Source organism: Pterocles gutturalis, unplaced genomic scaffold, assembly GCF_000699245.1.
Source record: "Pterocles gutturalis isolate BGI_N339 unplaced genomic scaffold, ASM69924v1 scaffold14186, whole genome shotgun sequence".
Taxonomy (NCBI): Eukaryota; Metazoa; Chordata; class Aves; order Pterocliformes; family Pteroclidae; genus Pterocles; species Pterocles gutturalis.
The window spans coordinates 1-54,560 of NW_010105679.1; the positions used below are offsets into that span (position 1 = coordinate 1).

The following is a 54,560-nucleotide window of genomic DNA, read 5'->3' on the forward strand; positions in this document are numbered from 1 at the left end:
CCGCTTTGTCCCATCGCGTTGGAGTCTCTGCGGGGGGACTAATTTGCCTTTTTAATTAAAGGCTTTACAAAGCACAGGGCCTTCGTAGGATGCTTCCAAACAGAAACAGCTGAAAATGAAGTTTAAAAACATTTAGTATATTTTTTTAACTGAGAGGCTCTGGGACAGGCTAGCGGTAGGTGGTGGGTGATGCTCTTGGTCTTGTTCTGCTTGTTTCCTTGTCCGCTGTGCTGGGGGCTAGAGAAACTTTTTGTGGTCACTGTGGAAGTTTCTGAGGTCGGCTAATTGTGAGAAAGAATGAATTTTAGGTGGAAAATTTGTGGGCAGAACTGGAGATTCAGTTTGAAAAGTAGGGCTTGTGTTCTTTTTAATGGTAAATATCTGAAAATTTTTACATAAAATGAAGTCACTAAGTTTACAGAAAGCCTCAGTTAGAGTATTCCCCCTTCCTTCAGGGGAAGGGTCTATATGGCTGTATGCAAAGCCTTGATTTCAAATTTCTAACTTCCTTTTCTCTTTGGAGATGACTTGTCTTGATGTTATTCAGTCTTAAATTTCAGCATGTCAGTTATTAAAATTTATTTTGGACAGTTTATTTTTTTTTGGAGAGCTTTTCATCTTAAAACGTCACCGACAAGCTTGAAGAAATTTGAGACTGACTTGATAGAAGTCAGTAATGAGATCATCAAACTGTTTTCTCCATCTGGATAAATAGGTTGATGGGTGACTTCTGTAATTGTGCATGATTCATCCCTCTTTCAAAAGAGAAACTCTTTCTCTTCTGGTGCTCTTACTGTGGCACTTTTGCTTTGCTTTTTTGCTAATTAAATTGCATATTGGGGTAGAGGAGATGCTATCAGGAAATTATTTTTTGAGAGTTGGGTCATAAAATGAATAATTGTGTTTTTTCCAAGGTTCTAATTTTTTTTTTTTACAGTTCTGTTGTGTATGTTAAGCCTAGGGCTGGGAAATGTTGCAGCTACCTTGTGTATTAAATCAGTTATAATATTTGTGGAAATAAGTCCAATTGCAGCAGTGCTCCGTGAGTAGAGGGGACAGCTCTATGTGAAAGAAATGCAGTCTTTAGAAGGAAAAAGTGCTTTGGTTAGAGCATGGGAAGGAAGGAGACTTGTGGAACGAGGAGTCTTACTTTCAACAGTAGGGTATTAGTGGTGGGGATGTGGAGTGGCAGGTGAGGAGGAAGGAGGAGAGTTTGAAACAGCTGAAGACAATTTGTGTTATGTCAAAAAGAGGAGAAGGGAGGGAAGGAAGACCTCTGAGGCACTCCATAGAAACCACAGGGAATTCTTTGTCTCCTAACTAAGGATTTGGTGACTAAACTGTAAATGTAAATCTAGTGGCCCTAATCCCTTAATACCTCTTTGGGGAATGGTTTTGGTAATATTACTGACTTGCAGAGCAGCATATGTAAAGCCTGTCAGCATCACAGTTTATGTAAAATTATGCGCACGGTGACACTTGTCAAACCTGTTTCTCTTCCAGGTATTTGCCAGATATTTTAAGAAAACATGTGTAGAGATAGCACTGTGAATATGTTATAGTCAAAGGTCGATGTCACCAGTGGCTCATGGGTAACATGTGCCCAAAAGATCCTCTAACGCTTCTACTGCAGAGGTTCTCAAACTATGGCCTGAAGGAAAATGGCAGATAAAAAGGCTGTGTGAGCGTCTCCATGTCTCTGTATATCCACAGCTGAGAGCTACGATTGCTTCTAACAGCAGTGGCAATGCTAGGGCAGCAAACTAGATTTGGGAACCTTGTGCTAAAGTTTACAAACTTCTTGATTAATTATTTGACATAGATTTCATATTGTTTTGCAATAAAGATACTCTCTGTCTCTGTAGAAATATTTGCAAAGAAAGCGTTTGCTCAGATCTACTGCAATACCTGTCATGCAGAAATTCACCTGTAACTGCAAAGTGGCTATTGTATAAAAGTCTCAGTGTCAGATTGCATATTTAAAAAATAAAAAAATGCTGCTGTTTTACTGAGGTGAGTTGCTGTAGTAGTGATTATTCTGAGAATTTACTCAAGATTCCAAGGGGGTAGCTGTGCTTTTTTTTTTTTTTTTTTTAGCTCTCCCCTTAGCTCTGCTGGTGTCAAATCACTAGCACAAATTTGTCCATCTGTTCTAGCTTCATTTTGCTGGCATTTCAAATACATATTTCCTTATTTTAAGGATTAGTTTTTGGAATCATAGGACTGGGTTCTGAAGTCCTTGGCTTTCTTAAACGGTGAAGAGGTAACCGTACTACGGCAGAGTTTGTGCTAGTGGGCAACGTGTATCTGTGCAGGTTTTGGCTGGGATAGTTTATTTTTTTCATGGTCGCTAGTATGAGGCTGTATTTTGGATACGTGCTGAGAACAATGTTGATAACACACTGATGTTTCAGTCATTGCCAAGCAATGCTTACATTAAGTCAAGGACTTTTTCAGCTGCTCATATTGCCCCTGCCCTCCCAGCTGCTTCTCCACAAGAAACTGGGAGGGGAGCCAGCCAGGATAGCTGACCCAAACTGCCCGAACGGATATTCCATACCATAAAACGTCATGCTCAGTGTATAAGCTGGGGGAGCTGGCCGGTGGAATGGTTGCTGCTAGGGGACTGACTGGACATGGGTTAGTGGGTGGTGAGCAGTTGCATCACTCATTTTTCTGGTGTTTTGTTTTTGCTGTTTTCCTTTTTTGCTACATTATTATAATAATTATATTTTATTTCAATCATTAAACTGTCCTTCTCTCAACCCATGAGTTTTTGTACCTTTTTCCTCTGATTGTCTCCCCATCCCACTGAGAGAGGGAGGGAGGGGAAGTGAGCAAGCGGCTGTGTGGTGGCTGGTTGCTGGCTGGGGTTAAACCCCGACAGTATCCTATATGATATTAATTTGTTCTGGCAGCCTCAGATAATTTGGAAGCAATTTTGGATTGAGATTAGGTTTCCTTATCTTTCACATTTTGGCCAAAGGTAACTTAATAAACAAGATAATAATCACTTATATTTCTGCCTCACTGGACCAGTGCTTTGTTTTAGTAAGTCTTACTATTTCATGCCAGAATTAAAAAGATTTGAGCCCTAGTTGGGATTGAGGATCAGTTTACTGTTGGGATTACTATGAACTGGTCACTTTTTCATTCCCTGGGTAAAAATTTATTTATAAGTGAATGGAGAGAAATTCTGCCATCCTAAGGTTCAAAGCCAGTTGATTCCAATTACTTACTAATGGAAAGTTGCTACACTTTTGTTTCAGGAACCTAGACCCAGATGACCAAACTAGTGCTGTTTGTGGGTTCTTTTGCACCTTTGGAATTGCTTTAGGGCCTTTTGATGAGCTGGTGACTGCACTGTGTTGTGTGCAGGGAAGACTTGCCAATGTAGTGCTTTCATAAAGCAAGTGAAACCTCTTTGAAACTGATAATTTGAGCTTAAAACTGATCATACAAAGGTGGTAGCCAATCTGTTCTTGTTGATGAGAACATGAAAAGGAAGCGAATTTATTAGAGATGAACTTTCTTATTAACATTAGGATGTTAATGCTGGATGCCTTGAGTGACAGACATTGAGAGTTATGCTTATGAGCAGCAGCGGAAATAATTGTAAATCAGTTTCTTAAATAATCCTGCTCTAATAGTAAGTTATTAAAATTGTTTTTCTGCTGTAGGATTTTGGTGGCTTTTTTAGCAGTTATTTAGTGCCTCTATTTTTGAGAACTCCCCTCTCGTTAAATGTTTCCAAAGTAAAAATAAGTTTGATCACATCAAGGCTGATCAGCTAGCTTACAAGATGGTCTGTGAAACAGAAGACTATTTTAAAATAATATATAGGTAGATAACTAGGCAATGACTTTATGGGATATTTTGATTCCTTTAGATATTGGAACAAATCTGTGAATCTTGTTAGATGTTAGATTGCTCCTAAGTGCTCAATGCTTCACTTCTAGCTGTGAATTCCTGTAGAAGATTGATAGCTCTGCCAACATTTATCCACAACAGAAGATGGGTGGATTAATTTCAAGATGGAGGGTAAGTAAAATCATGTTAACAGTATAATAATCCTTAGTCTGGAAGATGGGAGTATGCAGGACATGTTTCTTAATTCCTGTTGGTTGACTGTTAATGCTGGTTGAATGTTAGTAGTAGACTTTTTCCATTAATATGTCACTTAAAAGTCCAGTAGTGAGACATAATGACCAAAAAGATTCTCTGCCAAATCCCTAAAGTGAGGACAGCTGCACAGGTTCATTGTTTCCTTTGCAGTACTAGGCCTGACACTGGCTTGGTTAACTTACAAAAATACAATTTTAACTCTTTCTGTAAATCTAAATAGTTTTGTGGTACTTCATTGGGATAGGTAGCAGCATCCGTGACTTGAAAGATTGGTGGCTATTTTAGGTCAAAATGGATACATCCAGAATAGAATTCTTTTTGTTTTAACAAATATTTTGGTAGCTACTTATACAAGTCTGTCTTCCTAACTGTTTTAATTGGCTTGTATATTATTGAATGGTGCACTAAGTATATGAGGAAGGTGCATGAGGTTTTTGACTGCTCTCCTGGCAGATGCAAGTTGTTCGAGCCTAAGTTTGCCTTTGCATATTACCAATTGATTTCAGAGTCTCCCATGCAAAACTCCTTTAAGGGCAAAAGCTTAGGTGAAATGTCAGTTTGATGTAACAGAAAGAAACTCACTTTCATGGTGATGCAGCGTGGGCTATGGTGTTTGAATTTGTGGCCTGAAGGGTCGGGGAAGATAGTGGCTTTATACTTCTCAGAAATTAGGAAGGATTCCTGGAAGGTGGATGCCAAGTTGCTCCTAATAGGAATTTTACTGGGGGTGATAACACTTATTTGCAGTTGCTTATAATTGATTTAGAGCATGTGTGTTTGTGTGGAATGAATAGTAATAAAAAAACTTAAGTTCTCAGCTTAGGGCTTCCTATATATATATTCTCTTTGTTTTACCTATTCCCTCTACTCGTCAATTCTCTCCTTGTTTTACTTCCCACTCACACATATATCATTGCTGTACATGCATTATAGCTTTTCATCTTTGGTGTTGCAGGAGAGGAGTCTCCAGTTAATACCAACTGTAAAATAATGATTCATTGCAGTCCCTTCTTTTTGTCACTATTAAAGTAGGAAAATGTCTTACCTTTATGTAAAGTAGATAATATATTGATCTATGATGAATGCCTTTTTGTTAGGAAACTGTTAATGTACATTAATCCTCAAAATATAGACTTTTAAAAAAATGAGATTAACATCTTTGTTCTTTCCCTTGTAAGCAGGCAAAGCCTTCCACTGTAGAAGTATTAGAAAAAATTGATAAGGTATGCGTTTGCTTTTTTGGTGTGTGTGTTTTTTTTTTTTTTTAAATAAATAAGCATCGTTTTTGCTAGCTATGTATTTCTTTCACATTAGGTAAAATACAGTCATGGAATTTAAAATTATTTTGATAACTCTTCCAGCTGGATGTACTGTGGAGATTGAGTTTCAGATGAGCTGCTACTTTTCTTCTTACTATTAGTAATTTTAAAAACCCCATACAGTATAATAGATAGTGAGAAACTACAGTTTAAATATTTATTTAGAGAGTCTGAAATGGGAATGAATGTGAAGTTGGCTTGACTACACAATTTAATTATAACTAATGGTTAAACTCCCCTGTAATGGAAAATGTCACCAACGTGAAATTTCATTCATCAGACTCATTAGAAAAACTTCAATGTATGGTTTTAAAGTGTAGGAGTTGTAACTGGAGTGGTAGTAAGTAAGGTCAGGGGCAGAATAACTGAATGGATGGTTCAATAATCAATTGTGATTTTTTTTTTTAGCTAGCATTTGTGACAGATGCCTATACTCTGTGGGAAAATTAACTATGTTAAAATATGCTGTTGGTATTTTTTGTTTTCCTTTTAATGAAGCATGAGTGCTCCTCTTGTCACTTGAAATGCAGTCAAAATCGTAACATAGAGCATTGCTTGATCACTTATCAATATGCTAAAAGCATAATTCAGATGTTGAGGATTTCACTCTTAATGTGAGGAAAATACTGAAATGAGAACATGTGAAATGACGGAGAGAGGCTTCGGCAATTTCCTACGTTAGTAGAAAAGTATTAGAAGCATTTGAAATTCCACAGGTGCCTGATGAAAGTTTTAGGATGCAAAGTATGGTTGGTAGTGATTTATGTGGTCGTAAAGGCTGCTGCTCATAAGGTATTAGCATTTTTCACTTGTCTCAAATGTGCTAACACATTACAAATAGGAAAAAGTGCTGAGTTGTAATATTTCTTTCCAATAGTGATGTGTTACTGCTAATACAGTGCAAGTGACCCATATCATAACCTTAATAGTGTGATGTATTTATGCTGTGAAAGTTATCTTTGGGCAAATATTGTAATTTATCAAAAAGCTGCTTGACTTTTTTAATCAATTATCAAATTGATATGCCTAATTTTTGCAAGCACTTAAAGGCAGCTTAGTAAAACCACCTACTAATTTAACTAATAAGTTTGAATCCTATTTATTTACAGGAAATACAGACATTAGAAGAATTTAGAGAAAAAAATCAGAGGCTACAGAAACTGTGGGTTGGAGGGCTGCTTCTCTACTCTTCACTTCTTTACCTTATCACCTGCTTAATTGTATATTTGTGGTGTCTTCCCGATGAATGGACAGCAAGGTTGATTATGACACTTCCACTTTTTGCATTTCCTTTGATGTAAGTAAATGCGTGCTTATTTTTTTCCTAACTGCTGTCTCTGGTAAAAGGAGATGGAAAATACATCTCAGCAGGGGTTTGGGTTTGCTTTTGACACTCCTTGAGTTGTCATAACTTGCTGAATTTTTTCTCTTAAAATAAATTCAAGTAGTTAGGCAGACACTTTCTTTGAGGGAAGTGTGTCTCATGGGTCTGGGTTTACCGTAGAACTAAGTCTTACCATCAAAAGGTGTTAGCGTCTAAAGTTACTTGGCTTATCAAAATTATAGTAGGGCTAGAGAGAGATCTGTGTCTGAACAGCTGCAAGGTGATGTAATACAAGCAGAAGAGCATTATTTTGGGTTTTATTTCTACTGCTGTTTGGAAGAGTAGCACTACTATATGAAAGTGACCTGAGGTATTTTGCCTCTATGTAAAATGCAGCATATAAAATTGGGAAAAAAATGCAGGAATTAATGCAGAAACTTTTATATATTAGGTGACTGTTAACACAGAAGTGTCTTGAAAGGTCATCTGCCTGAATATGTTGAGGACTAGTTTTACATATTTGTCTGTTGTTTTTTGAAAATAATTGACTGTTTTCTTCAACCAGAAAATATCCTAACATCATTGGATGTGAACAGGAGGAAGTATTGTCTACTTTTTTGGTTTCCCTGAGAGTAGTTGGCCGCTCGTCCTCAAGAGTGACTTTTGTTTTCTAAGAAAACTACTTTTCTAAGAATAACAAAATGGGCTTCCACCTTACTAAACAGCTGCTTCCTTGCTGCCTCCCCTTCCCCCAGACCGTTAAGGTGAAGCAACCTACTGAGCATCTTTCCTACCCATGGGGAGCACAGTGCATTTACTAACTTGCTGAAATGAACGTCGTAAATACTGTGTGTATTTGTACAGCATCTTTGTATGAAAACATGACTTGTTAGTGCCCTAGCTTTAGACTTGAAAGGCAGAGCCAAATGTACATACCTAAGGCTTTGCAAGTTTGATTAGCGTGGGTCAGCATAATGTAACGTGCAAAAAAAAAATACTGGAAGATGCTTTTTGTATTTCATACCATGTTATGCTTAAATGTACACATATGCTGCTGTTGGGGAATCCTGTGGAGAAGATACATGGGCAGCAATATCTTGAATGGAAGGGATTAATATAGAAATTAAAGCTCAAATTAATCTTTGGCAGCAGTATGAATTGATTTTGTTCTCAAGGACAAAAATTTCAAAGTCTTTGTTAGCATGTGAGGCTTGCTCATGCCAACAGGGAAGGCTTGTAGAAGAGGAGGTATTTCCAGCCTCCTTTCACTTAGGTGTGGTAGGATTAGTGTAGAAACAAAAACTTTTACTTGAAGGTGATGGCTTCTGGCACTGTGGTGTGAATTTTCACATTGGATTTTTGTTTTCTAGTTTGTTCCCCAATTCTTCTTAGTTTTGTTTTTTTTTAAAGGTGGGTTTCTATAAAATTCTGAATTGGATATCAGCTTACTAACACTTAGAATAATAGACTGTTGTTCTCCTATGACTTGCAACTGTTTATCTGATTTTTCTCTTAAGCTATTCCCCTTCAGCTTTTTTTTTTGTCAGATATGAGTGGCAAGCAACTGCCAGCTTGTCTTTGTTCTCGGTCAAGAGGTGACTCTGTGCTGAATGCCTGGTGCCACCCAGTAATAGCTCTAGAGATTTTTCATCCCTAATCAAACTGGAATATGTCTGTGTTTTCCAGCTTGCAGTCAGTCACCAACTTATTTCTGCTGTACGTGATTCCCTCAGGGTCTCAGCAAGTTACTGATGCTGGTAGAGCAAGTTAAGTTCTAGGAATATATAACACTAATTTTAAATGTATATTAATATCTGAAAAATTGAAGAAATATATAATCATGTTAGAAGGATGCTGCTCTTGAAATTATTTTCATTTGAATGCGATTCTGTGTCATCGTGTGTGTTCTCATTTTCAGAGAAATGTTTTTTTTAAATTGTCTGAAATGGTCTGCTATGAACTTTCACCTCAAAGTTCTTAAAGAGGAAATGTTTTTATTTCATGAAGTCCTACCATATATCCATTAGCTTAGAATAAAGCTTTAGGTAGAAGGCTATTGAGCATACAGTAAAAAAATAAGTAATGCTTTTGCCTGTGCAACATAGTCTTTAAGGCAATTCAAACCTTGTAAAACACGTATTTCTTTTGATACTTTATGAAGGGACACATCTTGCATTGTGTAAGCGGGCAAAGCTGTCTGTATTCTTAGGGTAGCCATTAGAGCACACCTTTGAATGTGGAATAGAGTTAAACTTTCTCTGTTTCTCTGACCTTGGATATGTTACTTTTGGATTCCAGTTGTCTAGTCTAACTTAACTAGTGCAGGTTGTGTTGTTAGTACTTCAAAGCATTTTGAACTGGGCAGACACTGGGTAAAGGCAAAAGATGTTCTTATGAATCAAGTCAAAACTCTTATTTGAAATCTTATGGCCTTTTGCCTGCTTTCTTACGCTAGCTGATATTCAGAGAACCTTTCTAGTTTTTTAGAAATTTTTTTCTTAAATGAAACTTGGCTACTTTAGACTTTATTATGTAGTGCTTGGCACTAGGAGGGTTTTGGATAGGATACTGAAGGGCTTGAAGTATGAGATTTGCTGCTTGGCTTAGGCGAAATAACTTGCCAGGAAAAGTGTCAACTTAATTATAAGCAATTCTAAGCTTTGAAACAAATGAATTTCTGATGATTGCAGAGAGACCTTTCAAATGTATAATGGTGATAGGTCAGCTTAACTTTATCTTGAGCACAGATAAACTCCTCCATTGTTTGAGCTAAGTCAGCTGAAACACTAGGGAGACTGAGTGGATTTGGAGCTCTAAAATCACCAGGAGTCAGGTCAGTTAACTCTGCTTGGGAGAGCATTTGTACAATAGCTATATCTCATTGTTTTAATTGGTATTGAATTCTTCCCACAAGTCTTCTGGGTCTTAGTTCTAGGCCTTAGCTGGTAAGCTTGGTTTTCTGGATAAGATGCATCAAAAATCTAAGAAGTGACGACTAAGTCAATTTTCAGCTAGTTGCACATACCTTGATTTTAAAAAGTTCCCACTGAACATTTTAGTAAGCGATGATGTTACTTGCTGCTGCTCCTCCCTTAGTATTTCTACTTGTACTAATACTTGGTTAAATTTTAATAGACAGGAGGATTTTAGTTAGATCAATGTTGATGTCTTGTTGACAAGATAGTAATTTAATTTTTAGTTTTTTGTTCTTTGTATTTGCAAAGTTAAATCTCATGTGATAAGTCTTCTGTTTGCTAAGTGACTTCAGAAATGGTTACTGTAATGTATTTAATTAATGATTCTTCTTTCTGTTTTAAAGAATCTGGTTTATCAGAACACTGCTCATTTTTTTCTTTTCCAAAAGGACAGAAAGGAATAGTAAGTATTTTTTGTGTCTTTTTCTAGAATATGGAACTAGTTGGGAATGGTGCTTGCTATGAAAATGTAAATATTTTGGATAATTTGGCTTTTGGGAAAAGAAGAGTAGCCTTTTGGTTAATGCTGAAATGGGTAGCATTAGGTAAACTGTTGTTTCTACTACATGGTTATTGAAAGAACAGGAAGGAAACTACATAATTTTTCACTTCACTTACAAAATTGTAGTAACTTTCTCATGTCTTTGCATACCTCAAAGTGTAATGGAATAAAATGTAGTGTAGGAGTGGGGGAAAAGAAATATAACCAATAGTAGTAGTTTCGTTAATCCTTGCATCTTGCAAGTATTCCAGCAGTCTTATCTCTTATCTTTATGTATAAGAGAAGAGATTTATAGCAGATGTGTTTAATTTATTTGTCAAGGTAGCTTTTCTCTCCCAAGTTCTCCAAAGGATGCTTATATTTTCCTGAGTGAAAAAGGGATAAGCAGGTGTTTTTGTGCTGTTTTGAGAGCTAAGGAAAATTGGGAGTCATGTAACAAAAACAAAGTAATGCAGATGTTCAAATATATAAAAAGTTGTTAAATAACATGCAGATTCATTCTAATGCAAAATTTAAAAACAGTATCTGTGGCACTTGTTTCCAGTAGTTAGAATTCATTTGAGACTCTTTGAAAGCAGTCCAGCCTGTAACAATAGCTCATGGTAATGTGAGCAATAATACAGGAAAGCCTCAATGTTGCACTATGTTTTATGACTTGCAGAACAACATGATGTATTTAATTTGTGACAGCTTAAGAGTTAAACATCACTTCTGGAATTTTTCTTAAGCCTGATGTCTCTATTTGATATGCAAGCATAGGACATACATTTTTATGTAGAAATAAAATTGTCCATATAGTCTGTGGTGCTGTGATTCATTTCTAAGGTGAATATATATTTGCAATTCATGTCTGGATAAGAAAAAAAAAGTGTGTATGTTTTTCCAGTTTGCTTAAATGTCTTTATTGCTGTTTTTAGCATACAAGCAGGTCTAGTGCTTTTGTTGAACCTGTGTATAAAGAGTTTTGGTAGATGTTAGAACATGCCAGAAAGAACTATTTCTGCGTTGTTCCAGAGACTGGGTGAAAATGAAGTGTTTTACCTCAAAGATACAAGTTCTGTATTTGAAAAAGAGAAATCAAATGTGCAGTGTGAGAGTTACAGCAGTAAAGCAGGAGAATACGTAACTGAGAGAGCAAAGTGGCAACTGAGTGGCTCAAAGCCAGCCTTTTATGCTGGGAGAAGTTAAGATAACATGTTGAGTCACTGGTGATGATTATTTAATACTACAAAGCTCTATGCTGGATAACCAGCATACACTTAGTTTTGGGAACCATGCTTTGGGGAAAATTGCTAGTGAGACACTGGGAAAGGTGACGTAGAGAGATTATGGAATTTCAGTTTTTACGACTGGTCAGGCAAACAGCTGTTGAGGAAGATTTAGGCTGATCTGTCCCAAGGTGTGGGGAAAGTAGATGTGGTATCTTGCAGGTGTTGACTTCTCTAGTATGAATTATTTTTTTCTGTAGGTTTAATTAAGATGAGATATATTGGTTTCTTGAGAGTAGTTTGCAGTAATTGCCATTTGGCCACGTTTGAAGGGGCAGGTGTTTCAGGAGGTTCTTGCTGAACACAGGAGGTAAAATGATCAAAAACAAATGCCCACACTTTAAACGGATTTCATTGCTTTTGTGAGAGATTGCTTGAAGATGTCCTAGGCATTTCTGTACCAAAAGCAGCTTCTGTTTCTTAAGTAGCTGTTAACAGCTGGCCATATTGTGCTATTTGTTTGGCTGCATGATACTTTACTGCACTGCAGTGCATTTCAAGATATTAATCTGTGTGGGGCTTCATGAAAGGCTGTGTTCTAATAAAATTTGGTGGAAGGTGGTACCTTATTAATTTGAAGATACAATTCCCAGAGTTGTCTGTCTTCTGTGGTCCAGCCCAGTGCTAAATATCGTTTTGTTCCTTGCCCCGTTTGCCTTAATTAATAAGGGATTGTTGTAAATACCCTTTCATTGCATAAACTTTCAAATATGTACATGACCAGTTTTAGTCTTTTATACATTTAATAAAGTGGTTTATTCAATCAAAATGGGTTCTTACATTCTGGAAAAGCTCAAGTAATTATGTGTTCCCTTAATTTCAGGTAACAGTAGTGTTCCTGAAGTAACTTTATAAAGTGTGTGTAGCGTACTTATGTATAAATACAGGTACGAAAAGTATATATTTAGTTTGGGTTTTGGTTTTGTTTCTTGTCGTTCTATGAAGCTTTTTCTGTTTTTGAAAACTGAAAAATGGCTAAAAATAGCTATATCTTGTAGGAAGCGAACTGCTGATGTCCAGTAGAGCTGAGAACAGGAAGAGGTTGTAAAGTTTTATGTTAAACTCTTCTTGCTGTGAAGGAGGTAGTAGGAAACAGATTTATCAAGGGAATATCTTCTGTATTAGGTGCTAGTTTGTTACAGTGCATTTTCCATGAGTGCAAGCTGCAAGCATTGACTTAAAGGAAAATCCCATGTGCATTTGACCTTTCTTCTTTCCCTTCCTTTTAGAGAGGTTAGGTGCTGTGCCTACTAGCTGTAACAGTGTCTCTTAAAAATGACCTTCTGGTAGCTTTTCTGACAAAACTGGAGTTTTACTGTAGTCTGAAAATATTGAAAGGGTGAAAGAGATTGAGATTCGAAGCTCAGAATTGACCTGGCATTTGAAACTAGCATTTGTTAAGAGGCTTATGTGAAATACTGAAGCTAGTAAATCTGGTACTCAAATAGATATGTTAATACTTAGGCTTCAAGCTTTTTTCTGTAGTTTGACTCATGAGATTAAGTGTATTTGGTCCATTGTTGTACCAGTTTTAATGTAGGTCAAAGCAGGGCACTAGCCAGAATTGGTTTGCTTAATGAGGAAATGGTACATAAAACTTTTTAATATTAGAACTGTAAAGTGATAACAGTGGGCTATAATTTATAAGCAGTTTCAGGATTTAAAGTGATTTATTTTCACATAAAAACTTTAGTTATTTTACTCAAGATTTACTAATGTTGTAGGGTTGGTAGTGGTTAGTGCATAATTTTTCCTGATCTCACAGGGTGAAGTCAATGTTTAGAGTGTGCTGAAATTATCTCTGATTTATTTTTGAAAACTAATGTATGATGTCCTTCTTTTAGATGATGCACTGGAAGATTTAAAGTCTCAAAAGAAAAAAATAGTAAGTAAAACTTCAAGAAAAGCCAGTTGTTATGGTCCACTAAAGTGTTTTTTCATCTCTACAAGTCTGATTGTACGTGAAACTATTACTGTTCCTCTCTTCATACATTTTCTAGTCCCATACAAGGTTTTCCTTACACCCAACTTGCAACAGGCTTCTTGCATATGAGAATAAAGTGTCTCCTTGTAGTCTGACCTAAACCTACTGTTTTAGTGTTGCTAGATCTATGTACAGTGATTCTGTTTTGTCAGAAAATGAAAATGTTTTAACCTACTCATTGCTGACTACTACTTTTACTTTTAAAACTTTTCAAAAGTTTTAGATGCTGCACCAATTTAAGACCATAGAGTGGACCTATATCTTCAATAGCTACTCTGTCACTTAATGTCTTGTTCATAAATAGCAAAAATAACTTCCATCTTGTCTGGATTCACTTTTTTATCAAGTAACAGATTATTGTTTATATCTTAAATGCATTACCACTTATTTCCCCTCCTCCATCTTATTTTTGTACTACATATTTCTTCCATTACATTTTTTCCCTCTAAAAAATTTATCTTAGCTTGTCCTGTATCAATCCCATCAGTTTTCTTGAGGTTGTCTGTTTTGTGAGCTCTGTGGATGACAATATAAAACTGGTCTATGTCAGGTATTTGCTTCACCTAGATCCACACTTAATCTCAGTATAACAAATTTAGGATGGAAAAGATTTCAAGTCTTGGCTACCTTGTGCTCATTGTGAAGTTTGTAACACTGAAAGCCGTTTCCTCTCTAATTAATCATTCCATAAGGAAGTTCTCTGTTTACTTATGTTGCTGGCTTCATCTCCTGCCTTGCAAGGCAAAACTTAAATCCACCACCAGTGAAGCACAAAAAGCCCCCAAACAACCAAAAGCCAACACCACCCCCTGCAACAGCCTGCCTGAAAACTCCAGAAGTTGTGTTATGAAGCTTTATTGTTAATGAGTTTCCCAACATGTTCACCTTGTGCCTTCTGGATTTTTTTCATGCTGGCTAAATTAATAGAAAACCCACCCCAAAGCTGCCAAAAAGGAATCGGTAAGAGTCTGATGTTATATGGCCTTTACAGGGGAAACGGGTTTCACTGATCTTTCACTCTTTTTTTATCACTTTTAAAATGTAGATTTAAAAATTATAACCTGTGACCTAATTATGTTGTTGTCCTTTGGTAAAGAGTATTTAATATTTTTATCTGCTAATCTTTATAGGAAGGAATCTATTAAATAGAAGCATCCTTTGTTTGGAGGGGTGATATAAAAAGGGTTTGGAGAGGTTTACATTTTCTAAAATGAAATAAATTAGTATGATAACTTTTAAATTTTATTTTATGAAAACTGCTTGGCTGAAATTAGTTAATCTCTCCAATTTATGTAGTCATTAAGTAGCTTTGGAGGGAAAGTTCTTGGAACAGAAAAAGCACAATGAAGAACAAAACAGCTCTTGGAGTCTTAAATGTAAAGCCTTCATTTCAGTTAAGTTTATTTTTCTGTAATCATGAAAATCTTCACGTTTATTCTAGAAGAACTACTAATGCTGAATTTTTGGGTGTGAGAAGCACTCTTTTAGAGAAAAGGCATTGAATAAAAGATTAGTCATGAAAAAGCCGGTTTATAAAGGGGAGAGTTTTTTACTTTGGAAATTGATGCTGTTGAAACAAGATGTAAATATGTATTTTGCATATGCAAAAAACCAAAACAATGTATTGTAAAAGAGCAGGCAGTAGTTAAAGATTAAAACAACCGCACAAATACTTTGTGAACAATATAGAAATTAGTGTAACTATGAAGAGTTTAAATATGGAAAGATAAATTGCCATTAGTATACATGCATGTCAAGTTTGCATTGTAGTTTATATGCATTATAGAAAAACTTCTAAATAGGGTTAGTAAAACAAAGTTCTGAGAAGTCCAATAACCTATAACTCAGCTATTTTTCAATCTGAGGGGAATGAAAAAAATCCATGGTTACCTCCTTATCTTGTGGGTGCCTGGTTCCTAGCAAGGAACCAGAAACAAAGACTTATTGCAACCTCTTGAATCAACATGGTGTTGGTATTTTTTACTCAGAAGACTGACTCAGGATTTTAATCATAATTTAAAGGTATTCAATTAAGCATTAAAATTAGATCATCATATATGAAACCTAGCATGTTGAAATGAGCTGAAAGTTGATGCAGGTAATAAGACAGAATATAATTTGTATTTTAGATAAAATCACTTTCATTGCAGCTCAGCTGCCTGATCACTGGTGAAATTTTGTATTGAAGACAATTGTTCTTTCGAAAAATTTTGCAGTACTTGAGTTTTACAGGCATGTGGTCTCCCTTTTCCCTAATGACATTACTTACGTGCTGAGGGTACCTATAAGGGAGTAAGCTCTTCATCTACTAGGTATAGTGCTGTGGTTGCTGTGCAATGAGCTGCTGAACAGAACTTCAGTTCTGTTCAAAAGGCTTCAGTCTTTGGTGGCATAATCACATGGATATTCGTGTGGGTAAAATACCTGACAAGCACAGATACAGATACTTCATCTGGAAATATCCATTAATATTGCCTGTCCTGTACTTCAACTCAAGGTTTGTGTAATACTTATTTTCCACAGAAGTGACTCTCTGCACTACTTTTTTCCTAGTGAATGTTTTAAAACGTGTTCAGTGTTTCTTTATGGATTGGGGGTAGGGATTAAGTTCATTAGCTATAATTAAAGCACTACTTCAAGATACAGCTTTTTTTCCTCCTTGGTCATAAGGGATACTCTGTTTGTGTTTGTGGATGTATAGCCTTAGCGTTCTCAGTTAATGAGGATGTCAGCCCTTAAGCCTGAATGTGTATAGATGAGCAAGTTCAGAGGGTTAAGCATATTAAAGCAAGGGCACAGGACATGTATTAAGCTGCTACAAGTGGAGAATTAGTGGAGACTTTACCTGGAGCAGCAGTCTTAAAGATGGGATAACTCTTAGCCTGAGGACAGAGTTGTGAAGATAGTATACTAATTGTGTTGCTAATGTTAGAATTCAACTTTGCTGAAGTTTGCTCAGCTGTTCTGTTATAGTAGGCTGAGTATAATATTAGACTTGGACAGACCTAGCCATTTCGGGTAAGAATTTAGAAAGTTGCATTTGTTAGTTTTCCAAGGAAAAAAATGTGTGATTTCAAGGCTGTCTTGGAGTTATGTAAATAGCAGAAAAAAAATGCAGTGTATGAATTTTGTTATTTAAAATAATTACTGTTAATGAACTTCATACCTTCAGCCTTCCAGCCATAAAAAACTGTACTTATTTGGATAACCTTCAGAATGTGAAAGAAACTCTAGTTGGTTGTTGTATAAGCCCGGTCTTGTCTACGCACTATTTACTAGAGTACTGCAGGCGTGCAATTGGAAGCTCAAAATAAAGTGAAAAAAATCTGATGAATGATCAAATGAGGTATTTCTCTCATGCAGTGTTCACACAAAACAGTTACTTTTAGTTGTTTTACTGTTTGCATGGATCTGTCCAGAGTACACTCGATTATTGTGGTTTAAATTATTTCTTATCTATTTTAAGGAAGCTTTTGCTATGCATACTGGCGTATCTTACATGGTAGGCTGAAATGAATCTTGTGGCTTTGTGTGAACAGGAAGAAATTTCTCTCCATAGTTGGGTTTGACATATCAAGTAATTCAAGAACTCATGTGGTAGTGTGGCAAATAAGTAGCTTGCACTGTGCCAATACTTAAGACTTCGAGTTGCTAAACCGCACTTAAAAGAAGCTTAAATTACATTACTCATGTTACTTTTAAGTATGGGCAACTGATGTCCATGCCACAGGAATTCTGTTTGGTTGCCAGTTGGAAAGGAGGCTGTCCATCCAATTATTCATAGGAGAGAATGTGGTACGTGACCATGCTGCTTTATTAAGATGTGGTTAAGTCCATGAAATAAGTTTGAAAAATCCATGATTAGGTTGGTATTAACTTTTGCAAAGACTTCAGTTGTGATCCTGGTTACTCAGCATTTAAGCTTGATAATAGTAGACCATGAATTAGCTCTTGGAAGAAAGTAGAAACTCTGGGAAATGTTTTGGATCTCAGAGAAGAGTGTATTATGGAAAAGAGCAGGAGGTGTTGAGCAGTTTGGGGAGCTGGTGCTCAGCACTAGGTTAACCTTTCCAAGGTTATGCTTCAAGATGGCAAATAATCCAGAAGTCAGTATGTTGATTTGCGTTTATAAACGAACCTGCTGTGGCAGTGCACAAGCCAGTTTATTCTGCTATGCAAACATAGAGGTAGTGTTTGAATTTTACACAGGCCCTTATTTGCTTCTGGTAATTATACTAATTTGCCCAAAGAGTAAGTAAACTTTGATCTGTGTGATCTCTTGGTTGGCATTGTCAACCAAATTTTAGTTGATTTTTAGAAAATCATATCCTAGAAGTGAAACCATGAGAGCTGTGAGTGTGCTTATAGAAATCTTGACAATTTCTGTGCATTTTCAATAAATTTGTAAAGAGTCAGTTGTGAAACTGAATTCTTGTTCAGATTTAGCTTTATGAGAATTATAAAGCTATATATGAATTTCACAATATGAAGAGTAGCTTGTTGAAAGTATATAATGTGAAGAATAACTTTCACATCTGAATGTTGTGACAAAAGCTAGATTTTTCTATTTCAAAATAATGTTACTGTTTCTGAAAAACTTATGTCCACAAATAACTACCATGCTATCTAGTACTGCTATAGCAAGAAGTGTGTTAAATAAGGAAAGTGTCAAGTGATGGTGGAGCATTCTGTTTTTTCTCTTCCTAAAGGTCGCTTTGTCCTGTAGAAGGTTATTTCTCATTTTCCTGTGTGGTCGTAAAGACAAATGCATGCATTATATGTTCATTGATGTGAAGTGACTTGGATTTTTTTTTATTTTGATTGGGGACCAGATATTGACACTTGCTGTTAATACTTCCTCACTTTGCAGCTTTACCTCGCTAACCTTACCCCTTCATAGAAATGTTTGCCTTATGGTTTTCACTTTTATAAGTAACAAATAACTTTATTTTTCCTATTAGATTCTTAGTTCTGATCTTACTGCACTGTGTGGCATTTGTTTTACAAAGCTGGTAGGTTAACTCCAAAGTCCTGCTGAAAGGAAATTGATTTTTACTTCCCTCTTCACTCCCTTTTGTTTCAACAGTCCTTAATTAACAGCCTGGATAGTATTCCTTGCCTTAAACTTCTGGTAGTGTGTGTAAGCGTGAGTGTTAAATGGATGCTGTGTATCCATTAAATTGGGTGAATTTTACTTAGCTTCTGAGGTCTGTCTAAAGGTAAAACCCCTGCAAGGTCTGTATATGCAGCATGGCTGAAACTTTAGTTTCTCACTAGCAAATAATGGCATAAAAGTCATGTTAACCTGCACCGTTTGTTATTTTAGCAGTGATAAATGAGTTTGAGAGAACTTAATTTTTTGACCACTGACCTTTTCAGTTTTGCAGTTTATGCCAGCAGGAAACAAACAAACCCCCCACTTTTAGCTGACCATGCCCATTAGCATATCTAGGAGAAAAGGTCTGCTTGAGATATTGTAAAATGTATTGTAATTTCTATCCGTATTAGCCATTTGTTATAACTTCAGCTATCTCTGTTTTAAAGTTAAGCTGCTTCTGATGTTGGCTGTTAGCCACTAAAATGATACTTTACTAGTGATTACTTTTTTAATTAAGCCCATGTATTAGCTATAAAGCCACTTGAGTGCATTGTAAATAAAACGCTGTAATAATGAAGTGCTTTAATTACACTCTCTAAAGTATGCATAGTTCTCAGTAAATTTTTTATTTAAATTCATAACGTGTTCCTTTTTTTCTGAAAAGCAGTTTGAATTGCTGTAAAGATGGTGATCCAGCCTTTAAAGTCATTTGAGCAAATTCCATGGCTGTTCTCTAGTTAGTGAGTTTTCACAGCATTTGCAGCAAGCTAATTGCTTCTGTTAATAAATAATCTAAAATCGATGCTGACAGCAGTTAATTGGCACAGAGACTTTATTCTGTAAAGCACTTGGCTAACGACCCTCCTTAAATTAATAGCAGTAAGTGCTATGAGGAAATAAATCTAAGGAATTGCCTGTCATTTGCCTGTCATGTCTAATAACTTCCAATAATGATGGCTGATAGATTTTTGCACATTCCATTATTGAAGTTGGTGCATGTAATTATTCTCCTCATTATATGTAAACAATTAGCAATATTTGGTGTTTTCTTACAATAAAGCTGTTAAATACAAGTAGCCCATTAGAGTTTAGAAACTATTTCTGAAAGCAAAATTTCATTTCCATTGAATACAGCAAATCTGCGGGTCTGAACATGCTACTTGTTCATTGAAATTAGCTTCACCTTTTGGTGACATTAATAAGTTGCTTGTAAATGGGAGGATAAGGGGGGGAGGAATACTTTAAAGAATTGTAGTGATGTGTGGAACCTTGTGTTTCCAGCTTGAGGAAGTAATGGAGAAGGAAACATACAAGACTGCTAAATTAATTCTTGAAAGGTTTGATCCAGAATCAAGTGCAAAGGTAAGAATGTTGGTATTGATACGGATTTAATATGAAGGGTGCCATGGAGCCAAACATTCAGATAATGTTATTTATAATTAATTGGCAGGAGGCTGAACTGCAGTCTGCTGGAACATCTGCAGCCCCAAGACCTGGACAAGGTAATAGTCCTGTAAACCAGCTGCTCTTTAGCATAGATACTCATCTTTCATAGCAGTTGCCACTCTAGAAGTCTCTCTATGATAAAATCTGTAGATCAGTTGACCTTTATGTAGGGTTAATAGACTGTTTATTAGACTATGCCCATTACTGTTCTGTATTTTTCAGACAAGGGATCTGTTGCTAAAGGCCAGTGCCCTTCTAGACAGTAGGATATTTAATGCAATGCTGCTTGATGCTAAAGCAGAGAGAAAATTAACTTCTTGTGGCATACTTCCAATTTTTCTATAATTCTAAGGTGCTTTGAAATCTTACGTAATGTTCATTGACTTAGCTTTCCAATTCTGTTTCTGGCTAATTAGACCTTTTCTAATGCAGAGCTTAAACTACTTTTATGCGGTAGATGGAGAAATTCCACAAAGCTAGTGCAGAAGTCAGATATTTTCTAGATGCAAAGAATGGACAGTTCTTTACTAGCTTATGATGTTCCATTTAAAGGTGCAGTTGAATAAAATAATAAAAAACAGAAAAATACTTACATGTGTTTCAAAGAAGCCTTTTTTCTAGATTGCACACACAGGTTTCAAGACTGAAAAGATCTCTTCCCCACCCTCTTCCAGTAGAATGTTTGCATTAAAAATGTGGACTATAAATTTTTTAAAAATTATGCAAACAAACTACTGATAAGTTTTTCCTAAAGTTGAGTATAATATGCTGTAGTTAAACTGGAGACGCTAGTTTTAACGTAGTAAGAAGACCACCTTGTATTATAATACTGAAGATACCTACAAAGATATGTCTCAAAGTATGAGTTCTAATTTGCAGTTAAAACTAATTTAGACCTGTAGGGGCTGGTGCTCAAAATAAACTGCAGACTCTGATGTGTGTAATTTTGCACAAAATAAATTGGTTGCTTTAGACCATGTATTAGAATTGTCGGCTTTGGTTACTCTCAAGAGTTAGACACAAACTTCTATTTGTCTCATTTTTTTTGCTCTTGGAATGCTGGTTTTGATGTGTGCAGAGCCCCTGGGTTTACTAACAAAGGTGTTTATAAGCTGCATGGTGAAATCCACTGTTTTGTTCTTCTTGCCTTCAAATTGTCATGGAAACATTTTTAGCCCATCCTTACTTGTTGACATTGACAGTGAGTAGTTGCAGTGTAGTATGTTAGCAGTAAAGCTTTCATCTCTTCTGGTGTCATGGGCACAACAGCTTTTTCTCAAGTTTGCTCCTTACCTGTTTCTCCCACCATGCCATTTCTGTGGCATTCATAGTTTTTTAAGGCTGAAGGGCTGTTCTGACACCCTCTTCTGTCTTAGTACAGCTCATGGGTGGGTGCCAAGAATTTTCTGTCATACATGTAATGTTCAGGTAGTCTGTTTTTCTTTTAACTGTCTCTATTCTTCCTTTTCCTTTGAGATGTTAAAAATCACTCCAGAGATAAGGTGACAGATATGCATACATGTGATGTTCAGGTAGTCTGTTTTTCTTTTAAAACTGTCTCTATTCTTCCTTTTCCTTTGAGATGTTAAAAATCACTCCAGAGATAAGGTGACAGATATGTTTGTAGAATGCAAGTAATGCTGACCAGGGGATGAAATGGTCTGGAAACGTGTGTTTCTATGTAGAGGTCTAGAGATAACTAGATAAAATTAAATAGACAGTAAGAAGTCTTTAGTCACCCTGGCTTTATTAAAAGATACCACCAGCATTTTTGAAACCCTTAAGGAGTTATACGATTGTCTTCCCTTCTGCCCAGACCAAGTAAGTAGTGATGGTGATAAGTGAGTTGCTCAATCTCTACTAGTTAACTAGTCTTGTGTGTGTTTGGGCTTACAAAGCACAGTTTGTGTGCTTTTCATCCAGGATTCTGAGTTAGTCAAAAGCAGGTTAGTTGGATTCAGCATATGATGTGTTTGTTGATTTTAACTTGACTGTTAAGGGCTATGATGGAGAGGTTCTGAGAGAGTTAGAAGTATTTCTGAGAGCCAGCCACTATAGATGGTGGTCTACGGTAATAACCGTATAATAGGAGGAGATTTGTAGAGTGAAACAGTTGTTGCTGAGGGGTTTTGCCCACACTGTATATGTTTAGGGCTTTTTATTTAGGTCTAGCTGTAAACTGGTCTCACGGACCTGGTGGAGGGCATCTTTCAGTTTAGTTTCATTTGAGAAGAATGTAAGTGCTGCCGCCTGAGAATGTGGTGTGAGCCAGAGACCTCCAAGTGGGGACAGAATTGAGAAAATGTAAAGTACACTTCTGATTCAAGCATTATTCAACTTCTTTGAGTGCATCCACATTAAAGTAAGGAATTTACTTTATCCTGAATAAAAGTGCAGTTTAGCCTTGGAAAGGATTTTGGAAAATAAATTTTGTAAGTTGTCATGGCTTATAATTGGATTCAGTGATCTTAATGGCCTTTTCCAACCTAAATGATCCTGTGGTTCTATATAATTTTGTTCATATGCAGCGCAACTTCCTTTCTTCTCTTTTTCCAGTCTGTTCTCTAACACATTGAATTTAGAGGTGGTGTTGCTTTTTGTCCATGTAAAAGTGTATATTCAAACTATTGTATTTTGTAGCTGTGTTATAGTTCAGGAGGGACACACTGTGTTTGGCTTTACCTTGTGAAATTGTGGGGACTTACTTTCTAAATAACCTCTTCTTGGTATGTGCAGTAATTATTTGGTTTTAGCTATCAAAAAACTACTAGCTTATTGGTGTTCACACTAAATATCTGCCCAAAATAAACATTAGCTTCTGTTCTGTGCAGTATGTAACTTACTGTAGCTAAATGACACTTTAATGTGGTTGTGGTGTAATTTGGTGTATGCAGTATGTGGTAGAATTATAGTGATTGAGAATAATAAAATATCTGTTAACAAGTTATAATTAAAGCTTCCTTGATTTTCTCTTTGCTGACTTTGGACACAAAGTAGCCAGGCAGCAGAATGCATTATCTTGAGCTCTGTAACTCAGCCTTTTTGAAAAGAGGGTAAAAAATTTGTGTAATCACATTGGACAATGTTGTGTATGAGGCAGCTGATGAAAGATTAGTTAGTTTGTATGTTTTTGACTTACCAGTTGAAATGGAAGCTTGCACATCATATAATTAGTACAAAGATGTAATCAGCATTACATAATAGTTGATTCTCAGAAAAACAATTTGTAGTGCCCCAATTTTCAGCTGTATTTAGCTCCTTTTGCAGTTTTTGTGATTTTTTTGACATAAGCTTAAATAATTGTAGTTTTAAGAGATGATTCAGATTAATCTTGAGTTTGGCATAAGAAAGTACCTGGAAATCCAGAAGGGAAGGAATTTGAAAACTTAAGTGCAATTTCATCTGTTCAGAAATGTTTTGAGGGGTGGAATTAATGAGCATATTGTTATTTGTACTTTGGCTGTATGAAAAAAAACAGTAATTATATATTGTCAGTGGAATAAATATTCGTCAACAGTATCCTGTTGTTGATACCTGCTCCCTTCGTTGTACTAATATGACTCTTATCAGAGCCGTATTATAAATGAGATCACTCCATGATCCGAATTAAAATTGTAATAACAGGTGCTTGCAAGCTGTGGGATGGGTACAGGCATGGGGAGGAAGAATGAAAATTCTTAGTTGGTCTTTGCCACTAAAGCCAACAAGTTACATGAACTGTGTGTTGACCTGCGTTGTGTTTTAGCCCTTTAAAAATTATGTATTATTCTCTACAAAAATCAAGGAGTTTTGAAGGGAGAAATAAAATAGTTATGCTTGTAAACATGAAAAATACATCTGTATTGTCACTGGCGATATCTTAATATTCTTTAAGAAATTATACTGAATCATCAGTTCTGAGTAGCAGCCCTGTTAAGTAATGCATCTGCTGCATCTGATGTATTCGTATTGTTCAGTGCTGGTAACTGCAGATTTTGGACTCCAGTGTGCTTGAAGAATAAAAGTTCTATTTTTTGTTACTTACCTGTCTTCATACAGTTGGTTTACAGATGCACAAAAATCATTGAGTGAAGAAAAGAACCTTGGAAAATTTCAAAACTTCATTAAAACTCTATCAGCAGTAGCTGTATATTGTGCTAGCATTGAGACCCAATGGACATGTTACACCTAACTTGTGGAACTTGAGTTGTGGAAATCTGGAACTTCGCAAGGGGCTCATTATCAACACATTGCGTCGCAACGTAAGGAAATTTGAGGAGTGTATAGATCATATCCATTTACTGCAGAAGAATATAGCAGGTTTACAAAGAATTAGAGGAGTTCATGGGCAACAGGGTCCTTATGTGATACTAAAGTGATCAGACAGCACTGTACTCTAATGTCCCTGATGATGCATTTATTGATTCTGGAGCTGGTATCAGAGATGTAGGCAACAGAAATCATTCAGGTTTGTGTGCTGTCATTGAGTAACATCTATGACAACTCTAAGAGATGAGATACTGGGATGAATGGGCTATTGGTCTTTCCCAGCAGAGCATTTCTCATTTTCTCATAATGTAAGTTCTTCTGGTAACTTCTCTTACTTGGGGAGCAGCAGTACATTGACAAGTTCTCTTAAGTATGAAATAAGAATAGAGTGAAAGCCGGATTAACTTCTAAGTAGAGGCAGGGAGAGGAAAGCCTTGTGAATAATCTGATATCATTTTGTGGAAAGTAGCAATGAGTCTTGCGTTTTTTACCTCTGTAATGACACTAAAACTACTGAAGCACATAGCTCTAGTATTGACTGTAATACTAGGTTTAGCATTATTGAAGGAGCAAAACTATGGGGAAACTCATTAAAGTAGGAGTAACTTTTTAAAAATTAAAAGTCTTTTTTGAAGGAGGCTTGTCAAAAATTACCTTTCAGAAAGAACAGGGAAAAGGGGCAAAGCTATTGCAGGTGGCATGGAAACTAGGAATAGTGTATTGTGGGCTCAGAATAAACGTGGATGTATCCATGACCCGTGGAAATACTCAGAGCTGTTAAGCAACCAAAATTGTCGTGCTTAAACCACATGATACAGAAAGACAGCCTTCAAAATGTAGAAGCAACATCCATGTATGGAACTTACAGTTGTGATATTTGACATTTTTATATGTAAAACCATAATAAAGCAGGCTTTGTAATGAAAAAGAATGAAGAAAACCGTAGCAGTAGATTAAAGTGTCTTTTTGTACATATTTAAAATGGATCGAGTTAGGCTTTGCATTTATCACTCATTTTTTTTAAAGATCTGTGGAGCTGAGTAGAGTTGAGAAATTGCATACCTTTAGCTTGATTTTTTTTTAACTAGTACATGAGTGCAAACTATGACACAAATTTGAACATACGGATAAATAAATCCTGGGGCAGAATCATATTGTTTGTAGATGAGTCATGGCTGTTGGTCAGACAGCATGGAGAGGATGATACGATTAGTATAGTTAGACTTGAAAGCTTACTACTGAGATCTCTCACAGTGAGCTCTCAATGAAATGTCACTGGTGAGGTTTATCATAAATGAATTCTTGATTAAAATAAAACTTTCAACCCTGGAGCAGTTTTCAAAATAGAAACAAGTCACCAAGGAAACATTAAAGGAATTTCTGCAACTGCCTCAACAATTTATCCTGGTTTCCAGATTCTGAACAGTTTAAATAGTGAGGGAGCAGACTTTACTTGCTAAAACTAATTTAAAATACAGAATCTTTGTACTCGTTGGGTGGTCTAACTTCGATGATAAGGTTGTGTGAAGTAATGCAGTCATGCACATTATGGTGTGATGGGGAAAAGCAGTAATTTGTTCTGCTCTGTAAGAAACTAAACTAGGTGGATTTTTAGTAAGACTTTGTGCAGTTTTAGTCTTCTAACTGATGATACCAAAGAGTCTTTTATTCTTTCTTCTTTAATCCTATTTATGTGTACAGATAAGTAGGCAAGAACATAGCATATGTATGTTGCAATTTTGTGGCACTAGATGTTGGTGATTTTCCAACCGAACTTTTATGTTTGACCTAGGACTCCAGTGATAAGAGTTTAGATTACCTAAGAAAGAGTCACACACTCACTGCCTCCTCCAGCCCATAAAGAAGCTTAGGTTGGTAGTATTGTATTTTCAGGGACAGGGATCATTCAGCACACCCATCTCCCCATGGCCTGTTGCCAGTGGACCTGTAGACTGCCTGCTAAGGATTTAATCTCTTCCAGCCTGACACAAAGTCAGCAGATAATCTAATCTTGAAACTCAGGGAGATGAATTTAAAGTCCAGTTCTAGTGTTAAATTCCATGTGTTACAAAGGAAGACAAGCAAGCTTGTTCAAACTAATGTGGATGCTAGACACTAACTCTGTGGGGTACTATAGCCTTAGTTGCAGGCATTCTTGGGATGTACCTTTTGGAGACTTAGCTGTCACTTGTCAATATCCACAGCCCTGAAGTGAGGGTTATGTTTTAATTTGATTTGTTCCAGTAGTGTATTTCAAAGGCTCCCTAGAGGTGATGAGGTATAGATGGGGTGAGAAATAGATTATGGTGACTGCTGTTCAGGCGCACTGTTCTGGCTTGTTTTGGGGAGCCAACTCACTTATAAATATAATGGAACTTCAGGTTTGCACTAACACTATAATATCCAAACCTTAATATATTACTGGTATGACATTCCCATTGGTGTTAATGAGAACTCTGGCTTCAGGTAAGAACTGAGGAAACCTATTAAGTTTTTCATAATAGCAATTTAATAGTAACTTTGATAGTGGAGTGAGAAGAGGTAAAAGTAAGGCCATGATTCAGTGTTCCAGAAAAGCCCGTTCTGAATATGTGGCTTGTTGGTAGCACTGCTGAAAAAAGTGAATGAAACCATATGATCTGAATGAAGCATTACATTTTCTTCTGGCTTTAGAATTGTTCCATTTATTCAATCTGAATTTTTTTTAATAACTCTGAGCACTTATCCTAGATATTTTAGACATTGAATGAATAGTTTTTGGTCCCATGGAAAGCTAAATATTTAGAAGCATGCTTAAATCATAGAGTAGAAACAGTGGTCAGTTGTGTCTGTACGTTGTGGTTTACATCTAGCTGTTCATATCTCCAACATTCTGCCTTGGAGAACAGAATCATAAGGTAGGTATCTGCTAATTTTCTTCTAGAAGAATTTTGCCCTACGTATTTAACAGTTAATGGTTATTCCTATTAAAATACAGTATTCTGTGTGGGGTTTATTCTGTGGCACGCTCAGCTAGGCAGCTTTTGAACTTTAGTTATAGAGGTTTCTGGTTTGTTTGACTTTAATTTGCTGATTGGAATAAGATATGAATGTACTTTCACTACTGTTGTGCTTATAATGCTAGATGTTAAAATTCAGTGTGCACATGTTCTTGTCAGAAATTCGTCAGAGGACCGTAGCTCAAAAAAGTGCTTCTACGCCTCCGCCTGCAACTCCTAAACAAGGCTCTCCAAAGTCGCTGGTTTCGGCATCTCCTAATCTGCAGAGAGACACATCAACTCTGAGTGGACCCCTAGAAAGAGCTGTTGTGCCATCCTCACAGTCAAATATTTTACCAAGAAGCCCTGGATCCCCTGCTACTTCAGTGCCTGGAATGGGTAAACAGAGCACTTAACATGTTATTTACAGTTTATATTGTTTTCTCTGGTTACCAGTAAAATAGGCAATTTTCAGACGGTATGGAAATGGCATTTCATTTGGAAATAGCAGAGCAGTTATCTGATTAAGCAGGAGTTCCATATTCAATTAGCCATAACTCTTTACAGCTGCCACCTTTTGATGCTGAAACCTATTGCCTGAGCTCATTTAACTGTTATGGCATCTTTGTTTAAATGGCAATAAAACTTTGCAGTATTCTGTAGTCAACAATATAGCATACCTTTTTATGTCCTTAGTTTAGAAGAGCTCTACACTTATATAAATCAGGTACAGAGGAGAACACTTTCAGAATACATTCATGTTCCTCACTAAACCCTGCACATATTTTTTAACATGCTTCTTGACATTTATTTAAATTTTTACTCTAGGAGGTATAGTCATGCAATCTATACTCATAGATTAGAGCATAAAATACCAAATACACCAGAGAAGTTGTCTGTGGTGTAGCTGAATTCTTCTAAAACTGCACTGCTATTTTGGTACAAGAGTCAAAAATTTAGCACTATGTTGAAATCCGGTAGAAATTAGTGCTCCTTAAAATTTGGTTTCATATCCTGAAAATGCTTTTTCCTTTATTTCTGGCTTGGTGTTCAATAGAAAATGAACTAAGTTCCATAGGAGGGATAGCAAAATTTGAGAGTTTTGTGGAGGAGTTGTTCTCATTCTCCTCATGGATGGTAAAGCTGTGTATGGTTTAGTGCCAGGCCTTTAACTTGTTGCAGGATGTCTGGCAAGTTGGATCACAGGGCAAGGAAGGAGGTGAAATGCTGCCTTGAAAATCAAGGGATGCAACTTGACAAGAATCTTCTGAGCACCACTGTAATGTGGAGTAGTTCTTTGCTCTTTATACAGTGATCTAGAATATTTTTCTCTGTGCTGTGTTCCTGATTTTTAACTTTAAGTTACTTAAGTCTTACAAACTGTTATGTCCTTGCTTATGAACTTCCATGATACAGTCTAAAAGTCTGACTACACATAATATATTGACACCTGGTCTCTTAGTGGAAGATCTTGGGCAGCTGAATGTTAAAATGCCTGTTCTTTTTGTTTAGTGTAGTGGAATAAACTTGTCATGAAAAGTTGTGATCCCTCAGTTCACTTCTCTGCAGAGTCCGTTAGGCCTTATTTTTGTTAGTAATTGTTTACCTGTATTATAAAACTGCTGGATTTGTTTTTATTCCTGAAGTGAATTGTAAAGGCAAGTTATTAGTAAGTCTTGATTATCTTGAAGTACCAGAAGACAGCTCCTTGCACCAGGAAATTGGTTATTTGGTTACAAACCACGTTTACTGAAACGTGTTTCTGAAAATTCCTTAGTGAGTTTAAAATTGCAGGCTCCTCCTTGTTTAAGAAGCTGGCTATATAATAAAATAATATCAGTTAATATAATGGTTTTATTCTTAAGGGAAGATTCAGACACATTGAATAAGCTGGATGAAATTCAGCCTTTACTGTAGAAATGGTTTAGAGGAAAAAGGAAAAAAAAATAATGGACTATTTTGAAGGGACAGTTGGCAAGTCTGTTAAAATATTTAATGTAGTTTTTTGGTAGTGCTTCATAGGCATATTTATTTTCACTAGTATCTAGTATTTTGACCAAACATATTACTTTCTTGTAGATAGCAATGGAAATCACTGCAATTGGCAGTTAATGGGGAAGCCCTGTTTTCTCTTCAATTTCCTCAAACCTTCCAGGCATATAAAATCTCAATCATGTAGCTGTAGTGAAAAGTATGTAAATTCAGTATCTAGAAGAGTAATACCATTGCGTATAAGTTTATGCATGGCTTGCAACAAATGTGAATAGCCTTAATTATCTCTACTTTAGAGAAGATTAATAATTCATTTTCATTATACTATATTTTGTAGAGGAGAATCAATTTAACGTGTATTACCACAGAGCTCCCATATGTTTGAAAATTAATAACCAGCAGGTAGTTGAGAGTTTGCCAAGCTTTGGAGAGATGATCAGTCTTTCTACAATGATTGCATTTGATGTTTATATTAATTACAGGTGTCCATAACAGCATGAGAATTGAGATGTTTGGTTTCATTATTAGTGGGCAGGTAATTGAAGTTGTTCTTGGAGCATGTTGTGATGTTTCATTCTAGGTAACTTTATTTAATTTCTGCCTTGTTTATTAACTTCTAGAAACTTTTCATATATTGGTGATATATAGGTCATGTGAAAATTTGATCTTTTGAATATAGGACTGAATACATGTTTGAGTGTTAGCCAGGTATTCACAGAATTATTCTAGAGTTTTAATTTAATTGCAGATTATATCGGTGCTCCAGATCTTTACTTCACACATATGTCAGACGTTGTCCATTCACTTTTTTTAATGGAGGTATTGGGTCCTTCAGGTTTCTGTGAAGCTTTAGGAAATGCATTCTGCCTGAATTATTTTCTGGACATTTTTTTCAGAATCTATAAAATGAACCATTAGGTCCAGTTCATGTTGCACTGAATTTGTTTTGCCTTGCTGCTGTGAAGGTTTTCTTAGTCTGAATTCCTGCTTGTTGACAGAATAGGGGACTAACTTGGGAAGGCATTCACTGATTGATTCAGTTCTCTTGTTTGTGAAAACAAGGGTTGTTTTAAAAACATTTGTGTTGAGCGTGAAACTTTTTTGTGCTTGTGAAAGGGTTGTAAATGGCAGTATTTTCTGATCAAATTTTATTGTGCTTGTAAAGATTAGGACAGTCCATTTAGGGCAATTATCCAGTATTGATGAGAGGTGTTTTGAGAGGCTGTGCTGTTGGAAATATTGCAACCTTAATGGCAAGATCAGTCTCATTCTGTGTGTAGCCTTTCAAGAGGGCACTGCTGAAAATGTTTGATTCCTACAATGTTTCTGATGTTTGCCATAGAGGACGGAGGTTATCTTTACATGGCATTCAGCTTGAGGTTTACCACAAGGTAGCATGTTCTGCCCTGAGTTACTTTTTTTCCTTTGTTGCTCCAGTCTGTGAGGGTTAAAAGGTAGAAGGTTTGAGATGGTAGTTGCTGGCAGTTACATTTATTGCTGTGTTTAAACTCAAAGCCTGTCTTAGATCAGTTTATCAAACATTAAGACTTGCTGTATTGTCTTTGCCTGTGTATACTCTACTTAAGAGGCACATGTTACTTCAGTGTGTGTGTGTGTTTATGAAAAAGTGTTACTTGTGTTGGAAGCTCTGACTGTGTGTGTCCTGGTGCTGGCCCCAGCTAAGGTGCTACTAGAAAGCTAAATCTGTCTTCAGATGGGCTTGAAGTCCACATTTTTTTCCATGGTATCTTTCAATTAAACATCCTTCTGAATTAGTTCAACTTGCTAATAAACTCTACTCTCCTGATAATTCTTTATTTGGATTTTTTTAGAATCCTTTTTGCGTCTTCAGACAGTGGGTTTAGTTTGTTTTACCTTTCAGCTTTTTCTTTGTTTATTGGGCATTATGGGGGACTCTGTGAAACACATCTTCCCAAGAAAAATACTGGAAGTATCCAGCAAATTAAAAAGTGAATTGAAGGCTGAATCTGTGGTCACTAAAAGCCTTTCTTTTAAGCTGTGCCTCTTATGTATCTGTTTTTACTGGCTATAGCGAGAATAGCTACAAGCCAGAACTCTTTGCTCAGAAAATACTGGTCACTTTTTGCACCTTGAGAATTTTACTTCTGTGAATTAAATATGTGTAGCTCTTGCATGGCTTCAGATTACCATATGCTCATCTCAGTACAAAACTTGCTAATATTAGCTGAATGTTACCTCTCTGACCTTCTTAAACTATCTTGAGCTTGAATAGGATTTTTGTGTTATTAGAAGTAATTTTGTTGTTGGGTTAAACTGAGTCTCATCTGTCAGGTTTCATAATTTTGTCTTCAGGTGGCTTGAGGCTGACCATTTTGTCCCAGTTTCAGAGTTCTGAAGGGACTGGTTTGTGTCCTACTTAAGCATCCTGTTTTGTGGCCTTTGAATGTAATTCGTAAAGGTCTTATGGAAATACATTTTAAGTCTCCCCACCCCAAATGCTCAATTAAGTGTAAATCTTGCATTTAAGACTGTCTGTCTGGTATCTGTTGAGAATACTGTAACTTAATACCTCCTGTGCTTGTGTAAAAATGTGGCTTGGCCTGGCGCATGGCCTGGTGCTGGCCTTGGGAAGTAGTTTCAGATACTGAGCTATTTGAATTATTGCATCTGAATGATTCAGACTTCATTTCTTACCACATCGTATTTTGCTCATTATGCCTAGCATCTTCTGTTTTAAGGCAGGAAAGGAAGGTAGATGTAAGAACTCAAAGCTGCCAATTTAATTTATGCAGCTTGCAGAGGTTTTGTACAATAGAGTAGATGTTCTAAAAATTTGTGGAAAGACAAGTTTGTGACACTGGTCTACTTTAACTGCCATATGTAAGCAGTTGTGAAAAAGGTGGTACTATTGCTGTTTCCTGTTCTTAATGGAGTTTTGGTAGTAGTTTGTTAAATAGATGGGATATGAAAAATGATATCTTAATAGTGGTCTTCTGGGTTCTTTGACTAAGCATAAATCTGAAATTATCCAGATTTCTATTAAACATGGGATTACCAAAATGCCAAATGGCTAGGCAAGTTTAATGTATAGACTGAATGCACACTGAAGGCATGCTCATATGGTATAGTAATTGCATAGAAACCATTGTATGCTTCTTTGGTAACATCTTTAGTTCTTCTACTGTTGTAATTGATTTTACCAGATTTATTGGTGTAAATTTGAAGTGTTGAGTATACAGAGTTGAGAGTATGTGAAGAAAATTCAAATAAGTAATTTTTCTTTGCTTAAAAAACCTCTGTGAGTAATCATTAAATACCATTGATGCCTTAAGTTCTTTAGAAATTATACATTTAATTACATATCCAAGGTGTAAAAGTAGAGTGATTTAAGCTGAAGAAGCAGAAGAGAAACTCTCAACTATTGTGCATTTAAAATTCATACAGCTGTCCTAGTGGACTAAGAAATATGGCCATGTATATTAAGTAGGTGCAGTTATTTTATTGCACTAGCACGCACAGTGGAATATCAGATTATATATAATAATATAGTTGAAAATAATTTTGACATAGCTCATGTCTTCCTAGGTCTTCATCCTCCAGGCCCTCCTTTAGCAAGACCTATTCTTCCTCGAGAAAGAGGAGTTGTGGATAGAGTGATTGAATATTTGGTTGGCGATGGTCCTCAGAACAGGTAAAATGTTGCTAAAGGAAATACCTAAACACTTAGAGAAAGCTTCTTAACCTTTTGTTTAAGCCAGACACATCAAGGTTAAAAGAACTGCAAAGTAATTTGTTTTAAATTTTCATAATGAAATGACCTTTCTCAGTGCTTCACCTGAAATCTCTTTGTAGTAAAAATGGTAACATTTTGACAAAATTAACCTCCACTTTGGGTGATATTAACAATGTGATACAAAGCAGAAAAATCTATCCTCAAGTGGGTGAATGAATTGTATTTTGAACTTTAAAAAAAATTATCTTAGTACTTCAGCTTTATTACCATTGTGAATGCTTTTAGATTGCCTTCAGAACTGTCCAAACATTATCAGAACTTCCATGTTAACCATGGTTACTTTTCATATTGGCATATAAATGTAATTTGCATGTTATTTTTTGACAATTATGATACTAAAAATATGTTGAACCATGAGGTTTAAATTATAGCTAAGAATATTTCACTATTTTTAAGCCAACTTTAAAAAGTGTTATTTAATATTCAGATTTAGAGGATTTGCTTTAAAGGATAATAATTTACTGTGGAAATTACCTTTTAAGAGTAGCTATCTAAGCTATTAGTCAATTCCTAAGGTAAAATGTCTCATTTCAGTGTGTTATTACTTAAAGGTATGTAATTATATATTGTTCATGTTTTCTAGATATGCCCTTATATGTCAGCAATGTTTTTCTCACAATGGTATGGCTCTGAAGGAGGAGTTTGAATACGTAGGTAAGAGCTACTGTGGCAGACCCTCTAATAGTTGTTTTACATTTCATAAGTAACATGCATCATACTTCATTTTGGTTGCAGTTAAGCACTTAACTGGCACTGTGAAATGCCACTTCATACTGGAACAGTTTTATGGTAACTTATTACTCTGTATCTTAAGATTCACTTCAAGACTTACAGAAGTACTTTATTGCAACCTTCAGGCAAAGGGTTTTATGTGTAGAAAACTATTCATCAGAAATAAGCCTCCTCAAGTACATCCCCAAGAATTGCTACTGGCTATGAATGGTTCTCAGAAGGGTTTTATATTGAGAAACTGACTGACATTAAAGTGTACCTCTTTTACCAGAACTTAAACAAATTTTGCTCTGGCAAGAAGACCTTGGGGAGGTATCGGAAAAGGAGTGGGAAGAAGCCCTAGGGTACTATATGTGAATTTATGGCTGACAATAACTTAAGACAGACACAGCTCTTTATTGAACACAGATGGTTTATTTTGCCTGCCTTCTACCACAAGTGTAAGCCTGATGCTTAAGAAATGAGGGAATCTTAGATAAATCTTCTATTTCATTTTGTTTCACTTAATTTTACGAGTAAATATACAGCATTGTAAGATTAAGTTGAACACTTCCTGTGGAACTAAAGATATGTATTCTGTATGTCATCTTAGCTCAAGTGAGTTCACAATTCAACTGTGCAAGAAATTGCCACTTTTCCGCTTGTCTTGAGGGGGGGTAATATGCATTTAACTATTAAGTGGTACCCAGTACTTCTCCAGAATAAAACAGCGTTTTCTTAATTAAGGACCACTGGAACAGAATGCTCCTCAAAAAGCAGAGTGAGACATACCTTGCAGAATCCATAGCATCCCCTTACTCGAAGGGTGAGGAAAGTGGGATCTTAAGTTGGCAGATTACTTTTTTTCCCCTTAATTCTTTTGTTAAGAAAGAATAGAACACCATGTGGCAACATCTTGTGGTACTGAATTGCATTATTTTGTTCATTGTGGTCAAATCTTTCACGGTGGTGGGCAGTACTCCTAAGTGCAGCAGAGCTGAAAGCAAACAGGTTTTTAAGAAGCAAAAGTATGCTGAAGTTAAAAATGGGGCTATATGGAACAGCTTGTGTAAATTTGATGGAGGTTTTTTCAGGTACTCGGAGTCACTTAATTCTCTTCTCCGTTTTTAGTATTTTGGGCGGTCAGAGTATAGTGCAGGAAAAAAGGTGAAATGTGAAATTAGTTAGTGAGGCTACTTATTGGGTGTGCTTTTGTGTAGCATTCAGGTGTGCCTACTGCTTTTTCCTGAATCCTGCAAGGAAAACTAGACCGCAGGCTCCCCGACTTCCAGACTTCAGTTTTGAAAAAAAGCAATCTACCGAATTGCAATCTGAAACTGAGCATCTAGAACCTAGAGAGAGAAAGCCCCAGGAGACTCAACAGACAGAAGGTATGTGCTAATATCTTAGTCTGCTCTTTTTTTTTTAATGTCTAATGTAATCCCCCCTGTCATCTATCTCTCTCTAGATTATTTTTTAATAAGAATTAAGAACAACTGAAGAACTCAAAACACTGGAACAGGCTTCCTAGAGATGTGGTTGATGGCCCAAGCCTGTCAGTGTTTAAGAGGCATTTGGACAATGCCTTTAATAACATGCTTTAACTTTTGGTCAGCCTTGAGTTGGTCAGGCAGTTGGTTTAGATGATTGCTGTTAGTCCCTTCCAACTGAAACAGTCTATTCTATTTTAACATCATAGTGGGTGCAGTTTATTTTTCATTCATGTCCCTGCTTCTAGCTTAGTTTGGTGATACTATTGCCTTCTGTCCTGTACCCTAAAATTTCTTCATATTAAGCAGTATGTCTCATGCAAATGATGGCAGAACAAAATTTTTCACTCTGATGTTACTGATAAACAGGTAGAAAATAGCACTCCAAATTACAGAAATAATTAAGAAAGGAATATGTCCTGAAGTGGTTAACTTTCACTGTGTTCAGCAAAAAAAGGTGTGTTGGAATTTCTGCCTTTGTTCCTTTTGCTGTTTTCCTCAGGGCAGGAAAATCTAGTAAAACTGCCTTGTTTAAAATCAGGGAGTTCAAAGACAAATTGTCAGTTTTAATTTAACATAGTTTCTTTTGAGACATTTTATAGTCTGCTGATACAGTAGGCATCTGGTGTACAGCTAACAGGAAGATGCAGTGTTTTAAAAGACTCCAGAAAATATAATTTCAAACCAGAGAATCTCCAGTCAGATGTGCTATTGAGTACTTGGTGGGATTTTACATTAGTTTAAACAGGCATTATGGGGGGAAGGTTTTGAACAGTGTACAGCCCTGAGATTCAGACTAGAAACACACCAACGGTGGGAGACTGTCAGAGGGTAACAGAATGCTTCTGCTTGATTATCTTTAGCAGGGAGTACAAAGTGGCATTGGCCTTTACTTTCTGGAATGAGAAGGCTGCATGAGACTGGTAGGAAGTCCTATCTAACTGTAGCCACATCTGGGTGTGGTTTGATGAGGGTGCATTATAGGGAAAACTTGGTTGGTTTCTTTTCCTGTGCTGTAGTGTGCTCTTACTTCATTGAAAGTACTATTACTAGCATGAAAGTAAGACAAAAATCAGGTGTGTGAAGCTAAAGTGATGCAAATGTCATCTTTGCCCTCATGAGCTAATCTTTTCAGTGAGTGGAGGGTAGGTTAGTAGCTTCTTGACTACTTTTCAAGTTAGAAGATTGTTTTAGAAAGACATAATGTGTTAGTGGGGTCTTCAAAACTGCTTATTTTGCTCTGTGTGAATCAAATAGGGAAGCCCTTAAAGATGGATATTCAGCTCTTGGAGGTTAGTGCCTTGAGAGCTTCTGAGTATTATCCATAACTGCAGGTTCTTAGAGGTTTTTTTTCGGGGAGGGGGGTGTGTGGTAATTAAGCTGGTATTATAATTGAAGGAAATGTTTGTCTAACTATGCCTTTTAATGGCCCTGAGCTGCTGAGTCAGTTTATAGATGTAAAAAAACTAAAAACTGAATAACTAGTGCAAGTTTTGTGTAAAGCACTTGAGATGTAGGAGTGAAAATTCTGCAAAATAGCTTTTGCTTTTTTTGAAAGCGGAGTTTTATCAAGCATTTCAGGATAAAATATAGGATGGTTTTATTACAGTAAATGTGATTTTTTTTTTTTTACCAATTTACCTTTAACACTGAGAGCTACTTGTTTTCTGTTGGTGTGGTCTTGTGTTAATGTGTTGCTTTATTTAAAAACCAACAACAAATAAACCCCTGTGGGGTTTTCCTACTATGAAGTGTTTGAAATTTTTCAGAAGAGGTGTAAGAAATAAGTAACTGGTATACTGACTTCTGGTTTTATCTAGCTTAAATATCTGATCACTTATGAGTATTTCATCTCCAAGATGATATAAACCTCTGTTTTGATAATTAGTAAGCAGACAAATACACTTAATATTTTACATAACTAATATCTGAGAAATATCTTGTTGATGTAGAAGAGGCCACTGCTACCCTGTCAGTTTGTCACTGTGCATTAAATGCCTGTGACTTGCCACAAAGTAATCTCTTATGAATGAGAAAATATCATTTTCAGTAAATCACTTTTTCCATCAGAACTCTAATTTGAAACATAACTGATTACAGGCAGTTGGGCTTGATTAATAAATGAACATATTCCTTGATTGTAAGTTTAAGGTATGAAGCTATCATTGAGGTATAGCTCTGGGGAAGGCTTTTGTTCACTTCAGTAATATAGCTGCTGTCATAGCAAGAATAGAGAATATCTTCACCTACAGATGTAAACAGACATTAACATCAGGAAACCAACTTCACCACAATGTTGACAACACAAGGAGATCTTATCTGTAACTCATTTAAACCATAGCTGTATAGCTCGAATAAACTGCTAGCTAATGTGATACAGAAGTGCTTGAAGTATTTTTTTACCAGTCAGCTACTTTTACTAATGAGTGTGAAGCTGAATCTCTCTTCAGTTGTGCGCTCATGCAGTGATAAGCATGTTACATGCAACTCCTGTGGATAAGAGATCTGAAGAATTATTATGGGGACTGCTGTTGGCACTGAGTCTTGGATTTCTTTTTTTAATCCTTTGGAAATATGGAATCATCAGCTGTCAGCCTGATGCAGATTAGTGGCACAAACATCATGCTTCCTTGTTCAGTGGAGTAAGTTGGGAAATTTTAGTACCAGAATGAAGCAATATACTTCAGTTATTTTCTTATCTTTTTCTTAAATGGCTCGATCTTGAATTTTTTTTTCTTCAAAGGCTGGTCTGTTCTTTTCCGTATTTCTCTTAGAAGTGTTAATGTTTGGATCATATTGAAAAAGCCAGCAGGAACCACTTTTATCCTCTTGATTAATTTTGCCTTGCCTGTATTTGGTACTGTTACACTGTTCTTGGTTCAGGTTTAGTGTTTAGCAATGTTTTGAAGGTTGAAATAAAATCTGACTGCTTCAGTGCTTTGTGGTGAATATCTGGTGCTGATGTTCAGAGGTCTTCATTAGATGCCTTGGAACTTCAGATGTCATTATGATGGTCAGCACTTGATGGAGACAGTTTCCTGTGTTGTCTCCAGATTTTTATGGAATTCCTTGACCATCTTGATGAAAAATTTTGTGATGTAGTGTTCTGTCACTTTTTAAGGATTCTTGGAATACAGCAACTGCTAGTATGTTTGAAAGGGCTTCCATTTAAAAGGTAGATGCAGAAACTTGGTTGTTTGTTCAACAGAAGGGTTCTTAAAGAAATAATGCTGCTTCAAGTGTTTGCTTGTTTGAGTTCTACAGAAGTAGAGCTTGGCTTTGGGCAAGTGTTACAGATGGAGCAGAAACTTCATGTAGGAATAAAAGTGGTTGAGGACAAAGGACTAAGAAATAAGCTTGAGTGTTTGTTCTGGTCAGAATGGTCTGTGTAGTGTGGTTGTGGGGTTTTTTTTAAACTGGACTTGGAGGCATTTTCTGTTTCAGATTTGATTTGCCTTTTTACCAGATATGCCCCATTTTCATAGGACAGCATGAGCCTGCTCTATTTTTTGTAAGCCATTGTTTCTTTTCAGAGATGTTTCTGCCTGGTGTGCTCTTTCCTTATTTGAGCTAATATGGCTAGAATTCAATGATTTCTCAAGCAGATGTGGGTCAGTTTACCTTGAGTTTAATGACTTGTAAATAAGTTCTTTTGGTTTAAAAATGTATTATGTTTCCAGTCTACCACAGTTCAATTTTGCTGAACAACATAGCTTGCCTTTTTGGTAGCACATAAAGGGTACAGGGCATTAAATGCTATACCATTGTTGAGGTTCTTTTTCAAAGGCTTCAAAATAGCTTTCTGTGATATCAAAGCCATGGACAACAGACTACTGTGAAGCACATGTTCCTTGAAGATATTTCAGACACATGGCACTGTGTGAAAGTCTGTCCTAATGGGGAACTGCAGTAGTGAAGAAAACCTGTCCCAAAGGTCTTGAAAATGCTGTGGATGTCTAATGTCCTTCGCATGTTAGTGATGCTAATGTTGTGTTTTTCCTGCATGAAGCACGAGTAAAGTAGCTATATTTTAGTGTAATTATTTTATACCTTTTTTGGGAATTGCTGCATAATAGACATACATCTTCTATTTAATGTGATAGTTATGCGGTATTGTAATTTCACTGGTTATACAATGAAGTATTCTCTGCAACAAGAAGAGGGGCAGCTGACTACTTAAAGTCTGAAGTACATATGCTTTCTAAGTACTAAACATTAAGGAGGAGTGTTGAGGGGAAAAAAGGAACTTCTTTATCCAGGAGCACATTTTTTAAAGTTGCATTGATACAGCTCTTAAATTTGCTTCAGGCCACCGTAGGGCTGTTTGCTTTTGAGATTGTGTATGTTAAATACAGTTCAGTTAAATAATGGATTAAGTATTAATCATTACGGACACTAATTTTCTTTTGTTGTCTTTGAGTTTATGGTCAGAGCTTTCTCTTCTTAGCTACTGCTCTTACAATAACCTAAATCATGCAAGTTGGCTTAAGGCAAGCTTTCCATTACTTGGTGTATTTAAAATGCAGTCATTCTATATGTTTAATGAAGGTTGGTCATGTTTATAGTTGGAGTTAGTAGCACCACTTACTATGATTGCCCTGACTTCTCATTTGAAGGACCTGCTCTTTAGTTTCTTATAACTTTGTCAGACTTAATTATTTGACCAAAATTTTCTGTGTAAGTTGGTTTGTTTTAACTGTATAATCTGGAATGTTTAAAGAGTTTAACAAAGTTTAATCAAGAGCAAGGTGAAGGAAAAAGTCATACCTGACAGTTTTTTTTTAGAGAAGCAGTGTCTCCATACTTTCTAGTAGAATATAGAAATGAAAGCAGCATCCTTCTCCTGTTCCTTTGAATATAGATGATTAGAACATCTACTTGGTCAAGTTTTCTCCTTTTCATTAGAAGCTTCTGCTCGCTTCTACTACAGCTCTAGGGACAATCAGGCACTAGATGCTTGGCATTCTCCTGATCAGACTGAATAGTCTCTTTACCTCGATCAGACTGAGAATGAGTCACTTCTGCAGAGTGCTAAGCATCATTCAGTTGAGGACTGCAGGGCTAAAACTGAACAAGTAATGGTTGGCCTATTCTACAAACAAGTTGAGAGGCCATGGAGTTGTCCCTTCCTCACATCCTATATTTTCTTTGACTTAAGCCTGAACAACAGCAGTGAAGAAGGAATGTAACTCAAGTGTGGAAGGATTGTAGCAGGAAAAGGCAAAAACATATTAATAGGATTTGAGGCTAAAGAAAAAATGCAGAAACAAAACTGACAGTTGGGAGATAAAGATTGAGCACAGGCTGGGATGGGATCAAGATGGAAATTGAAGAACGGGAAGGGTGAGTGGAATAGTCTGGAAAGAAACTGGGAACATTAATTTGCTTGGGCAGAAATGGGAGGGTTGACCATATGACAGATGGCTCCAGAGAAGTTTTGGAACAAGAAACCAGAGAGGCTGTTAGCAGCCTGTGATTGAGAAAGCAGGGAAGGAAGCTGAATCAGGAGGTGAGTTGGCTGCAAACTTGCTAAGATGGAAGATCAAGTCAGAGGAAGAAATGGAGAAGCTGGGCTGCACTCAGCAGTCTGAAGTGGAGGCTGCAACTAGCTAGATGGAGCTGTGTGTGGGAAAACGGGTCTTGAGCTCTTGGTGACAGACGGCAGTTGTACCAGGTCTGCTGGTTACAGTTTAAGCCGTAACTTTGCATCAGTTCTGCCTTCGCAGTATATATTAATGCTGTATAGTATTGACTGATATTAGTCAATAAATAAACCACCATCAGCAGCAACATTCCACAGTACCTTTGTTTCATTTAGTGCAACACTTGGCATTCAGTTGTTTTCAGTGCTTATGCTTGCTTCAAAATGTGACACTTATTTCTCGTACCTTAGTGAAATCCTGTTGTGAGGCTAGAATTTACTTCTTTAGAGGTAGTACTTACATTAAATATTTTTGACTCGTCTTCAAACTACATGTGTTAGCAAAGAAACTCCCATCCCAGATTGAGAGTAAAGATACTCCTTCCTACACTCCCTGTGGGAAGATTGAGAATATGCAGTAATGTTTATTGGCTGTTTTGAAATGTTGAGAACTAGATTATTCTAATCTTTATTTTTTTCTGGTTATCTGGCTCCTTATGCTTAAAGTAGTTTTCACCAAATAGTGTTTAGGTTCTGTGTATGGATTGAACTCTTACAGAAGAAGCTATACAGGTGGTAAAACTTCCATTACCAAGCACAAAGAAGCTGAATTACCATAATTGTCTTATTTCTGACACTGTCATATTAATGAAAAAGCTTAGAATGATTTTATTGAGGGTGAACATATACAAATAATATATAATATATTCATAGTGGTGTCTGAACACTTTTCTGTAGCTTTTTCTTAAATTTTACAGGTTTTACCTGTAACCCCCTTGTTAGAGAAATAAAATAGGTTTTGGCAGTTGAGAACTTAATGCAGTGACGAGTAAAAATCTGTGATTGTAAAATGTTGTTTCGTTTGCTGTTTAAGAATATTACTACCTCTTCATTTCTGTAAATGGTTATTTCATCATTTTTCTTTTCACAGAATCTGAAGAAGATGCATCCCCGATGGCTGAGTCAAACAAGACAGATGATAAAGCACCAATTCCTAAGCAGATAAATGATAAGCTAGCTGAAGAAATTGAAAAAGAAGAAGCAGAAAATGTGTCAACAACTGAAGACTCTATTTCGGAGTCTATTTCAGCTGAACAAAGTGAAGAATGTTTAGTGAAAGCAGAATAAAGTACTTCAAGTGCCTTCTGTAGCTAGTTTTTAGCTTTGTTCATGCCTGTTGTTACTATTCAGGTGAGCTTTTTTTAATGGTACAACTTAAAAAATCTCGCTTGAGCTTAAACTGCCTCAACTGCCACAGTATGTCAAAGCTATGTGTAAAAGTGGGTATTGTAAGTTAAGCATGTCTTTAAATAAGTTAACACACAGAATGTATAGTTGGTTGAAGTCTAACAGTTGTAGTCATTGTTCAGTTTGCATATTTAAACTTAAATATAAGCTTTGCTAAGAGTGACCTATAATTTGACATCTCTTTAGCTGTCACCCATAAAGAACAATTACTGGCAGCAACTGACTTAGGAAGTTTGGTCTAGTGAACTTAAGACTTTTTAAATGCTTCCCTGTAAAAATTAATTGAGTACATTTAAAATATACAGATGTTTACAAGCTAAAGTGTCACCGGACATTTGACTTAAGCGTATGGAAGTGTCATTACAGCGGTGTTAATGTTATTAATTGTCTACCTTTTTGACAGAATTCAGTTAAATGACACTCGGATAAATGGCATCTCCTTTGGTATTTGCATTGCAGATGAACCAGAGGCATGTACATAGAAAACTGTTTTGTGTTTACATAAAATATAGAAAGTCTCTGCACTTGATTGTACTTGAATACAAAGCACTATTTATACCTGTACAATAATGACAAGATATAAGTGAATTTTGTGCCTTTGTGTATTTTGTTAAAGGAAAATAAAGATATCTAGCAGCAATACTTGCTTTGTGATTCTTGAAACCGAAGAGAATTTCTGTTCTGCTGTATGCGTCTATTCTACAGTTACTTTGTGGAAGTTCAGAAGGAATATGACACCTTAAAAGGAGCATGTCTATATGTAGCAGAGGTGGCTTTGACAGAATACAAAAAGATCCCTGATCAATAGGGAAAGTGCATGGGCATGGCCAAAAGACTTTCCTAACTGTGCCTAAAGCCTGTTGATGCTATTTATTGTTAAAATTACAATGAATATTTTCTGCTGGATTACTGAAACTGTACTTTACCCATTATATAGCTTTTAAAGCTAAAGGCGCTTGTTATACATTTACTGTTACGTTTAACAGTCGGTAACCTGGACTAGAATTTTTCATGTGCTTGTAAGTGAGGTACCTAAATCACTCAGGTTTTCCTTTTAGACATCATAAATACTGACCATGTGTAACTTGCTTTATTTAGTAGTAGTTCTGATAAAAGTTTTCTTGTGTGTGATGTTCTCTGTGTACTTCATTATATGGATGGTAGGAGAGACTTCACAAACATTTTTTTTTTAATCCATTGTCTTAGTCCCAAAGTGAACTGGTTTTACAGCAGAAGGCTAAATCTTAGTATCCATGTCTTTACCTGGGACATAACTGTGTGAACAGCAATGATTTATTTTCTTTTCCAAATGTATGCTTTATTTTCTGATTCTTTGGGGTTACTTTAGAAGCTCAACCCTTACATCAGTCAGAAGTTTGGTCTGTATTTAGATAAATGAGGAAATTTTTTTCTGGTTCACTAACTAAATTGTAATTCATATTTTAATTAGTAATATTAATAGAATGTGGGCATGTGATTAAAGGAGTACCTTTAGGTGTTTGGCTATATTTATATAAACAATTAACAAAACCAGGTAACCATCTTGTGCGTGACCATCTTAGTTGGGAATACAGAGAAAACAGTCCCTTTTCCAAACATGTCTTACGGGTTGAGAAAAGTAGAGGGTACAAAGCGATAGGGGAATGCATTCCTTAATATTTTAAGAGATTGTATTTTATATTCCAGAACTTCTTTAAAATGGAAATAATTTTGCCTGAAAGGTGACAAAGCTTACCGTTATTTTGTAAGGCTTTCCAGTGTTAATCTCTACATTGCATTTTATACCTCGCTAATTTCTTTGGAGAAAAAAAAATGCAGAATAGTTCAATAATTCAACACAGTAAGTTGCTGGATGCTTTTATATTATAAGCACTAAAAACAAGTAAAATTTGACATTATGATCCCTCCTGTGGGGCATGAATGCATGAATTACTGCTGCTTCAGAAGTTAAGATTACTCTAGGCTGATGTATTTCCTTTTAAATATTTGTATCTTAAATGTCAGGCTTTTTGTAGAGCAGTTTTAGGTCCTTCCCATAGCAAGTAACCACTGAGCTGTAATGCACATAGTATCTGTTGAATTGACTGACAAAACAATCTGTTAATATTGGAGCTATATATTAACATTTTTTTCATTAGCCTGGAAGATGTCTATTGTTATATGTCTTGCTTTTGTCAAGGAAACTGAGAGGTTGTTAGGCTTCTTAGGCTGTTGGGAATCAGATTTTTTTTTTTTTTTAAAGGGAGACACTATATATGGGGGGGGGGGCCGCGAAGGGAAAGTGTTATTTCTCCCAACATTCTCAAATGTGACATTAGCAACTGGCCACCGGAATGACTGATATTTTCTGTTTAATATGTCACTGAAGGATCAAGTAGAGATAGTCAACCTGATGTGAAAACAAATACATGTTAAAATGTGAAAAGAGAACAAGTGAGTTTTAAGGACAGGAGAGAATTTTCCTGAAAGACTTCCATACTAAAAAAAGTGTCCAAGCATTCATTCTCATTAATTGCTTCAGAAGGCTTGAAGAAGATGTTAAGGATGTCCTGGTATTTTGGTAGAGAAAGATCTATTTTTAACTTCCTGATTTTTCAGGGCTTTAAAGCAGCTATAGCAAATGAAGTTAGATGGTTAATTGATCTGTAAGTTATTTCAGGCTCAGGGAGATACATATGATAATAATAGACCCTGGACTTTCCTCAATTTACAGTAAGCATTCACGTGTTACTCCTGCCAAGTATGTGTGCCTCAGTCCTGACACAAATGTGAGAAGAGATTCTGTTTCTGCAGCTCTTGCTTCTTGGCTTCTGTCTGCTCCGAGTGTGGCAGTAGTAAAAGACACCTGTCTGACAGGAATTTGATCAAAATCCAAAAATACCTGTCAGTGAGCAACAGTAGGCACACTTAGTCGTGTCTTTGTAACATCGAAAGACTTGGAAGTAGGAGTATGTAGAGCAAAAAGGTACAACACTTATCAGTGACTTTTAATCCAGTTGCAGACTGACTCTCAAAAGATGAGGAGATGGAGGAAAGGTAGGGTGAAAAATATAACAAATGCTGTGGAAGCCTGGTCCTGTGAAAACATCAGTTTTTAGAGATGTTATACAGGCTTGCTTTCCTCTGTGGCCTGGATGAAATGCAAAATTGAGTGGGGTAGTAAAGCAATACTTGGCAAGCTTGTTGGTGCCATGTTTTTATTGCTTCTGAAATACTGTGAGTAATTGCAGAGATCTCATTTTTTTTTTTTTTCAAATGTTTATATATTTATAATTATCTGGGACATGTAAATTAGTGTTTTAGCTCAAAATAAATTGAAATGAGTCAGCTGGTCAAATTAAAGCTTTATTAAGAAGCCTGCAGAACAGGGAAATGAAGGAATGTTACTTGAAATTCTAATACTTATTCTAAAGCAGAACACGATTACCCTTGGATATTTTGACAGATATAGATAATTTAATGGTATCTTCATATAAAGACAGTTTATCTCAAAGCTGTTCAGTCTACATGCACGAAAAGCAGCAGCTCACAAGGAGAGGCAGACGAAGATAATGTGAAAGCTGACAATTTATGGACTGATCTAGAGGTTATCAAAAGCGTATAACTAGGGGTACGTATGATTGCTTTGAAGTCAAGAACAAGAAGGTTGAACCCTGTGTGGTGCATGAGTAGAAGCCAATGAAAGGATTTAAAGAAAATGACAGAGTGAAACAGATCGGGGGGGAGGGAGAGTGATTTTTTTTTCTGTAAGAGCGAGGTCTTAATCAAGAGATAAAGAAGATAAGAGCCTGAAAAGACTTCAGAAAATAGAGTAGGGTTTGGCTATTCCTACATGGCAGTATGTACCCCAGGTTAGTACCATGTTCTTATGTCAGAATAATAAGGACACCATTGATAATGAATCATATCGAAGATACTTGTTTGCTTTTTAGAATTATTTCTAGATTAAGTGGATGACAATAACTGGTAGAATTAAGACTGTTTAGCTGTTGCTATGGATGATGGTAGCAAAGTTGCTCTTACTCTTTTTATTTAAACATAAAAATTTAGAAATTATTTTCTGCTTCTAGGATTAATTAAACTGTAGCAGTAATTAATTTTTATAACTTTATTAACCTTCAAGTGCTAGGAGAAACACTGCTCTGGTGCATGGTTCTGAACTTGGCAATTTTTGTGCCGTTGTGGATCTGTGGTGATGGGCAAGTGAGTAGGCTAGAGGAAACTTCATTATTCAGTAGTGAAGTTTGCTTTTAAAAACTTCAATAGTCTTAATCTCCATAGAGTCTGAACACATTCAGTAAAAGAGTACTGGATGTAAATAAAGTTCTAAATAAGCTGCTCTTGGAGTGAGGTTTTGTTAGGTCTTCAACAATGAGGAAGACTGTCCATGGGTAAGGAATGGCCTCTCTGTGAATGTGTCAATAGAACAACAACCCTAAAGACTCATTTTGCATCTTTGTTGGCAAGTAATCATTTGACCAGCTCACTGAGTGTTCTCAAGCAAAATCTTTAGGCTCTCATTTCCTTACATGTCTTAGAGATTGTTCTTTGCCCAGTATCTCTAAGGTGTTCTTTCCTGTCTGGTCATGTGGTTAAAAGTTAGTAACTCTGATCTCAGCGTTTCATGTTTTGATTACTTTCTTGAATTGATAAATGCAAACCTGTCCAGATTTCTGGTGTAGTTCAGCCTCTGAAGTTTCACATGTGTGTTTCTAAGTGTACAGGAGTCTACAGAAGACACATCCCTAGTGCAAACTAATTTTAAAAAAACACAAATACATCAAGTGTGTAAACACTAGGTGGAAAGTAAGTTTTCCATTAGTAAACTCAGACTGGAAGTTGGAAAGTTCTTAATAATTTGGACAAATAGCCTTGCAGGAGGCTTTAGGTTTAAAATGGGGTTTGAGAATGAAAGGGCAATAGGAGATCACTCTGACCAATGGATTCTTTCTGGTAGTGTGCATCTTTCCTGTTTTCAATTAATGTATTAAATGACAGGTTCTATATGATAGTTCATGGAAGATAACTTTTGGCTATTGTTAGAAAGTTTTGATTCACTGAAAGAAGAGTTTGTCAAACTGCTGATTACTTATCTGTGGCAATGCTTCTCTCTTCCAGCCTGCGGTCCTTAGGCAGAGTTTTCAGGTCTCAAGTTTGTGGAGGATGACGAAGGTGAGGAATTGCAACTGACTCATCTAATAATAATGTTCCAAGGTGGCTGATTGGCCTCCAGGTCTTGGTGCATAGTAATACACCAAAGCTTCTGTCAGAGGATAAACTAAGCTTCCATCAGAAGTGTGCCATACTTCAGATTGTATCTGGTAGTCTGAAATTAAGTGTACTTCATGCTCTGCATTCTGACTCTTTGGAAGAAAAGATGGCATCCTGAGGAGGTGGGAATTTCTTAGCACATATTTTTTGAGGGATTTGTTTACAGAACAAATAAAGTTATAATAGCACTTAATAATAGGAACTGCTGCTCTCCCCCAGTTAAAAAAAAAAAAAAAGAGTTGTCCCTTAAGATCGTGAGTCTTAAGGAATTTGACTTCACCATTGCTTTTGATTTGTGAACCTCTCTGGGGTCTGTCAGGTCACATTCAATCTTTTCTCTGCAAGAATAAGACCCAGAGAGGTGTATGATGGGCAGGATAGAGAGAGAGGTTTTAAAATGAAACATATTGATTATACAATAATTTGCTCCCAAACCATGAGGTTCTGAGTTTCAAGCAAGCACTTCTGAAATTCTTGATAGATTATCTAACTTGGCAACAGTGCAAAATCTAAAGCACTGAATCATAATATAACCCTTTCAAGGTTGCATAAAATCAATTTGATCATGACTTAATTTTTGCATAGAAGGGAGGGTCCTGACTGATTCTTGTAATACTGGTTATTTCTCCCTGTAGTCGCTGTGGGATTAAACCTACTTCAGGACTGCCTCTGTACGTACCTAGCATACTGCTAGGATTCTCAGTAAACAGTTACTAATGTTATTCAGGAGGGCTTTGCCTTTGCCACTGTGAAATCATGTATTTGCCTTTTATTGTGTGGCACAAATAATTTGCAAAAGAGATTGCAACTGCCAGAGAGAAATACGTGCAGCAAAATCCTGAAATAATCAGATATAGGAGAAAACAAGGGGTGCAGATACTGTAGATCTGGCAATTTTGGGTGTTCAATTTGTAAATTCAAATTTATCTCTAAATTTGTAACTTATATTGAAATAATAATTCTTTCTCTCTTTTTCTCTCCTTTTTGCTGCCTAAATGAAAATAGAGATGCTGGATTTGTAGAAAACTCGAGCAACAAAGACCTGGCTCCCCTGAAATGGTCTGCCCTCTAATTCCTTGTATCACTTCAAGGAGTTCTACTCCGCCTATGAAACTTAATTTTGACTTGTTCAGCACACAAAAATATTTTGCAAAAACACCAAGAAAATTCCTTTTAAGAAAGGTACTTTAAATGATGTTTTAGAAGAAATGTGGAAGTTGGTATTTTTTAAGGAATGTTTGAACTTGTATTTTTTGTATGTTGAGCTTTTATTTAAACAGGAGACCCTGTATATTTATAGTTTAAGTTCTTATTGTTGTAATAGCCTTGTTGTATCTTTAACCAGAAGTATTGTTTTAATCCTGCCTGTAGCCTTGATGGGTAGGTAGATCACCTGCAGTTGAAACTCCGTTAAAATCAATGGCAAAGACAGTAATTGATGTGAATTCTTAGGGTCTAATAGACATCATAAAATGTCTATCCTAGCTTTTCTGCTTGTAACTGAGAAGATATTTAAACTTGTGCTCCCCTTTTGAAATTTTGTGTTTTACCAAATGAAGCAAATTTTCAAAAAGTATGAAATTAAATTACATAGCTTGTTGTTTGAATGTATACTGCCTTTGCTGTATATGTAACTTCTTTATGAAAAATCTCATTCTGAAAAAGCTATTGAATATTATTCTGGTCTGGATGATGGCTGGGATAAGAGTCAGGTGTCTCTTTGCATAGTAGTGATTTACGGTTTTAAGGTGGTAATTCTGCTTAGTAGTTCATTCTGTGCTGGCTGTACTCAACTTGGATTTCATAGATTTTTATTTTTTTTTAAAGGCCCTCATGTGTTACCGAAGCAAGGATGAGGTTGCCCAAGCTTCTTCAGTGCAGCCCTTCCCCCCAGTTGGACTGGCATATGTAGGAAAAGAAAGTTGTTCAAGGTTGAGTAGGTTCTGATAAGACCCATTTATCTGTGCTACAACCAGTTGTGAGAACTCTGGGCATGAGCAGCCAGCTGCCCACGGTCAAATGTCAGGCTGGCATCTGACTGCAAAATGTTGTGTGTGCAGTGAAGTAGAGGCATTGAAAACCTGCCTTGACTGGGTATAAAAAATTGTGTGGCAACTTCAGAGGGGACTGTGGAGTTGTGAAGATGCTGATTTTGGCCTGCGACTCCATATACATGTACATTTCAGGGTGGGTATTACAGGTTTTATTGTATCTAAATGGTGATCTACGTCCTTACTCCTGCATTATTGTCCACAAGGTGCTGCCCTGTGTCACAGACCTGTATTACCTAATTTTTTCAGACTTTCATTTTCATTAGTACAGCTGCTTTAGCTTGTGATCAGTGTACTGCACCTCATTGATAATCTAAGAGAGTATCAGACGCGCAGGAGTGACACCTAACCCTGTCAGTCTGGCTTGATTGACCCCTCAGCTTCCGAAACATGGATTCATTTTTTTAAAACCCAAGTTAGCCCGACATCCATTTTCACACACATTCTGGGCAGTTTAAAGGTTGGGCGGAATCGAATATTGCTCTTTCAGATTTGATAATGTATGAGTACAGAACTGTGACCTTTGATACGTAGTAATACATCAACATGACATGAGCAGTAAGTGCAGCAATTACCTTTACTCTACTTGAGATGGTGTTTTAGTTCTCATCTTGTAAGCAATTATTTCAGGAATAAAAGGATGCCTCTAAGTTAAATATATTTTGCAAATAGAGTAAATGCAGAAATTAATCTTTGGGGACTTTTTTGATTTACAGGTGAATGTTTTCAAATGAATCTTGGCTTTTAAATTAACATTGGTTCAGTGGTAGAAAGGAGTCTTGTGCCATTGGCTGCTTTTACAGTACTTTTTTCTGGGAAAGTTTCTTTAACCCTTTTTGTTGTATACTAATATGATACAAACTTCATATTCTGATTTATGGCTAAAGCCTGATCCTGCAAGCAGTTGACGTGTCGCTATGTGTTGCTCCTATAATGATACTGGTAAGAGTAGGTTATGTGCTGATATGTTGTTATAATAATGCAAGCTGACTTCTAAGTGCCGTTTGGAACATAGGAGAGTATCTCAGATCTGCACGATGTATAGATTTAAAAGGCTGTTTTAGCTGCTCCAGCAATGTTTCATCTTTTTCTTGAGCAGATCAAGACACATTTGGTTTAGTTTCTAAGCCTTCTTCCTTACCTGGTATGAATTATTTGTGTAATGATAGTGCACAACCACTACCTGGTAGGTGCTATAGAAACACAAATCAGTACTCCTTGCCAAAGAGCATAAAGCCTCGAGAGGACTGATAGCAGTTGTGGCTTCTGTCCTGTGGACTGAAAATCAGAATAAAATTACCGTGTCATTCTGAGCAAGCAATTGAGTAACCGTTGAATGGTGGCTTTCTATTAATGTTGCCTGTCACGACCAAAACTCTAAGGAATGACTTGAGGTGAAACTTCTTGTTCTTTTAAGATATCTGCTTCCTCAGCAGTGGGGCGTTGAACAGTGTTGACGTGCTGGAATTAGGCACTGAACTCTAATTTAGGAGCTTGGAAAATGCTTATTTTGTTTCATATTGAGGTGAAATCAACACCTTTTGGAATGTTTTTCTTTAAGCTATCACAAATCCAAACCCCTAGTCCCCAGTAACATTTGGCTGTACTGGGATGCTGCCACAGGAGGCATCTGACCCAAGTGGCTGCTGTGGGATGGGGACTGGATGGAGCCTGTCTCTCCCAAATTGGCTGTGAGCAGAGAGGTGAGTGCTTTCTCCAGAGCAGTTTATCTTTTGAACTGCTGACTGTGGAGATTGCTCGTTTGCTGTACATACACACTAGTCATAAATTGCTAATAAACCCTAAAACCTTTTTTAATGAAAGTTTAATCAAAATGGAGGAGTCTCTCCAATAGATTTTTCTCACTACTTTTCTAGCAACAGTTAGAAAATTCTCAACACACTGTGGTGCTGCTTGTTCTCTGGAAGGAAAAGCGAAACAAATTAGATCATCACATAAATTACTCCTAATCAAGCTCTTGGCCATACAAACTATTTTGCAAAGTCACAAGGAAGGCACTGCCTGGGGAAATTGTGTGAATGTTTCCAAGCTGTTTCTTGTTGCTTTCAACCTGTGCCACATAAGGATACTTGGGCCCTTAACTACTTCCAAATAAAAAAAAAACCTTCAAGTTTTTTGGGATACTTTCATTAAATTTTAAATGTTAATAGTACCAACTTATTTTGGAAAAAAATACCCAACCTACTTTTGTGCAGTGTTTTCCATTAGAAACTGTAAACACTGTGTATATGGAAGTTCTGAGTCTGTGTTGCTGACTTAGTGGATGAAGGTTGTTACTTCAGAGTGGAAGTCTGGTTTTCAGCTGGGGCTCTGTGTTTGTAGGAAGTTCCTTAGACATCTTTAGTTCTTCTCTGTATTGTATATTATTAACCATTTTTAAAGAACTGACAGCACTGGTTTCCCCCAACAGCAGAATCCCTGTTATTAGCACTGGAAAATATTTCCTTTCTTTCATATTTTAGGGAAGGGAGTGAAGGTAATATTTTTTTTTCCACCATTCCTACTGCAGCAATATGACTAGAAGTATTTATTTTTCAAAAATGCTAGGATTTTGTTTGTTTCAGCTATTTGGCTAGGTCTGTGTGTTGCTGAGGTTTTTTTTAAGAGGTGGTGAATGACAGCCTGGTTGCAGAATGTATCTTCTTTTTAAGGCTTATCTTAAAACTTTCTGGTTTGCAATGGTGAAAGCCTCCTGGAAGGAGTTTTTGTTAGATTATTTAACAGATGGTGGGCAGCTGAAATTTAGGGACAGTTAATGGAAAGTACTTGACTAAGGCTGTGTGCAGCTTATTGTGAATACTCCTGATGCTATAATAAGGTGTTATGTTCATCTAGTCATGAAGTCTGATCTATTTGATTTTAAAATCTCAGATTGCGTTATGAGTAAGTGTAATGATTCTGAGAGCTGAAATATTGTTAGTCATTGTGAACAGTACTGAAGGAGTCTCAGGATGTATAATGTGATAGATGCAATTTTGTTTGAATTTTTTTTCCAAGGCCAATTTAATTTTGATTTATTTGCCTCATTAACCCAAGGATTCAGAAAATTGAACGCTACCTGAGTGAGGTATTATTAACACTAGTGAAATATCTTCAAAATCACTCCATGCTTATAAATTGGTCTTTTGAAAGCATTTTAAAGGCATAATGATACTATAGTGAAAATGTACAGCATCATTTAAAAATTGCAAAATGCTTATTTGATTTCTGAAATAAGACTTGGTCACCTGACTTAAATGTATACTGATCTATTATTTATGCTTTGAAAATAGAGCTGATAAAAAGCATAAGTGTTCTTGATATTATATTTTGACATATCTAGCTAAAAAGATTGAAATCCAGAGAAACAATTTTCTGAAGAAATGAAATAGTATGCCCTCCTCAACCCCTGGGGAAAATAGCCTCTCCGTTTGCTCAGAATATGAAGCAGTAAAACAGTATAAGTAAAACAGACAGCCCATGTCACATTCCTATTTGTACAGTCTGGAATGATGTTTTAAAAACATTTTCTAGTTATTTTTGATAAATAAATGGTGCAAATAACATCTGCAAACCAACCCTGCTGATGTAAGATTTTTCAGATCAGACTTGTTTGTCAGTGAAAGTCAGAAAATTGCTTTGCAAAACTAAAGTTGTATAACTCCCAAAAATATGCATGACGAATGTGCAAGAATATATCTTGCTTGCCTTTTGCCTTCCCTCAAAGAAACTAATGCTGATTCCTGGTTAAAGCCATGAGATTTCCCCCTGAGCCATTAGTCCTCCACTGAAAACTGAGCTTAAGGGTTATAAGAGCGTTCTGCAGGTGACACACTTGTGGTTGGGGGGTATAAAGGACATAAGTGTGTTCCCTGGCTATTGCTTTCTGCACATTCCACCAAAGGCTGGCACACTGAGAATGAAAAGAAGTTCCTCCAAGTCTTGTGGCTTCCAGCAGTGCATTCTTTATTGTAATGATGCTGATGCCACTCCAATTTACTTCACCGATGTGAAAGCTGAGATGGAAAAGAACTCCCTGGGCAGCAGGGTTGAGAAATCTTGATGTCACAGCTCTACAAATGCCCCATTGCCCAAGACTTGCCATGGAAGCCTGTGTCTGTATGTGTCCCAAAAAATGGAGTGGGAGTGGGCTTTCAGCTGCACTTGAGGAATGTATGTCTTCAAGGTTCTCTTGTTATGCTTCGGACTTCTGTTCTCCACAGTGTTGGTTAAAACCAACTTTAATTATAGTTTTGTAAGGATTCTCGGTCAGTGGACTCCATCTCAGGCTCAACTCTGTGGTACATCGACAGAGTATAAGATGTGTGTATATTGTAAATATGTATGTGTTTACTAGCGACCAAAAAAACCCATTTGTTTTTATTTTTCAGCCTTTACAAAAATAGTGATTTAATGAACTCTTCCCTCTGAGCTTATGCAACTCTGGAAGATTACCTGGTATTTTGTTTTAATATCTGTACAAAGAAATGGGTTTTACTAGACTAATAGCATTTAATTGAGTGGATCACTCTTTGTTGAATGAGAAGTTGATGTTTGTGTTATTTTTGTGTATGTGTTCACTGTCATATATAATGATGGTGATAACTGAGAACACGACACTTTGAATAATCCCAGTGGATATTTCTGTACAGCAAAATGTAAGAAGGCACGAACATGGTAATATTAAGTCCTCAAAAATTAAAGTGTTACTAATCCACTCAGATTCGTTTCAAGTTACTCTTTGTCAAAAGGCTCAAGTGCTTCAATTATACAGCATGATTTGTCTACCAGTAATTTTTTTATTTCTTAATGATAAGGACATTACATATAGCCTTGAAGGGATATCACCATGGTTTTACTGAACCTGACTTTATTGCATCATTTATTTCCTCAGAAATTTGTTCTAATGTGGTATTTGTCTAAGTAATTATGAACTGAATTAGTTGTTTAGCATTTTTGATAAAACGGTTAATAGTTTCCGCAATGCTTAGTTGAAAGTTCCTTGGACACGGGCAATGGGTCTCCTGGAGACCAGGAGATCTTAGAGGGAAAAGGCACTTTTCAGTTGTTTGCTTACTGTCTTTTATGCTGAACGTATGCTAGGACTGTAGGGA

The 54,560-nt window shown here is 36.4% G+C and overlaps 1 protein-coding gene across 1 annotated transcript; it reads left to right on the plus strand.

The window, feature by feature from the left end:
• The first annotated feature begins 3,959 nt into the window (after positions 1-3,959).
• On the plus strand, positions 3,960-42,336 carry KIAA1715 (KIAA1715 ortholog). The gene is made up of 12 exons (XM_010087495.1): positions 3,960-4,041; positions 5,304-5,348; positions 6,554-6,741; positions 10,088-10,146; positions 13,358-13,398; positions 19,877-19,957; positions 20,046-20,097; positions 27,448-27,666; positions 32,827-32,932; positions 33,618-33,688; positions 34,966-35,136; positions 41,808-42,336. Exons 1-12 carry the CDS (start codon positions 4,015-4,017, stop codon positions 42,002-42,004), a joined length of 1,257 nt encoding a protein of 418 aa, XP_010085797.1. The 5' UTR covers positions 3,960-4,014; the 3' UTR covers positions 42,005-42,336.
• Positions 42,337-54,560: the final 12,224 nt, after the last annotated feature.

Bases quoted from the DNA above. Each gene is read 5' to 3' on its own strand.
- KIAA1715 (XM_010087495.1), top strand. From the start codon at position 4,015: ATGGGTGGATTAATTTCAAGATGGAGG. The intron at 6,742-10,087 runs GTAAGTAAATGC...TCTGTTTTAAAG, and splicing joins CTTTTTGCATTTCCTTTGAT to AATCTGGTTTATCAGAACAC. The intron at 13,399-19,876 runs GTAAGTAAAACT...TTGTGTTTCCAG, and splicing joins AGTCTCAAAAGAAAAAAATA to CTTGAGGAAGTAATGGAGAA.